General features: G+C 39.0%; 1 long non-coding RNA gene across 1 annotated transcript; it reads left to right on the forward strand.

Moving 5' to 3' along the window:
* Positions 1-2,048: 2,048 nt before the first annotated feature.
* On the forward strand, positions 2,049-24,800 carry LOC110121550 (uncharacterized). Its single transcript, XR_002309003.2, has 3 exons — positions 2,049-8,612; positions 10,941-11,048; positions 15,014-24,800. It is a non-coding gene; the product is annotated as an uncharacterized lncRNA (long non-coding RNA).
* Positions 24,801-72,089: the final 47,289 nt, after the last annotated feature.

A 72,089-nucleotide genomic window follows, 5' to 3' on the forward strand; every position in this document is an offset into this window, starting at 1 on the left:
TTAGACTAGATGCTTTGGAAGGTCTCTTCCAGTTTTAAATAATAAGCAATTCTTGAACTTTATCTCCTGTACTTGCTTTTGCTGTGTTTACTTGTACTGAAGCACAATACCAATCATGGTTCTTCAGGGGCTCTTTCTTCTTTTCTTGGTCTCTTAACTCTTAGGGTTTCTCTAAGTTCAGCCCTGGCTTCCCCCCCACACACCTTATGTTTTTATGTATAATATTATCAACTCATATCTTTAGTCATAATCCATAATCTGATTTACTAATTCCACAGTAAATTGCTACAACTATCAATTCTGCCTCAACAATGCCTCTCAAATACTCTTCTCTGTGGCCCCCTTTGCAGCATTAATCCTAAACACTCAGTATCCTTGGAAAATTTCAGAATTTTCCCTAATTTTCTGTCTTCAGTCCCTTCCTCTTCCAAGCTGTCCTCTCTATGGTTTTCAAGGTTATCATTTAAAACCATAACCTGGTCATTTCTCACACACCCCCATGCAAAACCACTTATTTCTCCATTGATTTTCTGTTAACGGGAAAATGTGTAATTTTTCCAGTTTAATTTTCTATATTTCCTTCATACTGTATCCACAACAAAGGATTTGACATTACCTAAATGTGGTGCAGGAGGGCCGAGAGGAGCTACTCCACTTCAAGGTCAGGAGGGGTGGCCGTGAGAAGATACCCCTCATTCAAGGTAAGGAGCAGCGGCTGCGCTTTGCTGGAGCAGCCGTGAAGAGATACCCCACATCCAAGGTAAGAGAAACCCAAGTAAGATGGTAGGTGTTGCAAGAGGGCATCAGAGGGCAGACACACTAAAACCATCATCACAGAAAACTAGCCAATCTGATCACAGGACCAGTCGTGTCTAACTCAATGACACTAAGCCATGCCGTGTGGGGCCACCCAAGACGGTCGGGTCATGGTGGAGAGGTCTGACAGAGTGTGGTCCACTGGAGAAGGGAAGGGCAAACCACTTCAGGATTCTTGCCTTGAGAACCCCATGAACAGTATGAGAAGGCAAAATGATGGGACACTGAAAGAGGAACTCCCCAGGTCAGTAGGTGCCCAATATGCTACTGGAGATCAGTGGAGAAATAACTCCAGAAAGAAAGAAGGGATGGAGCCAAAGCAAAACAATACCCAATTGTGGATGGGGCTGGTGATAGAAGCAAGGTCTGATGCTGTAAGAGCAATATTGCATAGGAACCTGGAATGTTAGGTCCATAAATCAAGGCAAATTGGAAGTGGTCAAACAGGAGATGTCAAGAGTGAATGTTGACATTCTAGGAATCAGCGAACTAAAATGGACTGGAATGGGTGAATTTAACTCAGATGACCATTATATCTACTACTCTGGGCAGGAATCCCTTAGAAGAAATGGAGAAGCCATCATCGTCAACAAAAGAGTCCGAAATGCAGTACTTGGATGCAATCTCAAAAATGACATAATGATCTCTGTTCATTTCCAAGGCAAACCATTCAATATGATGGTAATCCAAGTCTATGCCCCAACCAGAAATGCTGAAGAAGCTGAAGTTGAATGGTTCTATGAAGACCTACAAGACCTTTTAGAACTAACACCCAAAAAAGATGTCCTTTTCATTATAGGGGACTGGAATGCAAAAGTAGGAAGTCAAGAAACACCTGGAGTAACAGGCAAATTTGGCCTTGGAGTACGGAATGAAGCAGGGCAAAGACTAATAGAGTTTTGCCAAGACAATGCACTGGTCATAGCAAACACCCTCTTCCAACAACACAAGTGAACACTCTACACATGGACATCACCAGATGGTCAACACCGAAATCAGATTGATTATGTTCTTTTCAGCCAAAGATGGAGAAGCTCTATACAGTCAGCAAAAACAAGACTGGGAGCTGACTGTGGCTCAGATCATGAACTCCTTATTGCCAAATTCAGACTTAAACTGAAGAAAGTAGGGAAAACCACTAGACCATTCAGGTATGACCTAAATGAAATCCCTTATGATTATACAGTGGAAGTGAGGAATAGATTTAAGGGACTAGATCTGATAGACAGAGAGCCCGATGAACTATGAACGGAGGTTCATGACATTGTACAGGGATCAGAGACAGGGATCAAGACCATCCCCATTGCAAAGAAATGCAAAAAGGCAAAATGGTTGTCCGAGGAGGCCTTACAAATAGCTGTGAAACAAAGAGAAGTAAGAAGCAAAGGAGAAAAGGAAAGATATTCTCATTTGAATGCAGAGTTCCAAAGAATAGCCAGGAGAGATAAGAAAGACTTCCTCAGCAATCAATGCAAAGAAATAGAGGAAAACAACAGAATGGGAAAGACTAGAGATCTCTTCAAGAAAATTAGAGATACCAAGGGAACATTTCATGCAAAAATGGGCTCAATAAAGGACAGAAAAGGTATGAACCTAAGAGCAGAAGATATAAGAAGAGGTGGCAAGAATACACAGAGGAACCGTACAAAAAAGATATTCATGACCCAGATAATCACAATGGTGTGATCACTCACCTAGAGCCAGACATCCTAGAATGTGAAGTCAAGTGGGCCTTAGGAAGCATCACTATGAACAAAGCTAGTGGAGTTGATGGAATTCCAATTGAGCTATTTCAAATCCTGAAAGATGATGCTGTGAAAGTGCTGCACTCAACACGCCAGCAAATTTGGAAAACTCAGCAGTGGCCACAGGACTGGAAAAGGTCAGTTTTCATTCCAATCCCTAAGAATGCTCAAACTACCACACAGTTGCTCTCATCTCACACACTAGTAAAGTAATGCTCAAAATTCTCCAAGCCAGGCTTCAGCAATACGTGAACTGAGAACTTCCAGATGTTCAAGCTGGATTTAGAAAAGGCAGAGGAACCAGAGATCAAATTGCCAACATCTGCTGGATCATCGAAAAATCAAGAGAGTTCCAGAAAAACATCTATTTCTGCTTTATTGACTCTGCCAAAGCCTTCGACTGTGTGGATCACAATAAACTGTGGAAAATTCTGAAAGAGATGGGGATACCAGACAATCTGGTCTGCCTCCTGAGAAACCTATGGGCAGGTCAGGAAGCAACATTTAGAACTGGACATGGAACAACAGACTGGTTCCAAATAGGAAAAGGAGTACATCAAGGCTGTATATTGTCACCCTGCTTATTTAACTTATATGCATATTACATCATGAGAAACACTGGGCTGGAAGAAGCACAAGCTGGAATCAAGATTGCTGGGAGAAATATCAATAACCTCAGATATGCAGATGATACCACCCTTATGGCAGAAAGTGAAGAGGAACTGAAAAGCCTCTTGATGAAAGTGAAAGAGGAGAGTGAAAAAGTTGGCTTAAGCACAACATTCAGAAAACTAAGATCATGGCATCTGGTCCCATCACTTCATGTGAAATAGATGGGGAGACAGTGGAAACAGTGTCAGACTTTATTTTTGGGGGCTCCAAAATCACTGCAGATGGTGATTGCAGCCAGAAATTAAAAGACTCCTACTCCTTGGAAGGAAAATTATGACAAACCTAGACAGGATATTAAAAAGCAGAGACATTACTTTGCCAACAAGGGTCCATCTGGTCAAGCCTATGGTTTTTGCAGTGGTCATGTATGGATGTGAGAGTTGGACTGGGAATAAAGCTGAGCCCCGAAAAATTGATGCTTTTGAACTATGGTGTTGGAGAAGACTCTTGAGAGTCCTTTGGGCTGCAAGGAGATCCAACCTGTCCATCCTAAAGGAGATCAGTCCTGGGTGTTCATTGGAAGGACTGATGCTGAAGCTGAAACTCCAATGCTTTGGCCACTTCATGCAAAGAGGTGAGTTGTTGGAAAAGACCCTGATGCTGGGAGGGATTGGGGGCAGGAGGAGAAGGGGACGACAGAGGATGAGATAGCTGGATGGCATCACCAACTTGATGGGCATGAGTTTGAGTAAACTCCAGGAGTTTGTGATGGAAAGGGAGGCCTGGTGTGCTGTGATTCATGGGGTTGCAAAGAATTGGACATGACTGAGCGACTGAAGTGAACTGAACTGAAAGGTGGCTCAGAGGTTAAAACGTCTGCCTGCAATGAGGGAGACCTGGGTTTGATCTCTGGGTTGGGAAGATCCCCTGGAGAAGGAAATGGAAACCCACTCCAGTATTCTTGCCTGGAGAATCCCATGGCTGGAGGGGCCTGGTAGTCTACAGTCCAAAGAGTCGGACACTACCGAGCAACTTCACTTTCACTTTCAAACAAGCTAACATATTCCTGAATCACTACTCATTATTAAATGACTTTCCAAAGACAGTAAACTTCCACAAGAATGAAGTATCTCTCAGTCATTTTACAGATCCAAAGCCTAACACAGCATTTTACACTTAGTAGGTACTCAATAAATGGTTGTGAAATGAATGAATGAATTCAGTAACTAACTGGTGAGGGAAGATATGATGAACCTGGAGTGATATCTTACAAACTGTTTTTCAAAGTGTTAAATGCTAAGAATGAGAAACGCAGAAGACCTTTTTAAATGTCTGATATTGTTCTAATGCAAACTGTGATATTAAATAGAAGTGGAATTTTAAATAAAGATCTCAGATTCACCTATCCATATACTCTCCTATCCTAAAATAAAGCAGAAAAATACATAGGCCTCCACAGTAAGACATCAATACAGTTGTGCTGAATTCTTAATGCTAGACCACACTTACAGCTCTGTGTGTTAGTTGCCCTAGATTATAAATCCTATCCTGGCTCTTAATTATTCAGATATCAAGGGATTCATTTGCTACTGCTGCATTATAGTATGTTAATCCAATGCCAATCCAACATTTCTTATATTTATTTTGCATATGGTGTATTTCTTAAGGGGCTTTAAACATTTAAAATCCTTAGAAAGCTATATATTTTCTTTCAGTTTTCTATGACTTCAGGGTTGTTTATGTTGCTTGGGTTGTTATCTAATGTTCCCAATTAGCCCCTTACACAATTCAGTGGACATGTGGGCTGCATATTTAAGGTAGCAAATCTTATGCCATCTGGTTTGGGTACCTAGGATGTGCTATACTTGCAAGATAATTTTGCAAAATGAGAGCTTCTAAGACTATAACTAGCTTTATGTCACACCAATTTGATGCTTATTCCCAAGCCCTGGTCATGTTTTTCAGGGCAATTATCTAAGAAGAAAAGGTTTCAATAGGGGAATTTTTGCATTTATATTTGTAGTCTGTCATTATTTTATGGTTATATGTATTATTTCTTCAACTAGAGAGTCATATATAATCTTCTGTTTTTAATTTTCAAATCCCTCCCACTCTGCCAGTATCTCATAGAGATAGATAGAGAGTTAGAAATTAACCACATAGTTTCTCAAGGTATCCTTATGGAGACTGAAGTATCTGTTCTGGAAAATGGCTCTGTAGATGGATTCATGACTGATTGAGCATTCATGAGAGTTGACCACTAATGGAGTCTTAGGCTGTGGAAGTTTTCTAAGTTTCCATAATTCTCCTGTGGGGTTCTGTCTCCTACCCTCACTATGAAATCCCTGAAGGAAGAACCATATTCCCTTCTTTCAATCATTTATTCATCAAATATGCATGAATGTGTTCTATGTGCTAATTACTACACTAGCCTTTGATAATGGAACATTGAACAAAACAGTGACATCTTCACATCTCTCTATGGTAGTTTATAGCTTTGGAAAATGGTCTTACAACTGACAAGAGACCTCTCAGTAGTTGAGAGTAATACAGGCCCATGTGACACTTTATCCTATGGTGAAATCTACACTTTCTTTTCCTTTCCTTTACTCTTCTCTCAAGCTCCTCTCACTGTAATGGAGGGGAAAGTTTTCTCCCATACTAAGTTTTAGTCAAAAAGATTCAGGTACAGAAAACTTGTAAACTGAACAAATAGGTAATTACCAAATATTTAATGGGCACTTAGTATATTTGGCTCATTCATTGATTAGTTAAACCTTGTTGAGCAGGTACTATGTGGCAGGTACCAGTCCAGGCATTGTTCCACAGTTAGGAGAAAAGCACATTTAAAGTGAAGCCCTGTCCTCAGAATATTTTCTGCCTAAGTGGAGTCTTTTTTTTTCCCCACTCCAATTAGTTGGAAACAAACAGCCTGAACAGTATCTTATCACTACCATACCCAAGTCTTCTGAAGGGAACTGGGTTCCATTCTTCAGGGATTGCCCTGTCTTTCAATTTTAGTAACCTTTGATTTAAAGACCAGGAAAAGGTACTCCAAAAATGCAAAATTCCCTTATCTATACTCTGACCTTTGGGCTGAAATATTAACCGATTATTAATGCTGCCTCACTTAATGAGTAGAAGACTAATTGCCTGGAATAGAAGGAATTTTTTTGGATAGTTCACGAGCTGGTAGAACTTTTCTACCATACAGAACTGTCCTTCCCTCTCTAAGGATTATTGATTCTGTGTCTTCTTCATTGGAGGGTCAGGCATGCTGTGCTGACCGAGCACATCCCATTTAGGATATTCCCCATAGGCACACTGGGCTTGATCCTGCTTTAGGGTTTTTACATTCCTCACGCCTTGAAGAACAGTGGGAGGAAGTGTTGGGATTTAATGACAAATGTAAAAGCTCAGTAAAATGAAATGTAGTATCCAGGTTCCTCAGCTTCCCTAGAGCAAGACTGCATTGCTTTTATAGATTATATAACACTTCTTTCTTTGTGCCATTCTGCTACTGAAATAATGACAATGATTCTCCACTATTTGTTAGATCGTGTTCAAATTTATCCAGTCTTCACTTGTGACCTTTGCATAACCTCAACCTATTCTGTCCCTGCTGGTTCTTATGCCACACTGGGCCACACACCTTCCACTTTGGAAATCTCATCTTTTTTGTTTTTAAGAGCTATATAGCTAAAATCTGTGTCCCTATTTCTTCCTATCTTAACTAAATGTAGTTTGAATTCCTATAGTACTCCATGTATGTTTCACACTTTCGAGTACTAAGTTGTATACTATCTTCAAACTATGTAGAAAGAATCCACCTGAGAATAAGGAGTTGGACTTTATTTCTTACTTTTACCTAAATGATATAACAGTGTTCTTATACTTTGACACAATAATCCCACCATGATGTATTTATTTAAAGCAAATCAGCATATCAGGTAAATTTACATGGATGCTCTTTGCACCTGGGGATAGGTGCTGGGGCTAAATTTCCAACATTAGAGGACTGGGCAATCAAATTATTGTTTATCAATTCCAAGAAATATTGTTTTGACATGAAAATTACAGAATTTAGCTACATGGAATATTTTAAAGATCTAATAATAAATGAAAGAAGCAGAGTAAAAAATATGACCACAGTTATTGCAACCACATATCACATTTGTATATGTAGAGGAGAAATGCAAAGGAGAGGAAAAATGAAAGCTATTCCTAAGGGCAAGGATTTTTGTCTGTTTCATTTTGTGCTCTAATTTCAAAATTTAGAATCATTCCTAGCACATAATGGATCCTTAACAGAGTGAATTTATAAGTATATATTGTGAGTGATGCAACTGTAGATGATTTGTCATTTTTCATGATTGATATTTTATTTTTCATGAAAATGATCTATGTAAAAAAAAAGAGGAGAAAGATAACATAAGGAAAGCTGGATTTATAACTAAAACACATTCTTGATTCTTACATGGACACTTCTAGGGTAACCTCAGGTGAGAAAGAGAGACAAAAGTTCAGTGGCTATCTAGTTCTTATAATAATACATGGAGGTGAGTATTGTTGTGATTTTATCTATGGAGAGACTTAGAGAAATAACTTGTTTAAGACACTCATGAATTTTCTCAGTTACATCATTACATATGATAGATGGTATAATTCTATTTAAATAAGTCTTTGAAAACAAAGCAAAACAGACGTAGGATATATCAAGATCAGAGATCATATAAGGATTGATAAAATAGGATTTTAAATAGTGGGCAGTCAAAAAGGATTAATCTCCAAAATATACAAATAGCTCATGAAGCTAAATATATATATATTTTTAAAAAGCCAATCAAAAATGCACAAAGATCTAAATAGACATTTCTCCAAAGGAGACATACAGATGGCCAAAATCACATGAATAGATGCTCAACATCACTTATTATTAGAGAAATGCAAATCAGAGCTTCAGTGAGATATCACGTCACACTGGTCAGAACGGCCACCATAAAAATTTTTATGAACAATAAATGCAGGAGAGGATGTGGAGAAAAGGAAACCCTCCTACGTTGTTGGTGGGAATATAAATTGGTATAGTCACTATGAAGAACAGCATGGAGGTACCTTAAAAAGCTAAACATAGAACTACCATATGATCCAACAATCTTGCTCCTGGACACATATTCAGAGAAAACCATAATTCAAAAAGATACATGCACCACAATGTTTACGTGCAGCACTATTTACAAAAGCCAGGACATGGAAGCAACATGAATGTCCACTGATGGAGGAATGGACAAAGAATGTGTGTGTATGCAATGAAATACTACAAAGTCATAAAAAATAACAAAATGATGTCATTTGCAGCAATATGGATGGACCTAGAGATTGCCACATGACTGAAGCGACTTAGCAGCAGCAGCAGAAGAGCTTGTCACACTGAGTGAAGTAAGTCAGAGAAAGAGAAATCATATGATATTGCTTATATGTGTAATCTTTAAAAAGGGTGCAAAGTAACTCATTTACAAAAGAAAAGTAGAGTCACAAATGTAGGAAACCAACTTTCAGTTACCAGGACATGGTGGGGTGGGGGGTGGGGAGGAAGGATAAACTGGGAGATTGGGATTGACCTATACATACCACTATATGTAAATAGATATTAAGGACTTACTGTATAGCGTAGGGAACTCTACTCATTATTCTGTAATGACCTATATGGGGAAAAAAATCTAAAAGTGGATATATGTATAACTGAGTCATTTTGCTACACACCTGGAACTAACACAACATACTCCAATAAATAAATAGAAATTAACTACAATAAAATGATGGGCAATATGCAGAGGCCAGAGCATGTACAGTGTCCACACCTCTGATTCTCTTTCTCAGCTTAATGAAGTACAATGAACAACATAAAAACTTAAAAAAATAATAAATTTGTGAATGCAGCCACAGTCCCTTGAGCAGTATTTAGGTTAATATACCAATCCTTCTTTAATGCTTGAGATTATGACTAACATAATTGATAGCAAACACAGTGTGTCAAGGCACTGAATTGTGTTCTCTCCATTTATGAAACCATCCTCCTTGTATTTAAATGCTGATGAATTGAGGTAAGTGATTGGATTTAAAGAGAACAGAGAAAAGTAATCAGCATTACAATTTCATGGGAGGAAGGCCTTTTTATCCTTATATGCGCAGAATTAAATGACAGTAATGGGATCTCTTTATTATTTAATTTGTCTAAGTGTTCTCCTTTATCAGCTTCAGAGCAAAGAAAAACAAAGGTTTAATCTGTGTAGAAAGTGCTCAGTGGAATGTTTTACTGGCTTGAACTGCAACTGTTTCCATACAACAGTGGATCGCTTCTGTGTGAGTGTGTGTGTGTGTGTGTGTGTGGACATATGTACATGTGTGTGACAGTCAGATGGATGGGGCCAGAGTTGGTTGACATGAAAACTTCTTTTTAGTCTCTCATATATTGCATAGATCTGCTTGTGTCCTAAGACCAACTCTAGAAAGACTGGTGGTGGCAACCTTCTCAGGATAGTCTCTGAGAACTCTAGAGAGTTTCAGATTTCCTTTCAATATTAGAGATTCAGGGTGAAAAATACTGGGCATTGCTATACACTGAATATTTGTGTTCTCCCAGGATTCATATCGGAGAAGGAAATGGAAACCCACTCCAGTGTTCTTGCCTGGAGAATCCCAGGGATGGGGTAACACAGAGTCGGACATGACTGAAGTGACTTAGCAGTAGCAGTAGCAGAATTCATATGGTGAAAACTTAATTCCCAATTGATGGTGTTAGGATATTGGGCTTTGTGATGTAATAAGGTCAATAGGGTAGACCCCTCTTAAATGTGATTAGTGCCCTTATAAAAGAGATCACAGGGGCCACATGAAGACCAGCCAAATAGAAGACAGTTGTCTGTGAACTAGGAAGCAGGCTCTCAAGAGACACTGAATATGCCAGCATCTCCTTGATCTTAGAATCCCCAGCCTCCTGACTATGAGAAGTAAATTCCTGTTATTTAAGCCATTCATTCTATGTTATTTTAAAAATCATAGTCTGAACTAAGATGGGCAGTAAATTGTAATGTTCTTGTCTTTGTCAGTTCAGGTTGCTATAACAAAGTACTGTGGACTGGGTGACTTGTACACAACAGAAATTTATTTCTCACAGTTGTGAAGGGTTGAAGTCCAAGATCAGAGTGTCAGTATGGCTGGTTCCCTTCTGGATCTTGGCTCTTTGCATCCTCCTGTGGTGGAAAGGGTGAGAAAGCTCTCTGGGGACAACAATCCCCCATAGGAGGCTCCCATACGTATGACCTCATCACTTCCCACAGAGTCCATCTTCTAATAAGATCACATGGGGACTTTATCACCTCCCACAGAGTCCATCTTCTAATAAGATCACATGGCAGGAGGTGGGGGTTAAGATTTCAAATGTGAATCTGGAGGGAGCACAAATATTCAGTCCATAACAATCTTCATACTTTTTATTTTATCATCAATAGGTTTTTACAAGGAGAGACAACAAAAATTAACATTTAGGACACTCATGTTGATTTCTTATTAGGCATGAGGAGAGAACCCAATGGCTTTTTATTTTATTCCTAAAACCAACTTCAAGGATTCTTCCCTATTAAACTTTTCCCATAGCATGTCTCATGCTTTAAAACCATTTGGATGTAAAATGACAAACAGTACAAAATTAGCCTCTTCCATCCTGTTTTACTTATTTATTTTTATGTTCTTTATTTTCCTTGGCAGGATTTCCTCTTCAGCATGCTGAACTACCCACCTCTGATTGACCCTCACTGTCCAATATCCACTATCCAACACAGGCTTGCTTCTGCCTCTGAGAGAAACTACATAAGTGTATGTAATCCTGTCTTTGTCAGGTCTTCCTTCTTAACAGTTGTCATCTGAAAAATGCCTTTCTCCTGGGATTATTGTAAATGTTAAAATAGATGCTATATATGATATTTGTAGAATGTAAAGTACTATACAAATCTGATTTTTATTATAATATCCCCCACAGATTCAGGGTTCCAGACTCTAGTGTATTCCCATCAAAATCCCTTTAGGACCTACTTGGTGACAGGCAATAAAAAGAAGTCTCAATAGGTGAAAGTGAAAGTCACTTAGTTGTGTCCAACTCTGGAATCCCATGGACTGTACAGTCCATGGAAATGTCCAGGCCAGAATCCTGGAGTGGGTAGCCTTTCCCTTCTCCAGGGGATCTTCCCAACCCAGGGATCTAACCCTGGTCTCCCACATTATAGGCAGATTCTTCACCAGCTGAGCCACAAGGGAAGCCCAAGAATACTGGAGTGAGTAGCCTACCCTTTCTCCAGTGGATCTTCCTGACCCAGAAATCGAACCGGGGTCTCCTGCATTGCAGATGGATTCTTTACCAACTGAGCTATCAGGGAAGCTCTAATAGGTAAAGAAAACTAAATCAAATGATACAGATGAGTTGATCTTGATGAAAAGTAATCCCTAGATATAGCAAAGTAGAGCTTGTTAGTGAGCCTGAGAAAGTATAGGGGGGGCTAGAAACATAGAAAGCCCGATTGGAGTCAGTTCAAAAAAAAAAAAAATTAATGGGTGGAAGAGGAATCAGATATATTAAGGATAGGAAACTCTTAAGAAATGTGGCTATAAAAAAGCAAATAGATGAATTGGTATCAGGAAAACACAGACTCCAGAGCAGGCTTGTTTGTACGCTAATGAGACGGGTTCAGTAAAAAGGAAACAACTGCTGATGAAGGACAAAGCTGCTGGCATGTCCTCGGATAGACAAAGTAGGATCAGATGGGGTGTCCTACTGAGGTGGCCCTCGCAGCGCAGACACTGCGTCTATTGCAGCAGGGCAGAACGCAGCTCGGATGCTGGTCACTGGGCAGGTGTGGTGGTGGGAACTTGTGAAAGCTTTCTTCCAATGGACTGTCTTTCTCTTTGTGAAATAGGAAGCAAGGTCATAGAACTGAGAGTGAACTGGAGTTAAAATGAAACAGGAAAGAGTGGAATATACATCTGGGATTGTAGATGAGCAAATGGACTAGAATTCTGTGCTATGATTTCTAGGCAGCACCTAGTTCAAATTTTTGCTATTGTTGTTTAGTCGCTAAATCGTGTCCAACTCTTTTGTGACTCCATGGGACTATAGCCCACCCAGCTCCTCTGTCCATGGGATTTCCCAGGCAAAAATGCTGAAGTGGGTTGCCATTTCCTAATCCATGGGATCTTCCCAACCCAGGGATAAAACCTGCACCTCCTGCTTGGCAGTCGGATTCTTTACCACCAAGCCACCTGGGAAGCCCCTAGTTGAGATTAGCAGTCTTTAATTTAAAGAGAGAGGTTATAGTGACAGAGTAGAAGACAATTTGGATTTCCACGTGCGTGCATATCACCTCAGTCGTTTCCAACTCTTAGCAACTCTATGGACTGGTAGCCCAGCAGTCCATGGGATTCCTCTGTCCATGGGATTCTCTAGGCAAGAATACTGGAGTAGGTTGCCATTCCCTCCTCCAGGGGATCTTCCCAAACCGGGAATCAAACCTCTGTCTCTTATGTCTCTAGCATTGGCTGCTGGTGCTGCTGCTGCTAAGTCGCTTCAGTCATGTCCAACTCTGTGCAACCCCATAGACGGCAGCCCACCAGGTTCCTCTGTCTCTGGGATTCTCTAGGCGAGAACACTGGAGTGGGCTGCCATTTCCTTCTCCAATGCATGCATGCAAGCTAAGTCGCTTCAGTCGTGTCCAACTCTGTGCGACCCTATGAATGGCAGCCCACCAGGCTCCTCTGTCCACAGAATTCTCCAGGCAAGAACACTGGAGTGGGTTGCTTCCCTTCTCCATCCAGCATTGGCAGGTGGGTTCTTTGCTACTAGCACCACCTGGGACCCTGGATTTCCACAGGGCTGAGGTTTTACTGTAATAAATAAGTATAGTGAAGCAAGATGGGGCAAGATAATTTAGGGAAGTGATAGGGAGTGGTAATAATGGTTGAGCATGAAATTTAAAGGGGAGTAAGGACATGAGACCAGTGAAAAGGGGTTTAGATCAATGTCATATCCAAGGACTGCTGAAGTCAGAGAGTAGAAGGAAGAACTGAAAATAAAAGAGACAGTGATCAGAGCATGGAGTTTACAATAGAGATTATGGAAGAATTACAGTTAATCAGTGTACACGTATAAGATAACCAGAGTCTTCCTGTGGACAAGTGCATAGCTTGCTTCCTCACCCTCTCTGGGTTTTTGCTCCCCAAACCACTTCTCAGGGAAACCTCTCCTCTCTGGCTTATTTAAAATGCAGCTTTTCGCCAGCCTCACTGGCTCTCATTTTTTATTTTGTATTTCCTCAAATTATTGCTTGCATCTCATATTCTATATGGGCATATGTGCTCAGTTGCTTCAGTCTTGTCTGCCTCTATGTGACCCTATGGATTGTAGCTGCCAGACTCCTCTCTCCATGGGATTTTTCCAGGCAAAAGTACTGGAGTGGGTTGCCATGCCCTCCTCAGGGATATTCCCGACCCAGGGATCGAACCTGCATCATCCTGTGTCTCCTACATTGCAGGCCGATTCTTTACCCACAGAGCCACTTGGGAAGCGTTATATTCTGTAAACATTTATGTACGTATTTTGCTTATTGAACACCTTCCTCCATTTGTCCTCAATGGGGGCTAGAATCTATGTCTGTTTGGATACATAGAGCACCTTTCCTGACTAAAACATCTGCCTGGCAACAAGTAGATGAGGCATTTGATATATTTTGTTAAATGACTTAAATAAAGCAACTTTTTATTTTAGCATGGGAATTCCAAAGAGCCAATAAAATACATCTAGTTCTCAATCTTTTTTTAATTAATTTTTATTTATAGTTGATTTACAATGTTGTATCAGTTTCTGCTATATAGCAGAATGAATCAGCTAACTGTGTATATATATACTGTCTCTGTGCTATATAGTAGGTTTTCATTCAAGTTCTCGTAATCTTATGGCTTATTCTGGATAGTCATTCTAACTACTTTTGAATAAAAATCTAAATAAATGGAGACTATGGGGCCTTTTTTTTTTAAAAAACTTTAAGTGGATTTAAATATTAATAGAATACAACTTTTTTTTTTTTTAACCATTCTAGGTCATGGGCTTCCCTGATAGCTCAGTTGGTAAAGAATCCACCTGCAATGCAGGAGACCCTGGTTCGATTCCTGGGCCAGGAGGAGCCACTGGAGAAGGGACAGACTACCCACTCCAGTATTCTTGGGCTTCCCTTGTGGCTCAGCTGGTAAAGAATCTGCATGCAATGTGGGAGACCTGGGTTCGGTCCCTGGGTTGGGAAGATCCCCCGGGCAAGGGAAAGGCTATCCACTGCAGTAGTCTGGCCTGGAGATTTCCATGGACTGTATAGTCCATGGGGTTGAAAAGAGTCAGACACGATTGAGTGACTTTCACTCACTCATTGGACTTTCTAGATGACTTTAGTAGTAAAGAACCCACTTGCCAATGCAGGCGACATAAGAGATGTGGGTTCAGTCCTTGGGGGTAGGAAGATCCCCTGGAGGAGGGCATGGCAACCCACTCCAGTATTCCTGCCTGGAGAATCCCATGGACAGAGGAGCCTGCGGGGGGGGCTTCAGTCCATGGAGTCACAGTCAGTCAGACACGACTGAAATGACTTAGCGCACATGCACACGTGCAGGTCATTATTATAAAATTAACTCACTCTCCTGAGGTAGGTGTGATTTTTGGTCCCTTTGCGAAGGGTTGTTAGTGATCTTGAGGTCACAATACTTTTAGTTAACTCTCTTCCTTTGTCTCCCGCTTTCTGCCGTAGCACCAGCTGTTACTCCGTACTCCTGTGTGCGCACATGCCTGGAATAGCTCCACCACCACTCCTGCCCTGACCCCAGACTTTGCTGTCTTCATGTACTTTGGGCCTGTTTTAAAGAATTTGTGTGAAATAAGAGAACACAGACATTAAGTGAAAGCACCAGGGCTCCTCTTACGGGATCAAGGTCTAGGTAACACCAGTTTTGCTGCTGTTATCGCCTGCTTCTAGGGTAACTGTGTGCTAAATGTGATTGATCAACATTTGGATTACTGAGAGATCAGGTGTAACTGTAAATTCAGTCACCCAATACTTTGGCCTGTCCAGCCCCCTCTTTCCCATAGGGTGCCTCCTGCATCTGTTCTTGTGGTCCATTCTATGCTCGAGCTAAACACATAATGTCTCATGAAAATGTAGGAGAAGGAGTAAGGATACCTTAATTCGTATTACAATTAGAGAAATCCTGCTCTTAAAATGTGCCATTACCAAAGCCCCATAGGCCCTTAAGGCAGAGTTCCATTTGAAGACACATTCTTGTTGAAGCAGAAACGGTACAACATTTACAAATGATAAAAAAGAAAGCAGTGTATTCAAGTAGTTTTATGAATAATGCAACAGTCTATGATAAATTTATCTAAAAAAAATTATTTGTGATAGATTTAAATAGCACAAGTAATTCATGCAGCAGGGGGCATTGGTTATTAACAAATATTCCTATAGCTGCAAGTAATACATTTGTGTTTTTGCTGTGTGTTGTGTTCAGAGCCTCTACCCTACTCTGAAATTTTTGGGGAAATTAGCCACCGAAAGAGTAAGGAAAGCGGGGTGCTTTGGCCTCTGATGTAAACTGTTAAGAGTCACAGTCCTGACATTTCTGCCTTCTGAAGTCAGCCTTCTCATCTATAAAAACAACCCCTAAGTTCTCTCTTAGAGTTTAAATACTGCGACACGCTGCGCTGGATTAAAAAGGGATTGAGTTGTTGTTCTGGTTCCACCCAGTAGAGGGTAGTGTTACCCAGACAAGGTCTCAGCATGAGTCTGGGACAGATGGAGCAGTGGAAGCAGAATTTAGAATATATGGGTAGCTACCTACCTCTCTTCTTGAGTCACCAGACCACAAATGCTTCTCCACAAAATAGCAGCCTCCAGCAAGGGTAGAAATGCACTCCTCCTCAATCATTTGCCACTATTCTTAAAATGGACACATTAGTCATTGCTACTGGAATACGAACAGGAATTTAAACTCCTACAATCTGTGTTGTTTTCTGAAATTTAAAGTTTGTTCTATGAATATATTCATTTATATAAAATACAGCAGCTTGTCTATACATATTGAACATTTAAAAATTACAGTTGAAAGTCGCAGATCTTTTCTCTGACAAAAATATTTAAGAAGAATTTATAAAATTTGATGATGTTTAATATCACGCTGAAAAAGGAAACCTTCATTGCACTTTTTACTATACAAATAGCCTAAGTCACTGGCCTGTGACAGATGGATAATTTTAAAGTTCTAAGTGTCAAATCCATATTCGTAGTTCTGGACAAAAGTCTGAATCTTCATCACCCTGTGAAGTTTACAGAGTGCCTCACACTGGAGTGATCTCCATGTGAGCCACAGAAGCTGTCTGAGAATCCATTCTCAAACAGCAAGACCTGTCTGCTGGGCTAAGATTCATGCACATAAAGTAAAATAGTAGCAGGATTAGATAGTTTAAGATGCTGTCTCTTCAATACAGGTAGTAGGAGATATGAAGGTATATGCTGAAAAAGCAACAAAATGGATGAGTTAAGACGTCACTATGAAATATAGTTCATGGAGACATCTTCATTAAGAGGGTACTATTTAACACCAAAAAAAAAATAAATAAGCAATACATGTGGAAATACACTAAAAGAGCAAAGGTATTATGCACATATAAGTTATTATCATATAGTTACTATATGTAAAATAGATAACTAATGGGAATTTGCTGTATGGCTCAGGGAACTCAGATGGGACCTCTATAACAACCTAGATGGGTGAGAGGGGCTAGGAGGTGGGAAGGAGATTAGAGAGGGAAGGGACATGTGTAAACCTATGGCTGACTCATGTTGATGTATGACGGAGGCCAAAACAATATTGTGAAGCAATTTTCCTTCAATTAAAAAGAAAGAAGATTGGAGGAGAACACAGTACATATAAAAATACACTAAAAGAGCAAAGATACTATGCACATGCAAGTTATCATCATCATTATAATAATTTGGGGGTTTAGGGTCACCTTAATTGAGACACTGTATTTGGGACCTTAGAAAGGCACTTCGGTAGAACTTTCCAGCTTCTGCTTCCTCTTTGATCTTTATCCCTGATCGCGGGCCTGCTGACTTTTTTGTTTTCTTTGAAAGTATAAGTGCTGAAGCCTAAAAAGAAAGAGTGAATACAAGGATGATGTAATCCTACCAGGGCCAGAAAAGTACTGTGCCTTGTCCCAGTCCCAGACTAGAGAGCTGCAACCTGTCTTCTGGGGCAGGGCACCCCCTTCTGCTATTCCTGACTCTGAGCTCCCTTTTAGAGGAGGTTAGAAGTTTCTCAGAGGAGGAGAAGCCTGGCACTTGAAAGAAAACTCCTGCTCCCCCTGCCCCTTCTCTGTTGCCTGTAGCAGCTATAAGTGCAATAAAATGTGAGAGTAGAAATCAACTGCTATGGCAACAAAGTGTACTCTAATAATGAAGATGGTATCTAACAGGCAGGAGCAGCTAGAACTTTCAGGGAGAGGGAAAGAAAGCATACCTTGAAGACGTAGGCAGAAAGAACGTTGCAAGTTTAAAGTCTTCCATTCTCCAGCCTACATATATTGACCCATTTAGACAAAATGGATTTGTACCTTGGTTAACTTCCTCTTAGGACTATTCTGGCAAAGCAAGGTTTTATATTTTCGGGTAGAGGGTACCTGTGTATAGAGTCGCTCAGTAGTATCTGACTCTGCCATCTCATGGACTGTAGCCCACCAGGCTCCTCTGTCCATGGAATTTTCCAGGTAACAATACTGGGAGTGGGTTGCCATTTCCTCCTCCAGAGGATCTTCCCGACCCAGGGATCGAACCCACATCTCCTATATTGACAGCTGGATTCTTCACCTCTGCGCTGCCAGGGAAGTACTTCCTGAAAGCAGGCAGAAGGAAAGCTCAGGCCCTCTGATCTAGAAACACAGAAGAACATGCAGTCGATGGGCAATACACAGAGGTCTGTAATTTAGATCCACTGCTTTACTGTAGAGCTTCCCGGGGCTTAGTCCAACTTCTTTGACAAGATAATTCTCTGCCATAAGAAACATTTCAGAAAAATGCCTACCAAGCTGGATAGGGGCCCAGAAACAATACAAAGCCATCATGAACAGACAGAACTTAGAAGTTTTTAAGGAAAATAGAGGGACTGCTGAGAATCAGACACTAGGTTGAAGTAGACTGAATTTATTCCACCCATTCTTTCAAAAAAATTTAAATAAAGTATTCAGAATTGGCTGGGTTATGCTGCAGAATACATCAACGCCAACATTTTTAGTGATTTAAGCAACAAAGGTTAATTTCTCATTCACAGTATCTGTCAATCACACCTAAGGAGGGAGTTCAGCACCATGTCCTCCTCATTTTGGGAGTCAGATGGATTTCACCAGTTGTGAGGCTCTTATGTCAGAGTTAAATGCTCTGATCTGAAAGTGACATATGTCACTCATATTACTTCTGCCTAACCCATGGCCAGAACATCACTCCCCAGTTTCAAGGAGGGAGCCATGATCAATAATCTCCCCATGTGTCTGGAAGAAGCAGTACTGATAGAGACTCATATTACAAGCTTTTACTATAGTTTGAGTGCACCAGGAGTTTTTAATATGAGATGTATATACCAAAGCTTATATTTAAAACACCTGCTTATACTCTGGGGAAATACTGGCCATTGTGTTATGTAGCAGCAGCTTTATTACCTTCAAAAATGTGTAAGGATGAGACAGGGACATGGGAGCATCCTGGAAAGCATTCATAGATGATTGTGGTCATATGGACTCACAGTTAAAACTGAAGGGTTTCAGACTCTGCCTGCTGAGTTTTGCAAGGATGTAGGAAAAAGAAATGGCAAACCACTCCAGTATTCTTGCCTAGAGAATCCTGTGAACAGAGGAGCCTGGTGGGCAGCCGTCTATGGGGTCGCACAGAGTCGGACACGACTGAAGCGACTTAGCAGCAGCAGCAGCAGGTTGAGGCCCCATCATCTATCCAGAAGCAAAAAGATGGCTCTAAGGATGAAGGCTGTCAAAATCAGAAAGCTGTCAGAACCTCACGATGGCTGTTAGCAGACCTGTTTCCTCGTCCAGATCTTTATTAAGGGTGTCCCCCAACTTAATACAAGTAACAAACTAAACCAAAGCTGTATTCCCTGTTCCCCTTACTTAAATTCTTCATGCACAGTTCAGACCCCATTTCTACTCATTCCATTCTTTATGCACTTATCCTGTGTGCATTTCTTTAAAAAATTAATGCTTTGCTACCATTCCATGGATTCTACTTTTTCCCTCCACTCAGTATAAGTCCTATGACAACAGTAACCTTATCGCTGACCCTGTCTCTTTTGCAATCTCTTCCAGCACTTAGCACAGGGCTGTTACAAAGTTGGCTGACAGTACATATTTATTGATTATACCCATAATTGGAAAGGGAAAAATTTTACTGAGAACAGTGCCCCAGGCTAATGCAAATATACTTTAGGTAACAATGTTGTCATTGAAAGCTGTATTTTAAAAGACAGCTCTCTGCTTTGGCATCTATTGTCATTTTTGTTCCCTCAAGCCACCTTTACTGAGGTGGAAAAGGCAGTAAAAAAAGTGAGTAGCTAGAATTGAGAACAAAAAGGCATAGGACAGGAGAATTGAATTGGAACCTGGGTCCTGAGTTCTCATCTTGATTATACCACTCACTAGCCCTGTGAAGACAGGCCTCAGCATTTCCATAGTCATGTACAGATGTGAGAGTTGAACCATAAAGCAGGCTAAGTGCTGAAGAATTCATGTTTTCAAACTGTGGTGCAGAAGACTCTTGGGAGTCCCTTGGACTGCAAGGAGATCAAATCAGTCAATCATAAAGGAAATCAACCCTGAATATTCATTGGAAGGACTGATGCTGAAGCTGAAGCTCCAATAATTTGGCCACCTGATGTGAAGAGCAGACTCATTGGAAAAGACCCTGACACTGGGAAAGATTGAAGGCAGGAGGAGAAGGGGGCGAGAAAGGATGAGATGGTTGGATGGCATCACCGATTCAATGGACATGACTCTCAGCAAGCTCTGGGAGATGTGAAGGACAGGGAAGCCTGGTGTGCTGCAGTTCACGGGGTCGCAAAGAGTCAGACACAGCTTAGCGATTGAACAGCAGCAGCAGCAGCATCTCCATCTGTGAAAGGGATACCTGCAATTGTCTTGCCTACTTCACAGAATGCTGAGAGCAATGAATAAAATCACATGAGTTAAATGAATCTGAAAACTTTAAAATACTTTACAAATATCATTTTCAGGTGGGATCATTAAAAAAGACTTACTTGTACCTAATGTCTTCTGTGCTATTAGAGCCCTTTCAGGATGGGTAGGGGATACGTGTAAAGCCCTGCCAACACAGGCTCTGAACTCTTTGAAAGCTTTGTATCTAATCAGCACAAGGTCCTGTTGCTAATTGCAGGGGGTTTCTCCCTGGGCATCCAGTTCAGTGTGTAAAGTGTTATATTTATAACTTTCTGAAGCCTCAGTCCCTCTCAGAATCCCAGGAAATAAGAGTCTGATCTGATTGTGACTGTAGATTGCAGGTTGGTATCGCCAGGCTGGTGGTGATTTCTAACAAAAGCAAAACAGCAGGTATCTGTGAGAGAAGGGCACTAAAGCTTTCCACGTCTCTGAGAGGAGCTGCTTCCCATCCCTTCATCTTTCCCTTCCTCCCTCCCATCTACCGAGGAAGAGGGCATGGCTGGAGCCAGAATAAGCCCGTTCAGCTGCAAAAGCAGGCATGAGGCAGGGGTGGTGAGGGGACAGGCCAGTGGGGGCTCTGGCAGTACGGAGAGAATTACCAATGGTGGGAGAATCTCAGATAGGGTCTGGAGCATGTGGATAGGAAATAATGAGACTCCTTCACGAAAGGTAGGAATTATGTGCGGGATCGATGTTCATATGTGAACCCAGGGACATATCCCATAGACAAGCTGTTACGGTGGGAACGTGGCAGGTACTCCACTGTGAAGACTGGAGACCTGGGCTGGAGGGGTAGTGTTAGCTTTATTAGCTGCACCCTGAGCTTCTCTGAACATTAGTTTCATCATCTGAAAAAAACAGCAAAAGACAGGGGAGAATAAAAGCTAGGGTGAAGCTTTGGTGTGAGACTTGAATGAGAATGCTTAGGAAAGGACCCTGCTATTTTTGAAGGGTAATCAGTAGATCATTTGCAATTTATGAAAGACTTTATGGTTGAATTCTGCATCTCCTCAAGAGAGCTGGGAATAGGGATCGTCAGTGACTGTGATATGGAAAGAGAGAAACCTGGGAGCTGAAGAATTCACATCCAGCGTCATGGACATACCACAGCCTGAATGCTCCACCCTGGGGAAAGCAGAGTCAGGGTCCTGTGACTCTCCCACGGCAGTTCAGGTTGTGAGGCTATTCAGCAAATAGTGGTGGTGGCCCCACCAAGACAGCCACGTGCTAATCCCCAGAGCCAGTGAATATGTCATTTTAGATGACAAAAGGGAATTAAGGTTGCAGGTGCAATTAAAGTAGCAAATTAGCTAATGTTAAAATAGATTATCCTAGATGATCAGGTAGACCCAAAGTAATCAGAAGGGTCCTTTAAAGTGGAAAAGAGAGTCAGAGGAAGAAACACAATGGCAGAAGCAGAATCAGAATGATGCAATGTGAGAACTCAACCAGGGATCACTAGATTTGAAGATGGAGAAGGAGACCATGAGCTACAGGATGTGGACAGTCTTTATGTGCTAGAAAAAGCAAGGGAACAATTGATTTTCCACTCGAGTCTCAGGAAGAAACACAGTAAGGCCCTCAGCCTATACTTTGGTTTTAGCCCAGGAAGATCCCTGTCAAGTCTCTAACCTACAGAGCTATGAGATAATAAATCTGTATTGTTTTAAGCCACTAAGCCTGTGACTGCATATAGCAATAGTAGAAAACAAATGTAATACTCAAAACAAGGTATTTGATACTAAGTTCTTTTGAATGATAATATCAAGAGGTTTGCATATCAGAAAGGTGAGTTGGTAAGTGAAACAAAGAATTTTGAGGTAATATAAACTGTAAAAGGAACATGAAGTTGTCATTTTTAACATCTGTCCCACAGCCTAAAGAAACAAGGTTAAATTTGAGAGAATCACTAAACTCCATTCTCTTCACTGCAACCTAAGTATTCTTTCTATAACACAAATCTGATCTTGGCAAGCCCTTGTTTGAAATACTTTGTGGACTTCACATTGCCAAAATAATACATTTAAAATTTTATCTCTGTGATCTAACTTCTTATTTCTCCAATTTCATGTCCTTTAACTGTTCCACCTACAGGCTAAAATCTCATCATAGCAAATATATTCCTATTTTTGAAAGCACTGGGCTTTCTCTGTCTCTGCACATATAGTGTGTTTTCCACTTAAAATATTCATTTTCAGTAATGCCACTTGCAGCAACCTGGGCGGACCTAGATATTATCATACTAAGTGAAGAAAGTCAGAGAAAGACAATACCATGTGATATCACTTCTGTATGAAATCTAAAATATAACACAAATGAACTTATTTATAAAATAGAAATAGACTCACAAACATAGAAAATGAACATACGGTTACCAAAGGGGAAAGGCAGGAGGGAGGGATAAGTTAGGAGTTTGGAATTAGGAGATACAAATATTATATATAAAATAAATAAACAAGGACCTACTCTATAGCACAGAGCACTATATTCAATATTTTGTAATAAACCATGATGGAAAAGAACATGAAAAGGTATGTGTGTGTTTATATATACACATACATGTACATGTATGTGCATATATGTGTGTATGTATAAACTGAATGACTTTGCTGTATACCAGAAATACAACATTGTGAATCAACAATACTTCAATTAAAAAAAAATTCTTCATTCTTAATTTCCTTCAGTTTACAAATTGTAACTTGTCTTTCAGTTTAAATGATAATTCATCAGGAACACATTCCTTTTAGGTCTTTTCTCTAACTAAGGACACTGACTTAGATTCAGTAAGCAGACAAAGCTATGGCTTTTCCAGTTGTCATGTATGGATGTGAGTTGGACTATAAAGAAAGCTGAGCACCAGAGAATTGGTGCTTTTGAACTGTGGTGTTGGAGAAGACTCTTGAGAGTCCCTTGGACTGCAAGGAGATCAAACCAATCAATCCTGAAGGAAATCAGTCCTGAATATTCATTAGAAGGACTGATGCTGAAGCTGAAACTCCAATACTGTGGCCACCTGATGTGAAGAACTGACTCATTTGAAAAGACCCGGTTGCTGGGAAAGATTGAAGGCAGGAGGAGAAGGGGATGACAGAGGATGAGATGGTTGGATGGCATCACTGACTCAGTGGACGTGAGTTTGAGTAAACTCCAGGAGTTGGTGATGAACAGAAAGCCTGTGTGTTTCAGTCCATGGGGTCATAAAGAGTCAGACATGACCGAGTGACTGAACTGAACTGAAACAGACATTTGTTAATTCTTTAGTTGGTCACTGTCCAACCCACCATCCTTTCTATTAGTAGCATGCTCTCCCCTTGAATTCGGCAGTGTGCACAGTATTTGGGGAAGAGGGATTTGCAGTTCCCACTTGTCACTGTTGGCTCCCTGTATTAAATCCTGAGATTACCAGGCCAAATTCTTCTTGTCCCCATGCCCTGAAACCCCAGGACAAGTATGTGATCTAAAATTGACCAAGCTCCCAGTACTCAAGTACTCTGCTGTCAGCACTTTGAATTTTGAGTGAATGATGCAAAGGAGCAAATTCACAGATTGATCAGAAGGAATGCAATGGCCAGCAGGTTAGATTTTGCTCCACATCATGGTCTTTGCTTGCCCAATTCCTGTCCAGTTTTCAAGCCTAGTTCTCCAGCCCCTTCACCTTTTCTTACTCTCTTTAATAGTTTTCCCTGTAAATCAAGCTGGAGTCAGTTTATCTCTTACATCAATAGTCCTTACTGATAAATGCTCCTTTCTCTGGGCTCCCACACCACACTGTTTATGCACATATTATAATACCTGTCACTTACACTGTTTATTTAATTATTCATAATTAGTATGGGTTTGAAATAGCTCTGACCATATCACAGCAGAGTGGATGCAGCCAAGTTGTGTTTTATCCGATCAGTTAGGTTGTTTTAAATAGGTGATAACTTTTGGAATTTTTAAATATGATGTTAAAGGGGACTCTTGCAGAGAAAATATTCACTTAAGCATATATAGTGTGATAAAGCCTGTGAAGGATGTATGATGTGTATGGGGTCAGTCAAGGAGGCAGGAGATAGCAGAAATGGGAGTCAGAGACTCATAAGGTGATGGATTGAAGCAGAAGATACTGAGCTTAGAGTAGATATTTGTGTTAAAAAATTTGATATTTATGTGTAATTGCAAAAAGGACCTACAGAGTTCACTGTGAGGTATAATAGGATCATACTGAAAAATTAAGTGCATCTAAACTCTGAGAAATTTATGATAGTCTCTGATATTTAAAATACTAAACTGTAAAATAAACCCAAGAAAATTTTAAACACTTTTGAAATTTCCTGTGATAATTTCTTTTGAAACCTAAAATATTAATGTTTCCAAAAATTTTCTTTTTTTCTGGTATCTCTGAACTGTCTACTCCTTAATCATTGGTTTAGTCTGCTTATTGTTGATTTAGTCATGCATATGCTGGACATTCAATAAATAAGAGTCCATAGATTTGACCATCTTCTGGTTAAACAGAGCAAGTTGTTTACATAGCAGGTAGGGTTTTTGGTGGTGGTGTTATTTTTGTTGGGGAGGGTGTTGGCTTGGGAATAAGGAATGGAGCATTCAAAATACCAGCCATGAACCATGAAAGCTCATTTTCTCGTCCTATAGGCAGGTGGCTATATCTATTTTAGTCTGAGCTTGAGAATAAAAGATCATGGATAAGATGAGTCTCCCATGCAGCTGTTTGATAAAGGAACTTCTGTATTTTCAAGGTGTAGTAAGTAATATTCTTTCAAATGAGATTTTTGGAAAGGATTTTTCTGAAGATTTAGAGTGAAAACACCTGAAACCAGGTCTGACTACAGAGGGCAAGTTTCACCTCCGGTATTAAGTGTTTGAATTAGGCCACTCCAACGCAGTCGTAACACACACAAATGCTTTTGGAAAAGTCTCTTGAAGAGTGGCATTCACTGATCAGTTCTTCAAAAGGGGGTATCTTGTTTATAGCTCATTTTCTAACAAGTTTCATGAAGAAAATGCCACTGTTTTGTAGAAGCAGAATTTAAAAGGTGGAAACTTTGCATTACACGACCATTCAGCTTCATAAGCCTTTCCCATTGCTAACCTATTATTCTATCGAGACAGAAAAGCATGGATAACATTAAAATCAGCCATAAACAAAGATCCCACATTAAAATATTTTCCTTTCTGTCTCTGAAATTACTGCTAAGATCTTTTTTAATGGGCAAATATCACCAAAGACATGCAAGGTGACCCTGTGTGCCTGTGTTTGTGAGCAGACATGTGCAGGGGTGTTCATGTGTATATGTGTGTTTGGGGGTTCAGTGGCATTGAAACCTTTAAGAAACACTCTGTGCACAAATTCTAGTTGAGCACACACTGAAGAACTTTATAAATCTTTCCCTAAATGCAACTCAGCTATCAGACACAAAGTACGAACAGGTACGATTCTTGCTCACACCAGCTAGATGCCTCGTTCTGAGTTCTGCAGTCTTTTCAGATATCTAGTGAACACCATTCATTGCAAATTATGTAGCTTAAATTCTCTAGATGTTTACCATGCCAACCTCCATGCATCATCTCCCCCAGTTTTTTAGATTTACTGGATTTTCCTACAGCTACATGAAAATAATTTCATGATGCAATTTCATCATGCAAAGGTTGAGCTTTTAGTGCTTACCTGAAAGTGAAAGTCACTCAGTTGTGTCCAACTCTTTGTGACCCCATGGACTATACAGTTCATGGAATTCTCCAGGCCAGAATACTGGATTTGGTAGCCATTTCCTTCTCCAGGGGATCTTCCCAACCCAGGGATCGAAGCCACGTCTCCCATATTACAGGTGTATTCTTGACCATCTGAGCCACAAGGGAAGCCCAAGAATACTGGAGTGGGTAGCCTATCCCTTCTCAAGGGGATCTTCCTGACCCAGGAATCAAACTGAGGTCTCCTGCATTGCAGGTGGATTCTTTACCAGCTGAGCTACCAGGGAAAGTAGTGCTTATCTAGTCAGGGTCTTAGTTCCTTAATAAGCTATGCCTGCAGCAGTTTCTAAAGCAAGAATACCAGGAACATCTGTCATCGAATGGAACCCATACCAGTCATTAGTTGCTGTTAAGCTCCCAATTAGATCTGTTTTCTACAAGTTATAAGGTCATTTTGACATACTAATGCTCAGGAAATTTTTGCACAATCTCTTGCTTTTTTAATTTTTTCAAAGTGAAAAGTGATCCTGTGTGTGCTGGGTGACATTTGTTTGCCTGTTATTCAATATGTCTATATTTTAAAGAAGAACTGAAGTAATATTACAGTTTAGAAATTATTCAATCTTGATTTGTAGCCACTACATATGCACACTCAGAATTATATTACACACACACACACACATATGCTATATGGGGGTGTATGTACAGAATATAAAAATGAAGGCTTAGAAATTGAAACGGTTTGTATAAAGGCAAGGAGAAGGCAATGGCACCACACTCCAGTACTCCCATGGATGGAGGAGCCTGGTAGGCTGCAGTCCATGGGGTCACTATGAGTCAGACACAACTGAGCGACTTCACTTTCACTTTTCACTTCCACACACTGGAGAAGGAAATGGCAACCCACTCCAGTGTTCTTGTCTTGAGAATCCCAGGGACGGGGGAGCCTGGTGGGCTGCTGTCTATGGGGTCGCACAGAGTCAGACACGACTGAAGTGACTTAGCAGCGGCAGAATAAAGGCAAGATCTATTTATTAAATGCTTTATGTTTTAGAAACCTTAGATAGGCTGCAGATTTCCATTCACTCTTTCACTTAAACCTGTAGAAATTACTTGGCTGATATGTCTGCATCAGCTGTTACTAAATGTTAAATTACAAAGATTTGAGAAGTTTCTAAGAGCTTAACACTCCCCACCCCTGATTCTGCCAGGAGAAAAAGTGAGAGATTTTGTGCTGTTGAGAAAGGAATGGTAAGGTGTTGAAATAACATTTTCCACTATTTCTTCCTGTACAAAATGTTGAGGCTCTGGAAACTCTTCAATTAACATCAGACAAGCAATCAGTTGTGTAATGTTAATAGGGTAACAGTAATCTGGGTCAGTCCACACAGCCCCAGGGTAGGCTAGTGTCCCCTCATGCATAGGGACAGCTTTTCACTTCTAGAAATGTCATGGTTTGAGTGGTACATTACATTAACCCTGTAGATGTTAAGGAAATTATTTAAACATTTTATAAAATTGATGTCCTCAATTGTGTAATAGAGATAAATATTTACTCTGCAAACTCAGTTAGTAAGAATTTACAATGCATCAACCCTAGGCACACATGATATACTATAGGTGCATAGAATCATGCATGACCTGATTCTATCCCATGAGGAATTTGCAATCTTTGTAATTTTAGTCCACTGTAACAAATTTTTCAGTGCTTTGGGAAAGAAATGAGTGCTAATTGCCCTCCACAAATATAAAATGATAACAAGGAAAGCCACAACTTTCTAGCTTTACAACCTTGAAAAACTAACTTAACACCATTAAGCCAAATTTCTGCATCCATAAAATGGAGACAGATGTAAGATTCTTCTTAAAGAATTGTTGTGAAGTAGATCCAGTGATATAAAGCCTCTTATGGTCTGAGCACAATACTGGTCATATGGTTGAGCTCAGAAGATGCTGGGCCAAAAATAAATAGATGAATAGATGGATGAATTAATAAGTAGTAACTACTAAATAAATTCATATATGCATTGAAAGGGATGAGGGTAGGAGAGAGAGAAAGGGGCAAGCATTCATTAACCATCTTCTGTGTACTAAGCAATTTTGTATTCTCTTTCATCTCTCTGTTCCTCTTTATCTTTGCCCTTTGCTAGCTCTGTGACCTCTGGCAGGTTACTTAATCTCTTTGTGTCTCAGTTTTCTCAGCTCTAAAATAGGAAAAATAATAGTTCTTTTTCAATGTAATACAGCAAAGCACTGGTGTATAGTAAGTGAACGTGAAAGTGTTACCTTGGTCCTGTCCAGCTCTTTGCAACCCCATGGACTATAGTCCACCAGGCTCCTCTGTCCATGGAATTCTCCAGGTGAGGATACTGGAGTGGGTTGCCATGCCCTCCTCCAGAGCATCTTCCTGGTGCATTGTAAGTGCTCATTAAACTGTAGGTACTGCTATTTCATTTAGCTGTTATTGTTTCAAGAAAGGCATAGGATGATAACAGGAAGAAGTGCAGACTTCTCTATTGAGAAAACTGGGGAGATCACATTGGATCTCTCCTTTTCTAAGGGTTTGTAAAACAATGGTTTGTAACTGAGTGAAACCTAGATCCTCTCAAGATTTGATCTTGTACTTTTTTTTTTATCAGCAAACATGATTATTCACCATATGATTATTTGAAAATGATTTCACCGCATGAGTATTTGCCACAGTTAAAACATCAAAAGTGAACAAACAATGAAAACCTAGGTGATGTGCTTAAGTCAGATTCAGCTTCTGAACTACAGGCAACCCAAGAGATTCCTTCAAGGCCAAAGCCAAATGCTTATAATGCAGAGTGTTTCTTCACAAATATTCATGAACATATTCATGTAAACAGTGCTTCAGAAAGTAAGTGTTCTTTGTAATAAGCATCCATTCCTCCTAACATGCCTTAAAAGGAAACTTGATGCTATTATTCTTGCTCAAAAGATGATGAGACGGAGGGAGGTGAATTGCCTGGACTACAGTCACACATTAAGTCAATAGCAGAGACAGACTCAGAATGAAAAGTAAAAGTAAACAATTTTTTTCCCCTCAACAATAGTGGTGCTTCAGTTCTAAGACTATTACCTTTCATTGCCTTGACTTTTAAGTTTTGGTACATTTAATTGCTTTTGAATGCAACAAGCTTTATACTATTCTACTACTTGGATGAGTTTTTATACTATTCTATCTACTTGAATGTGTTTTTTAGAACTCATGGATTTCTACTCACTTGTGGTTAAACTTTAACTAGCTCTAATTGTGTTTAAAGGAACACCCTGTGAGTCTGGTCAATGCAGTGGCCTAGAACAATAAGAGGGTTGTGTCTGAATCCTATCCACATTATCTAAGCATCTGGTTTAACCCTGGGAGGGGCTTCTGACCCTGAAATCTGACTTTACCAGTTAGCCAGATGTATGTGGTACTTGCTTCTATGTCTTGTCACACACTTCTCTTACTTGGGAAAACAGTTTAAGTTGGATTGTTATTCTTACTGCCAATAAAAATGGCAGTACATCATGGAGTTATCCCCAAACATCTCAAGTTGATATGGAGACTGGGGGACATTAAGTAAAGTGAACTGTCTCAGCAAATCACTTCCTGTTATCTCAGAAGGAAGTCAAAGCTAAAAGGCAGAGAGTATACCAGAAGAACTTTGTAAGGTGTCTTTGACTTTATTTGGGTTTTGCTGTCAGTTGTCTCACTGCAGTGATTAACATTGAAATGTGGGATATTTCTTCTTTTCTCTGAGCAACAAGAGGGAAGCGAGAGCTAGGAAGCTACCCTCGAACCCTCAGGCTTCATAGAAGAGGGGTCCCAGGGCAGTAATGCAATGCAGACAGACCCCATAGGGTCTCTGAACAGGGGCCATTAATCCAGCTGCAGCCTGAAGTGTGACTTTGGAGGTTTCAAGAGATAAGCCACCTGTGCAACTCTCATATTGAAGAAAAGCAGCCCTGCTTTTAGGAAACCATAAAGGACTCCCAAGAACCTCGTCCAGTACCAACATGATCTATGCAATATAGTCCCAGGCTACCTGTCCAACCGTATTTACCACTGTCTCCATTCACACCCACCATACTTAATGGAAGCTAACCTATTTGCAGTCTTCTGTACAAACCCCAAATATTCCTACCTTATGCAGTTCTCTCTCTCAAACCTATTTTACTCTCACGTTCACCTGTGTTCCTTGTTCCAGTAAATACAAGCTCTGTTTACCAACATTACTAATTGCCAAACTGAACATCCGAAACCACCCTCGAATTCTTTTTTATATCTGCCTGTCAGATCCGTCAACAGATGCTGATTCCAACCACTTCTCAGCCTTCCCACCATTACATAGCTGGTGCAAGCCTCCGTCTCTCTCGCCTGGATCACTACAATAACCTTCTAATCAGTCCTGTTGTTTCTTTCCTTGCCCTCCTGCTGTCTATTTTCAACAGAACAGATGGTGATTCTGTTAAAATATAAATCATATTGTGTCATGCCTTTACTGAAACTTCTTTACTTCCCATGCCAGTCAGACAAAAGCTAATGTCCTAGCAATGACCTACAAGACATTCTGTGATCTGGCCTCATTTCCACTACCCTCACTCTGCACTCATCCTGTTCCAGTTAGAATGGCTTCTATGCGTTTCCTTGTACAAACCAGCTGCACTCATTCCTCAAATCCTCTGCACTGTTTCTGCCTGAAATTCTCTTCTTCTAGTTATACAATGATGTTTCTCCTAAGCCCTTCCTCGGGTATCTGCTTAACCGTCATACTCTCTGTGAAAACTATCCTTACTTTTCTTTCTTGCACAGTATCCATTATTATCTAACATGTTGCATATTTATATTGTTTTCTTATCTGTCTCCTATCATTAGGAAGGAAATTCATGCAAGGAAGGGGTTTTATCTGTTTTGTTTATCTGTTTTATTTATTGTTGTATGCCCCAGCCCCTAAAAGAGAGCCAGGCATACAGTAGATTCTCTTTAAATGTATCTAAAACTGATGAATAAATCAAGTCATCTCTTTACACTGCTGAAAGACTTCATGAACATCTAAAAAAAATAATAGTATTTCTCCCTTGAAGGGCCATAGTTTTTAGAGTCCAGAAGCATACAACTTATGAATTCCAGATAGCAAGGATGATCAAATATTCTTTTCAAAAATATGTTATTATTACTGTTAAGTCCTGGTTACAATTCCACAAATTCCTCGTGGGCATAGTTAATCTGAGGCCCCTTTGAAAAAATGTCAGTTACCTCTTAGTTTCTCCTTTCTCCAGCACTGTGACATCCTTCCATGATTAATTCTCATTTCATTTTCCATAGCATCAGTTACCGAGCCAGCACTCATTCTCTTCAAATAAATTACTAAAGGCAACATGATAACCTGGTAGAATTGTCTTAACTTCAACTGTCTTTTTCCCTTTGAAGTTAAATCCCCTCTGCTCTTATCAGATTGTCTGAGTAGATTGTATGTGATGTATTATTGGTTTTGTTGTCCTATTTTAGTCTAACATTTTAGTGTATTCTAATAAGCAGTGAAATAAATTTGCTAATGACATGAATAATTATAAGTGTAAACATTAGCTGGGTATGTGACTACTGGGAGAATGCCTTAAAAAGGAAACAAATCCTATAGAGGCCAATAAAGAGAAAAAGCAACAACTGTAATCAAAGTCTTTCTCGCCTTCTGGCAATTTATACTGCAGATAGGCCCTTGATGCTAAGTTCTTGAGCAGAGAGGAAGGAGAGGAGGATTCAGACTAAGTTTTCAGTTTACAGAGTTGATAGATTATTGATGAAAGGTGGATGTGTGCAGTGTAAGACTCTGTACTGTGAGAAGGATTGTTCAATTCATTTTAATTTCCTAATATGTATTATGGTCTTACTAATAACAGGGCACTGTAGTAGACATTTCCAAGGTAACAGTTATCATTATTTCTGTTTAAAATAATTTTAAACTGAATAGAGAAGACAAGAATATAAATGACTATTGTTATTGTTCAGTCATTCAGTCGTGTCTGACTCTTTGTGACCTCATGGACTGCAGCATGCCAGGCTTCCCTGTCCTTCACCATCTCCCAGAGCTTGTTCAAACTCATGTCCATTGAGTGGGTGATGCCATCCTACCATCTCATCCTCTGTCATCCCCTTCTCCTCTTGCCTTCAATCTTTCCCAGTATCAGGGTCTTTTCCAATGAGTCAGCTCTTCGCATCAGGTGGCCAAACTTTTGGAGCTTTAGCGTCAGCATCTGTCCTTCCAATGAATATTCAGGACTGGTCTCCTTTAGGATGGACCGGTTTGATCTCCTGGCAGCCTGGGGGACTCTCAAGAGTCCCTGAAGTGACCTATTTCTCTGGCAGTCTTGATTCCAGTTTGTGTTTCACTTAGCCCAGCATTTTGCATGATGTACTCTGCATATAAGTTAAATAAGCAGGGTAGCAACATACAGCCTTGACATACTTCTTTCCCAATTTGGAGCCAGTTCATTGTTCCATGTCCAGTTCTAACTGATGTTTCTTGACCTGCATACAGGTTTCTCAGGAGGCAGGTAAAGTGGTCTGGTATTCCCATCTCTTTGAGAATTTTCCACAGTCTGTTGTGATCCACACAGTCAAAGGCTTTAGTGTAGTCAATGAAGCAAAAGTAGATGTTTTTCTGGAATTCTCTCGCTTTTTCTATGATTCAACGGATGTTGGCAATTTGATAAATGATTATATTGGCAAAGATGTAAGCACAAATAGTTACCATTATAGAGATAAGTTAACTGCTATGAAGTTCAGTAGATAAAGAGATCACAAACCATTCATTTCTGTCTGCCAGGTGGTGGAGGATCAGAAATGAGTATGGATATGTGCAAATACTTGAAAAAGTCCTTCTGCCCCTATGAAGAGAGACTCTATGATATGCTTTGAAATATGAGTATGATTTTACCAATGAGTCTCAAGAAGAACATTCCAGAAAACTGATGTAAATTTGGAAAAATTAAAAATACATTAAGTAGTCCATTGGGATGAAGCACAGTGATGAAGCATCACTTACCACAGTGATGGTAAGCAAGGCTGAAAGATATGTGGAGACAATATTAATAACATCCTTAAATATCAGGCTGTAAATTGTATTCACAGGAAATGGAGAGCCACTGAAGACTCTGATCATGAGTGAAACATTATAAGAGATCTCAAAATAGTAAGATTCCTTTAGGAGTTTCCAGAGGAAATGTGGATGCTGCTTTCTATCTTTCTCTTGGCCTCCCTTGGTCATTGGCTTCCAAGGTCTGTGTAGAGATAATCTACCCCACTGAAAGTAATTTAGAGACTGAAGTTGAGAGTTTGATCACTGTAGATCTAAAATAGAGTAAAATCCTCATATCTGTTTTACTATTATACTTTCCGCTATAAAGCTGAGGAAGCTGAGGAACAAAAAGATTAAATAACCTGCCTGAGGTCACACAGTTAATGGTCAAGAGAAAAAAAGAGTGACATAGACAAAAAGAGACAGAGATTGATGAGTAAACCAAACATGCATTGTTGAACTGTTATGGAAGCAAACAACATTAGACATTTGCTTAATGTATTATAGCCTTGGGTAAATTAAATTAAAGCACTAGAATTTTAATGGAGATTAATGAGTTGAATTAATAGTTAGAATTTTTAAATATATGGCTGAATATTTTGGTAGTTTTAGTTAAATATTTCTCAATTGCCTTTTTATATTGACTGAACAGTTCTAATCAAAGAAGATTACACAGAAATGTTTTATGTTCTCTGAGCGTTCAAGGCTCTGGTCCTTCTGAAGAACAAACAGAGATATTTGAAGCATGAACAAAGAGAAAAGCCTTCTTACTTTAATTGTAGACAAATAACTTTCCTTAATACATAGTGAACAGTAAGTAGATTTGGTTTTGGAAAGTAAGTACAAGAGTAATTCTGCAACCATTTTTTTTTTAATGAAGAGAACATTCTTATTAATGCAGCTTAGGTGCTTATTTGCTCCATTTAACAGCTATTCAGGTGTGTTCTCAGATGGTATGTGTGAAGAAGTCAGTTATAAAAAATGTTGTAAGCACCCTATTCAGAATAAGGTAGCATTATAGCATTCCCTCCACCCCATCATATCACTCACCTGCATAAGGATAATTGTAGCTACATAGGTGCTCAAGTAATTAAAAATGGGATATCATTCAGAGAATGGTTATTCAGGGAAAAGCAGTAATATTTTTTTTTTCCTTCTAGTCTCCAAAGAGGTAAAATTGTAATTCATATATATATATATATATATTTCTTTACTTCTTTCCCGGTAAACCATTTAGCCTAAGAATAAATGTTTCTTCTCTATTCATCATTTCGCTAGTGCTCCCTCCAGGTACTTGAAAAGATGGGTCACATCCCCAGTAATATTGATCTTGTCCCTCTCTTAGAGCTAGGCCATCATAAGGCTAAACTTTTGCATAAGTATACCGATATGTGTATACTTCATTTTCTTAGAGCTAGGCCATCATAAGGTTCATCTTCTGCCTAAGTATATGTGTATACTTATTTTCTTAGAGCTAGACCATCACAAGGTTAATCTTCTGCCTAAGAATACCGATATGTGTATACTTCATTTTCTTAGAGCTAGGCCATCATAAGGTTCATCTTCTGCCTAAGAATACCGATATGTGTATACTTCATTTTCTTAGAGCTAGGCCATCATAAGGTTCATCTTCGGCCTAAGTATACTGATATGTGTATACTTCAGTTTCTTAGAGCTAGGCCATCATGAAGTTCATCTTCTGCCTAAGAATACTGATATGTGTATACTTCATTTTCATAATTAAGCTGCAAAGTATGTCACTTAGTTATGGCTGACTCATTGTGACCCCATGGACTATAACCCACCAGGCTCCTCAGTACATGGGAATTTCCAGGCAAGAATACTGGAGTGGGTTGCCATTCCCTTCTCCTGGAAATTAAGCTGCAAAGATCCCCACAAACAAAACCCAGAAAATGGGTGTATTAAAACATTATTTATTGAATGAGAAATTAGAGAAACATTTACAGAAAAATCTTCTGCCCTCAAAAGTCAGGAAATCTTATTTTTCTAAAAGTTTTGAAGTGCTTGGGTTTCTGTGAAGAAGTCGCTCTGCAATGTTCAATTCTTTGTTGACCCCATGGACTGTAGCCTGCCAATCTCCTCTATCCATGGGATTCTTGAGGCCAGAATACTGGGGTGGGTAGTCATTAACTTCTCCAGGGGATTTTCCCAACCCAGGGATCGAACCCACATCCCCCACATTGCAGGCAGATTCTTTACCATCTGAGCCACCAGTACTACTCAGTTATTAGGTAGCATATTAATTATACTTTTGCCAACCAAATAAAATAGACATCATATAATTCTTTTTATCTCCTCTCCTTGAGGCTAAAACTTCAGTGTTGGACAAAGAACTTTAAAAATGTAGATTATACCTTACCCAACAATTATTCTATCCCAGTACTTCTAGGAAATGTCTAAATAGTAGACAAATACTAAGTTCCTAATATGCACTAAGAAAGGGAAAGGGAAGTCACTCAGTCGTGCCTGACTCTTTGCAACCCCATGGACAGTAGCCTGCACCAAGCTCCTCCGTCCATGGGATTCTAGGTAAAAATACTGGAGTGGGTTGCAACAATTATTCTAGAAGTATGTTCCAAGTAGATAGAATATCTTGGGTCAAAGCTTGAGAAACACCCTCTGAAGTAAGAATTCATGTGTAAGTGGCTTTTAAAGAAAGTGCCCCAAGAACTATGGAGAAATAAGAGGAAGAATAGGGAAGAGAAAGAATCCAAGCACGATTGCAGAATCAGACAAAGCCCTACTATGGAAACGGCAGCCTGATGACACAGGGTGACTCTGCAGTATAAATTATGCCTCAAAGTTTGCAGTGGCCTGAGGAAGAGGCTAGGCTGGAGGAAGCACAAGCTGGAATCAAGATTGTTGGGAGAAATATCAATAACCTCAGATATGCAGATGACATCACCCTTATGGCAGAAAGTGAAGAGGAACTAAAAAGCCTCTTGATGAAAGTGAAAGAGGAGAGTGAAAAAGTTGGCTTAAAGCTTAACAATCAGAAAACTAAGATCATGGCATCTGGTCCCATCACTTCATGGGAAGTAGATGGGGAGACAGTGGAAACAGTGTCAGACTTTATTTTTTTGCATCCCAAAATCACTGCAGATGGTGACTGCAGCCATGAAATTAAAAGATGCTTACTCCTTGGAAGGAAAGTTATGACCAACCTAAATAGCATATTAAAAAGCAGAGACATTACTTTGCCAACAAAGGTCCTTCTAGTCAAGGCTATGGTTTTTCCAGTGGTCATGTATGGATGTGAGAGTTGAACTGTGAAGAAAGCTGAGCACTGAAGAACTGATGCTTTTGAACTGTGGTGTTGGAGAAGACTCTTGAGAGTCCCTTGGACTGCAAGGAGATCCAACCTGTCCATCCTGAAGGAGATCAGTTCTGGGTGTTCATTGGAAGGACTGATGCTGAAGCTGAACCTCCAGTACTTTGGCCACCTCCTGCGAATAGTTGACTCATTGGAAAAGAGCCTGATGCTGGGAGGGATTGGGGTCAGGAGGAGAAGGGGATGACAGAGGATGAGATGGCTGGATGGCATCACCGACTTGATGGGCATGAGTTTGAGTAAACACCAGGACAGGGAGGCCTGGTGGGCTGAGATTCATGGGGTCACAAAGAGTCGGACACGACTGAGCGACTGAACTGAGGAGGAGAACTGGGCTTTCATATTCATACTCCTGTATTTGCAATGGCTAAGTGTCCTTTCAGCTGTTTCTTCCATGTGGGCAAAGCAGGGCCAGAGTCCCAAAGGCAGCTCACAGAGGAAGAATGCTAGGTGTCAGCAGTGCAACTGAAGTCGGACAAGAGCTTTATTCACAATGTTGAGTGTTACACAGACATTTAACAGTTATAATTAATTTATTAGCAACTATTGTTTTGAACTTGACTTATTTAGGGCACTAGTATTAATAATATATTAGAAATATAGAATATAGAAAAAAGAACCTACACACATGGGGCTAACATTCTAGAAGGGGAAAAAAAATGAACATGAGAAAAGTTGTATGTAGAAGGCAGTAAGTTTTATGGAACAAAACAGAATGAGGCATGGTTAAGAAGGATTTTCAAGGGTGAGAAATTATATGTAAGGGAGGGGAATACATATTTTAAAATATAGTTGAAAAGGGTCAACTGAACAAAGATTTGAAAGAAATAACTTTGCCACATGCATATTTGGGGAAAGATTTTTCTAGTCAGAGGAAATAGTGCAAAGGACATATGCAAAGGAAATATGTCTGCCATGTTTAAAGAATAGTGAAAAGATTAGCCTGTGTAAGGCAGATTAAGAGACAGGAATCCTAATGCTATGGTCATAATCATTTTGCAATATTTATTGGGTTGACTAAAAAGTTCGTTCAATTTTTTCTGTATCATCTTGTGGAAAACTTGAAGGAACTTTATGGCCAAACCAATAATTGTATCAAGGCAACATGTACACCTTAAACTTACACAATTCTATATGTCAATTATCTCAATAAAGCTAGAAAAATAAAACAATTCAAAAAATAAAAATGAGATAGGGGTCTTGTAAATAATCAGGTTGGAGTGTTAACAGAGAGCCACATCATCTAGGGCTTTGTAGATCATAGTGAGGACTTTGGCTTAAGGAAGGTAAGAAGCCATTGGAAGGTCTTTAGGTGTGTGACATAATCTGAATTATTTATTTTTTTAAGAATCACTCTGGCTGTATATTGCGACTAGATTATATAGGGACAGGGATAGAAGAAGGGAGATAAATTAGAAACTGTTGAAATAACCCAGGCAAGAAAAACAGTGAATTGGACCATGAAATAGGTAAATGAGTGTTGGAAATGAGTAAAAAGTCCTGGATTATGTTATACATGTAGACAACAGAATTTTCCTAGTGTGTTAGACAAAAGGCATAACATATTTTTTTAAAAAGTGCCAAGGAGGATTTAAATTTTTGTCCTGAAAGTTTGGAAGGACAGAGTGGCAATTAATTAAGATTACTTTAGTTTTCATCTAGAGAAAATAAAACAAAAGAGTAAAGTACTGCCAAAGTCTGCAGAGAAAAGGATAATTAAAATCAGCAGAAATAAACAGAAGGGAAAAAAAAGAAAATGAATGGAACCAAAACTTGATTCTTTGAGAAGAGCAATTAAATTGGTAAAGCTTCAGCCATATTAACAAGGAAAACAGGAGGAAAAACACAAGTTAACAATATCAGGACTGAGAGAGGGAAATCACTACAAATTCTACAGTTACTGAAATAGAAAGGAAATTGTGTGAACAGTTTTATATCATTTAATTCAAAAGTTTAGATAAAATGGAAAAATTTCTTGCACATAAACTACCAAAGCTCTCAAGAAGAAACAGATAAACTGGATATCCCTATATATTCTACCAAAATAATTGAATTTTTAATTTAAAAACTTCTTTCAAGATAACTCCAAGAACACATGGCTTCATGATTGGTTTCTGCCAATTTTTTAAGGCAAAGACACTGTTACTACACAAACTTTTACAGAAAACTGAAGAGCAGAGAATAGATCTGATTTCATTCTGTGAGACAGATTACCTTAGCATCGAAATCAAAGGAAACTAAAGATCAATATACTTCATGAGCATCAATACAAAACTCAAAATTTTAGTGAAATTAAGTCAACTAATACTGCTGCTGCTCCTGCTAAGTCACTTCAGTCAACTGTGCGACCCCACAGACGGCAGCCCACCAGGCTCCTCTGTCCCTGGGATTCTCCAGGCAAGAATACTGGAGTGGGTTTCCATTTCCTTCTCCAATGCATGCATGCATGCTAAGTTGCTTCAGTCATGTCTGACTCCTTGTGACCCTATGGACAGCAGCCCACCAGGCTCCTCTGTCCACAGGATTCTCTAGGCAAGAATAGTGGAGTGGGTTACCATTTCAACTATACACCAATGCAATGATATACACTATAGGGCAGAAAAATTTTCCATTCTTCCCTTCTAGGTTTTTTGGTTGGTCTAATAATTAAATTGACATAAGACAGATTACCAGGAGAAAAAAATTAATTTCAAGTGTACAAGATTTTCAAAGATATGAGGCTTTTTGATGGTCCTGACAATTGAGGCTTATATGCCATCCTGAGTTAAGGAGAAGGAGCTAGGGGTCTAAGACTTCAAAGGGAGAAAGACAACTCACAGAAATATGAAAAAAGCAAATAATTTGGTTAAAAAACATATACTATGCCATACAGGTAAGTATCCACCCCTAAATTTTTATGTTGAAACCCGAACTCACAATGTGACTGCATTTGGAGTTAGGGCCAGTAAGTAAGCAGTAAAGCTTAAATGATGGCGTAAGAATAAGAGTGGGGCCCTCATCCATAGGATTAGTGTCCTTGTACAAAGAGACACTAGAGAGCTCCAGCCTGCTCTTCCTGAGTATATTCACAGAAAGATCACGTGAGAAGCCATTGCAAGCGAGAAAGAGCTTTCACCAGAAGCATAACCCTAACAGAACTTGATCTTAGACTTGTAGCCTCCAGAAATGTCAGAAAATAAATTTCTGTTGTTTAAGCCACACAATCTATGGTATTTTGTTATCTCAGTCTAAGCAGAGTAATACACCTTAAATTAAGGAAGGGACCCACTATACCTCCTCCTGCTTAATGCCCTTTCCTGTGGGATTAAAGTCTGGGGAAACTTAGAAAATTAGCAAGGCACACTATTTGCCGTTTTTATTTACAGAGAGAAACCGTACCAAAATGTCGGTATAGTAGTTATACAGATATTAGGTTGGCCAAAAAGTTCATTCAAATTCTGGAAAAACCCAAATGAACTTTTTGGCCAACCCAATCCTATTTTAATAATTCATTAATATTCAACACATGGGATAATCTCTTAACTCCAGACAATCTGATCTACCTGTGCAGAGAATATTAACTAAGACTCCTCCATAGCTCTCCTTTGCCTTTAACTATGTGGAGGTTACATGTGTCTCTTTGGATTAAGGCAGTAGGAGAACAACTCTTAGTTTCAATAAACTAATCAAGCAGCATTGAAGATGAAACACACTTTCTCATGCTCAGTGCCCACCTGACTCAAAATTTCCTCTGGAGATACCAAAGTTTGTTGACATTGATATGGGACAAAAAACCTGATGAAACATTCTTAAGTGGCAGTATAAACGCACACATGCTACAAAAAATAAATACTGGAGATGGTGGGGAAACAGAGGGAACCTTCATACACTGTTGGTGGAAAAGTAAATTGATACAGTCACTATGGAAAACGGTATGACAGTTCCTTTAAAAACTAAAAATAGAGCTACCATATGGTCCGGCAATCCCAATGCTGGGTATATATCCAGAGAAAAAAATAATTTAAAAAGATACATGTACCCCAATGCTAAAAGCAGCACAATTTTTAGTAACAAGGACATGGAAGCAACCTAAATGCCCATCAACAGAGGAATGGATAAAGATGTGGTACACACATACACACACACACACACACGGAGTATTACTTAGCCATAAAAAAACATGAAATTGTGCCATTTGCAGAGACATAGATGGACCTAGAGAATGTCATACAGAGTGAAGAAAGTCAGAAAGAAGAAAACAAATATTGTATATTAAAGCATACATGTAGAATATAGAAAAATTGTATGGATGATCTTACCTGCAAAGTAGAAATAGAGATATGGACATTGAGAACAAATATATGGACATTAAGGTGGAAAGGGGGAGTGGGAGTGGGTTGACATATATACACTATTGATATAAATAGATAACTAATGAGAACCCACTGTATAGCACAAGGAACTCTATTTAATGCACTGTAGTGACCTGAAATGTGAAGTCAGGTGGGCCTTAGAAAGCATCACTATGAACAAAGCTAGTGGAGGTGATGGAATTCCAGTTGAGCTATTTCAAATCCTGAAAGATGATGCTGTGAAAGTGCTGCACTCAACATGCCAGCAAATTTGGAAAACTCAGCAGTGGCCACAGGACTGGAAAAGATCAGTTTTCATTCCAATCCCTAAGAAAGGCAATCCCAAGGAATGCTCAAACTACCGCACAATTGCTCTCATCTCACACACTAGTAAAGTAATTCAAAATTCAACATTCTCCAAGCCAGGCTTCAGCAATACGTGAACTGAGAACTTCCAGATGTTCAAGCTGGATTTAGAAAAGGAACCAGAGATCAAATTGCCAACATCTGCTGGATCATCGAAAAATCAAGAGAGTTCCAGAAAAACATCTATTTCTGCTTTATTGACTCTGCCAAAGCCTTCGACTGTGTGAATAACAATAAACTGTGGAAAATTCAGAAAGAGATGGGAATACCAGACCACCTGACATGCCTCTTGAGAAACCTGTATTCAGGTCAGGAAGCAATAGTTAGAACTGACCGTGGAAAAACAGACTGGTTGCAAATAGGAAAAGGAGTACGTCAAGGCTGTATATTGTCACCCTGCTTATTTAACTTATATGCGGAGTACATCATGAGAAATGCTGGGCTGAAAGAAGCACAAGCTGGAATCAGGATTGCTGGGGAAATATCAATAACCTCAGATATGCAGATGACACCACCCTTATGGCAGAGTGAAGAGGAACTAAAAAGCCTCTTGATGAAAGTGAAAGAGGAGACTGAAAAAGTTGGCTTAAAGCTCAACATTCAGAAAACTAAGATCATGGCATCTGGTCCCATCACTTCATAGGAAATAAATGGGGAAACAGTGGAAACAGTGTCAGACTTTATTTTTTTTGGGCTCCAAAATCACTGCAGATGGTGATTGCATCCGTGAAATTAAGAGACCCCTACTCCTTGGAAGGAAAGTTATGGCCAACCTAGATAGCATATTGAAAAGCAGAGACATTACTTTGTCAACAAAGGTCTGTCTAGTCAAGGCTACGGTTTTTCCAGTGGTCATGTATTGATGTGAGATTAGGACTGTGAAGAAAGCTGAGCACCAAAAAATGATGCTTTTGAACTGTGGTGTTGGAGAAGATTCTTGAGAGTCTCTTGGACTTCAAGGAGATCCAACCAGTCCATCCTAAAGGAGATCGGGCCTGGGTGTTCATTGGAAGGACTGATGCTGAAGCTGAAACTCCAGTACTTTGGCCACCTCATGCAAAGAGTTGACTCATTGGAAAAGAGCCTGATTCTGGGAGGGATTGGGGTCAGGAGGAGAAAGGGATGACAGAGGATGAGATGGCTGGATGGCATCACCGACTATATGGACATGAGATTGAGTAAACTCCAGGAGTTGGTGATGGACAGGGAGGCCTGGCATGTTGCGATTCATGGGGTCGCAAAGAGTCGGACACGACTGAGAGACTGAACTAAACTGAACTGAACTGAGTGACCTGAACAGGAAGAAAGTCCAAAGAGAGGGGATATGTGTGTACGTATGGCTTCTTTATTTTTCTTTACAATGGAAACTGACACAGCATTGTAAAGCAACTGCATTCCAATAAAAAAATCATTTTTAAGAAAAAATGCATATGAACAAGTTGGTAAAAATAACTTATTGTCTACTCTTTAACTTACTTTGTTTACCCCTCTGTTTGGAGATCCCATGACTTGCCACAGTATGGAAGAACTACACCCTTCACTTCATCTGTGAATTTTTTGTCACCTCAGTTTTATTATTTCTGGTCACTTCCATGAAAAACGGTCAAATTGATAGATATGTTTTCTATTATTTTCAAACCAAGTGATGGATACACTGTGCATATGGTGATAGAATATGCAAAAGGCTGTGACTAGAACTCATTTTCTTAAGTGAAAGAGTCATCCCCAGGTTCAAAAGAAATCCCTCTGTGAACATAATCACAGTAACTTGCACCTGGGCTTAGTCTTATTTTCCACCTCTGTACATTATGGTGCTGACTTCTTGAGAAACTAAATATTCAGGTAATAAACAACTTCATATGGAAACAGTAATTAAAGGAGTTGACCTTACAAATAAATTCCTAAATCTTTTTAAACCTATTATCAACCTAGTTGGTGCTTGCCGTCTTCATTCAAGGTGCTAAAAATTGCTAATTGGTCTAACCTTTACAATCACAACCACTAATTACACATTGGCCTTCAACTCTGTCCAGCAGTCCCCGAGTGCTCATTCTTTGAAATTGTTATTTCACATCATTTCTCTTCGAATTCCTAAAACCTCCTTGGCCTGCTTCTTAAACCATGAAAGAGATGGCAAGAAAGGAATAATAAAAGGCCACCAAGTGAAGAGGTCAGTGCCCATTTTGGAATACATAGCTGTTCTCACCAAGCAAGGATCAGAAAAATTCTAGAGAGATTCCCTGGATAACATCTTTCTTACTCAGAAGAACAATAAGAGTCCTTTATTTTGGGGTACCTCAGGCAACACATCTGCTCTCTTTCTTGGCTTTCTAAAATTTCTTCAGCCATACTCATGTTCACAGTTTCTCATTTTCTACTCTGTCCAGCTAATAAAACACATTTTTGATGGTTTGGCTGTAATGCTTCCTATTTCATTTTTGGATCGTTAGAAGTAAAGACTTTTACAGCCAAGAGTAATATTTCAAGGGCTCTGGCTTTGTTAAGCATCTTATTCATAATGTTTTGGTTTGATTGGAAGCTACACATCAAACTTATTTTTTATTCCAAGAGGCCAAAATTTGGCATTAGTAAAGTAAAATAGATATAAGACCTAGGAGTGCTCTAAAATATCCATTTAGAACAAGAGTCCTGGTACCTATGGCTCTCTACATGTTCAGCAAGTGCTGAAAACCAGAGCAGAGATGATCCCCTACTCAGACACCCACAGGAGCACTGCAGGGGCCAGAATGATAGGTGGATGTGTATACAAGGTATGAGTATTGACGAACCAGGCATGCTGGAGTACACGGGCCTGGCTTAAGGAGGCAGAGCTACTCAGCTCCAGTCAATTGTTGTCATTTGGAAAACAGGCCCTGGTTATCTTCTGTCCTAAATATTAAGATATAGAAATATGAGTTTTCCATGAAAGTTCTGGTAAAAGAACGCTTTTGCAGTCAAACTTGTTATAAGTCAGTTGAGTAGAAAGATTATCCTAGTTCTTATTAACTTGATGAATACTTTCTCAAGGACTGAGCTAAAATAAGTCAGTAGCACAAGAGAAACATTCAAGATAACAAGAGTAGTAGGAGGTAAAACTCACCCTCTCCCCAAACCCAACAAAAATATGTCTACACATGGAATAATTCTCACAGAATAGCTACTGAATGCTGGCAGAAGACCTTAGACTGCTGAAAGGGCAAGAAAGCCTCCATGTAACCAGGTAGAGAAGAAGAGGAGAAAAGAATTGGGCGGGGACCTGGGCCTCTTGGAGGGAGCTGTGAAAGAGGAAAGGTTCCTGCACCCTGGGAAGTTCCCTCACCAATGGGGAGATCGACCAAGACAGAAAGGGAGCTTCAGAGGAGAACATATTAGTACCAGCCAGTTTGCAGCAGCCAGAGCAGAGGAATACTACCCAGATAGTGAGTGCTGCCATTCTGCACTTACTAACGTGACACAGTTATGCCACTCCTGGGGGGAGCTGGGTGCTGGAAGTTGGCTTCGGAGATCAACCTGAAGAGAGGACTGGGGTTGACTGTGTAGAGACAGACTGGGGTGTCTGGAATCCAATGTGACCATGCTGGGGGTTTATGTGGAGGTAGCCTGGGCCACCTTAGAAACCAGTTGCCATTGTTTGGGAGGTGCATGAAGGGAGGGGTAGAACACAGATTGTAGCCTTTTTCGCTGTGCACATACTTACAAAGGGGAAGACATTGCCTGCATGGCGTCCAGGGGCAGTCACAAGCCTCAACCACCACCAGCTCAGACCCCAGGAGTGGTCCTAGGCCCCCGCTTCCTTGTGTCCAAACTCATGAGTAGTTGTGAGCTGCTTCTCCTCCCATTGCGTGCCCTGGGGGCACATCTGAGCAGCCTGCCACTACAGAGAACCGCAAGACCAGGCACTAGCCACAACATCTGAACACCCCCTATCAAGAGGAGAACAACCAGCATATGCTGAGGAAAGCGGTGACAGGCATCCATTCTAAAAACAGCCCTTGCATCAAATCTATTAAACCCACACAAGATACACAAGAATGTCCCTACATACAAATAGCCCTCCAAGACCACAGTAGATAATTGTTTCTATTTAACTCACAGAGTAATAGAAATATAAGCAAAATGAAGAAGCAGGGGAACCACTCCCAATTAAAGGACAAACAACATTCCCCTGAAAGAACAAATAATAAAGTAGACCTCTTCACTCTAATAGCCACTGATTTTAAAAAAGGAGATACTGAAAACACTGACAAAATTAGGAAAGGCTATTGACAGTAATACAGAGTAATGAAAAAGGAACTAGAAACTATAAAAAGGAACCAAGAAAAATTAGAAAACTCATTTATAGAGACAAAAGCTGAGCTAGTCAATGAATGATGCAGAAGAACAAATAAGTGACCTGGAAGTTAGAATGATGGAAATCACCCAATCAGGAGAGCAGACAGACAGCCAAATGACACAGAAATTAAAGCAATATAAGAGACATGTGGGATAATCTAAAATGCACCTACCTACATGTAATAGGAATTATAGAAAGGGGAGAAAGAGAAAAGGAGAGTGAAAATGTATTTGAAAAAATTTGGCTGAAAACTTCCAAAACCTGAAGAAGGAAACAGATATTCAGGTAGATGAAGTACAGAGGGCCCCAAATGAGATAAACATATTATAATATGTCACCAATACTTAATAAACATGTCAAAAGTTAAAGAGAAGATTCTAAAGGCATCAAGGGAAAAAGGGTTAATTACAAGGGAACCTTCCCCCCTCCCCCTCCCCAGTAAGGCTATCACTGACTTCTCTATAGTAATGTTACAGGCCAGAAGGAAGTGGCAAAATATATCCAAAGTCCTAAAAGGGAAAAATCTGCAACCTAGGATACTCTACCCAGCAAGATTATCATTTAGAATAGAAGGAGAGATAGCAAAATTCTCAGGCAAGCAGAAATTAAAAGAATACAGCAATACAAAAACTATCTTAAAAGAAATATTGAGAGATCTCTAAATAGAGAAGAAGAAAGAATCTAAAGGAAAGAGAAAATCACAATTGGAATATAAATCACTTAAGCCAGTACAGATTTTTTTTTAATTTTATATGAAAGTAATGATAACCACACTGAACAGCAAAAGGATGAACATGAAGATGTAAAAGGAGACATCATCAAAATTATAAAATGTGGAGGAGGAGAGTAAGAAACTGTCAGCATTTTTTTCCTAGGTTGTGTTTGAACCTACAGGACTACCAGTCTAAGGCAAGTAGATATAGGAAGGGGTTAACATACTTGAAAAACAGGGTATACAATAGTTTCAAGAAAGCAAAAAAAAAGCAAGAGAAAGAAAAAATAATACAAAAGAAAAATCATCAAACCAAAAAAGGAAAAACAAAATGGAACAAAGAAGAAATATAAAACCAATGGGAAAACAAGGTTTAAAACATCAATAAATTCATATCTATCAATAATTACCCTAAATGTCCTTGGATTAAATGCTCTAATCAAAAGACACAGAGTGGCAAATGGGATTAAAAAAATAGGAGCCTACAATCTGCTGCTTAAAAGAGACCCACTTTAGGGCAAAGGACACATATAGATTGAAAGTGAGGGAATGGATAAAGATAATTCATGCAAACATAAATGACAAGAAAGCAGAAGTCACAATAAAAGTCCATCAAGAAAGATAAAGAAGGACACTATATAATAATAAACAGATCAATACAAGAAGAGGATTTTATATTTGTCAACATATATTCACCTAATATAGGAGCACCCAAATACATAAAAGAAATACTAACACATAAAGGAAGAAATTGACAGGATCACAATAGGAAGGACACTATATAATAATAAACAGATCAATACAAGAAGAGGATTTTATACTTGTCAACATATATTCACCTAATATAGGAGCACCCAAATACATAAAAGAAATACTAACACATAAAGGAAGAAATTGACAGGACCACAATAGGAGATTTTAACACCCCACTCACGTTCACATTAATGGACAGATCTTTCAGACAGAGAATCAATGAGGCAACAGAGATACTAAATGAGACAACAGAACAAATACACTTAATTGATATTTTCAGGATATTACATCCGAAAAGCCCCAGAATACATTCTTTTCAAGTGCACATGGAACATTCTCTAGGATTGACTACATACAAGGGCACACAACAAGGCTCAACAAATTCAAGCATATAGAAATTATCTCAAGCATTTTTTCTGACTACAATTGCATGCAACTAGAACTCAACCCACACAAAAAGAAATGACAAAAAGTGATTACATGGAGACTAAACAAAATACTACTAAAAAAGAAAAAAAAAAGAAAAGGCAATGATGAAATCATAGGGGAAATTTAAAAATACCTTGAGATAAATGACAAGGAAAATATAACTCTACAAAATCTATGGGATGCAGAATCAGTTATTAGAGGGAAGTTCATAGTGATACAGGCTTTACTCAAATATAAGAAAACTCTCAAATAAACAGCCTAAACTACCATTTAGAACAATTATATAAAAAAAAAATCCCACAAAATCTAAAGGCAGAAGAAGGGAGGAAATAATAAAGATCAGAGAAGAAATAAATAAAATAGAGATTAAAATAATAATCGAAAAGTCAATAAAACTAACAGCTGGTTCCTTGAAAGGATGAAGGAGATTGACAAATTTCTTTTCTTTTCTTTTTTTTTGAGATTGACAAATTTCTGATCAGGCCCACCAAGAAGAAAAGAGAAAGAACACAAATAAACAAAATTAAGAAATTAAGAAAAGGAGACATAACAACTGATATTGCAGAAATGCAAAAAACCATAAGAGAATACTATGAACAATTATACACCAACAAATTTGACAACCTAGAAGAAATGGACATTTCTAAAAATATACTTACTCCCCAACAAAACTGAGTCAAGAAGAAATAGATAACTTGAACATACTGATTACTAGAACTGAAATAGAATCTCTAGTTTAAAAAATCCCTACAAACAAAGTCCAGGACCAGATGCCTTGTAGGAAAATTCTATCAAACACACAAAAAAGTTTATGCCAATATTTCTCAAGCTCTTCCAAAAAGTTGAAGGGGAAGGAATACCACCAAAGACAGTCTATGAAGCCACTATCACCCTGATACAAAAACCAAACAAAGATATCACCAAAAAAGAAAATTACAGGCCAATATTATTAATGAATATAGATGTCAAAATTCTCAATATTAGCGAACCAAATCCAAGAACACATAAAAAACATCATACACTGCAATCAGGTGGGATTCATCCCAAGTTCACAAGGATGGTTCAGCATATGCAAATCAACATGATATACCACATACAAAAGAGACCAAAACTACATGATTATCTCAATAGATGCAGAAAAAACATTTAACAGAAGTCAACATTCTTCCATAATAAAAACTCTTACCAAAGTGGGTATAGAGGGAACATATCTCAAACTAATAAAAACTGTATACAATAAGCACACAGACAATAAAATACTCAATGGTGAAAAGTGGAAAGTGTTCCTGCTAAAATCTGGCATATGGATTCCACTTCTCTTCAACATAGTATTGAAAGACCTAGCTAAAGCAATCAGACCAGAAAAAAATAAAATAAAAGGTATCCAATTGTGGAAGGAAGAAGAAAATTGGCTTATATGTACATGATACTAATACTGTATAGAGAAAACCCTGAATACTTCACACAAATCTACTAGAACTGATAAATTAATTCAACAGAGTAGCAGGATACAAGATTAATATTCATAATCAGTTACATTTCTTTACACCAACAATGAAATATCATAAAGGGAATGTAACAAAAAAAAAGTATCTTTAAAAAAAAGTATCTTTTAAAATTGCAATGTCCAAAAGAAAATACTTAAGGATAAACCTAACTAAGGACATGAAAAACTTATACACTGAGAACTGTAAAACATTAATAAAGGAATATAAAGATGATTCAAAGAAATGGAAAGCTATCCCATGGTCTTGGATTGGGAGAACTGATATTGTTAAATTACCATCCTGCCCAAAGCAATCTAGATTTAATGAGATCCCTATAAAATTATCTATGAGCTTTTCACAGAACTAGAATAATCCTACATTTCAAATGGAATGATAAAAGACTAAGAATTGTAAAAGCAATCCTAAAGAAAACAGACAAGGCAGGAAACATAACCATCCCATACCTCAGGCAATACTGCAAACCTACAATAATCAAAACTGGGCTTGAAGAAGCACAAGTTGGAATCAAGATTGTCGGGAGAAATATCAATAACCTCAGATATGTAGATGACACCACCCTTATGGCAGAAAGTGAAGATGAACTAAAAAGCCTCTTGAGGAAAGCGAAAGAGGAGAGTGAAAAAGTTGGCCTAAAGCTCAACATTCAAAAACTAAGATCATGGCATCCGGTCCCATCACTTCATGGGAAATAGATGGGGAAACAGTGGAAACAGTGTCAGACTATTTTGGGGGGCTCCAAAATCACTGCAGATGGTGACTGCAGCCATGAAATCAAAAGACGCTTACTCCTTGGAAGGAAAGTTATAACCAACCTAGACAGCATACTAAAAAACAGAGACATCACTTTGTCAACAAAGGCCCGCCTAGTCAAGGCTATGGTTTTCCCAGTGGTCATGTATGGATGTGAGAGTTGGACTATAAAGAAAGCTGAGCGCAGAAGAACTGATGCTTTTGAACTGTGGTGTTGGAGAAGACTCTTGAGAGTCCCTTGGACTGCAAGGAGATCCAACCAATCCATCCTAAAGGAGATCAGTCCTGGGTGTTCATTGGAAGGACTGATGTTGGAAGCTGAAACTCCAATACTTTGGCCACCTGATGTGAAGAACTGATTCATTTGAAAAGACCCTGATGTTGGGAAAGATTGAGGTCAGGAGGAGAAGGGGATGACAGAGGATGAGATGGTTAGATGGCATCACCAACTCAATGGACATGAGTTGTGTGAATTCCGGGAGTTGGTGATGCTGGGAGTGAATTCCGGGAGTTGGCAGGCTTGGCATGCTGCGGTTCATGGGGTTGCAAAGAGTTGGACACGACTGAGTGGCTAAACTGAACAGTAATCAAAGTAGTGTGTCTTTGGCACAAAAACAGATATATGGATCAATGGAACAGAATAGAGAACTGAAACCTACACATCTATGGTCAATTAATCTTTGACAAAGGAGCAAGGCAAGAATATACATGGGAAAATTTTCTTCAGCAAGTGGTATTGGGAAAGCTGGGCAACTACATGTAAGTCAATGACGTTAGAACATACCCTCTCACCATACAGAGAAATAAACTGAAAATGGCTTAAAGACTTAAACATAAGATATGATACCACTAAAATCCTAGAGGAGAACATATGGAAAACATTCTCTGATGTAAATTGCACCAGTATTTTCTTAGGTCAGTTTCCTAAGTCAATAGAAATAAAAACAAAAATAAAGAAATGGTACCTAATCAAACTTACAAGCCTTTGCACAGAAAAGGAAACCATACACAAAATGAAAAGTCAAACTACAGAATAGTAGAAAATATTTGTAAACTATGTGACCAACAAGGGCTTAATTTCTAAAATACAGAAACAGCTCATACAACTCAGTAACAGCAAAACAAACAACCCAACCAAAAAATAGAAAACCTAAAGAGACATTTCTCCAAAGAAGAGATACAGATGTCCAATAGGCACATGAAAAGACCCTTAACATTGCTAATTATTAGAGAAATGCAAATCAAAACTACAGAGAGGTGCCACCTCATGCCAGTTAGAATGGCCATCATTAAAGTCTACAAGTAACAAATGTGGAGAGTGTGTGGACAAAAGAGAACCCTCCTACACTGTTGGTGGGAATGTAAGTTGGTGCAGCCACTTTTCTGGAGATTTCTCAGAAAACTAAAAATGGAATTGCTATATAATCCAGCAGTCCCACTCTTGGGCATATATCTAGACAAAACTATAAGTAGAGATACATGCACTCTATGTTCATGGCTCAGTGGCAAAGAATTTGCCTGCCAATGCAAGAGACACAGGAGACACAGGTTCAATCCCTGGGTGGGGAAGATCCCCTAGAGATGGAAATGGCAGCTCACTCCAGTGTTCTTTCCTGGGAATCCTGTAGACAGAGGTGGCTGGCAGGCTACAGTCCACAGGGTCACAAAGAGTTGAACACAACTGAGTGACTAAAGAACAACAACCTATGTTCACGCAGCAGCAGTATTCACAATAGCTAAGGCATGGAGACAACCTAAATGCCCATCAAGAGATGAACAGACAAAGCATAAATGGTACACGTATAGAACAGAATACTACTCATCCTTAAAAAAAAAGAATGAAATAATGCCATTTGCAGCAACTTGGACAAAACTAGAGATTATCAACTAAGCAAAATAAGTCAGAAAAAGAGAAACAAAGACCATGTGATATCACTTATACATGGAGTCTAAAATATGACACAAATAAACCTATCTATGCAGAAAGGGAACCAGGGGCAGAGATTAGACGGTACCCAAGTATATAGGGGTGGGAGAGGGTTGTAATGGGAATTTGGGATCAGCAGATGCAAACTGGTATATATAGAATAGTTAAACAACAAGGTCTTACTGTATAGCACAGGGAACTATATTCAATATCCTGTGATAAACCCTAATGGAAAAGAATATGAAAAAGAATATTCACTTTGCTTACAGCAGTAATTAACACAAAACTAATTAATCTGTACTTCAGTTAAAAAATAGAAAGCAACAACAACAACAATAACCCAACGACTCAGGTCCTCAAGACCTTCCAGATCCTTTGGTTGGGAGGCAGGGTGGGGGTAGTGTGGGGGGCTGGTTTCTGGGGAGAAGCCAGGAATAAGAATATCAAAAAGCATCCCAAGTGATCTAGGAACCATTTTCCTGGGAAATTCTTATACTTGACAAAAATAATGACTAATAGTTTTCTTAAAAAAAAAAAGAAGCAGTCTCAATATATGTAAGTACCACACAGAGGGAATACAGTTATGATCTAAAGAACTAGGTGCTTTATCTAACAATTATTTTAAGAAAAATTGGAGTTCATTTCTGGCTTAGGAATGGCCTCCAATATACAAGAGGAGACATGATACAATTCTCCGGATTAAGGGGGAAAAAATTCAGCTCTTAGCCTTCCTGTTCAAAGTCTCTAGAGCAGGAGCTAGTGTGCTTTTTTTGTAGAAGTTTTATAGCCCATATGGTTTCTGTTGCCACTACTCAGTTCTGCCATTAGAGTGTAAAATTATCCATAGACAATATGTAAATAGATAGGTATGGCTGTGTTCCAATCAAATCTTTCTTTACAATAACTGGCTGTGGCCCACTCTTGGTCCAAAGGCTATATAGTTTGCTGACCGCTACATTAAAGGAAGGCTGGAGTGTCTCAGTTGGAAATCCAGCTAAGCAGTTTTAAAGAGGGGTTAGGTTTTGGGGCAGGAACACTGAATTGATTGAAGCCAAAGGCGAGTATAAACTTCATTCAGCAGAGTGCAAGCGTAAGCCTGGTGACACCAAATCTGGCTTTAGGGCCAAGGAACAGATACACCCCAAAGGGATAAAGCAAAAACAATCAACAAATATAGGGAGGAAGTAATGGAGAATAAAGGAATGGATGAGTCAGGAAGAAATACATAAGCTGGTTCTGAATGGTAAGGGGAATGGACACAGAGTGTTTTTCTCAAGGCCCAAGATAGAAGCAGATACTATGTCTCCATACCGAAAGGAATACTTTTCATCCTTCCTCCATCAAAAACAGGACAAAGAAAGGCTATTAGACCAAGTAGTAAGCTTGCAGAAAGTCAAAGAAATGGACCAAAAATTCTCTAGCTGTCAATTTCTCTGCATTAGTCCTGCTTAGGCATCACTGATGTGATGCAGCTCATCACTACACACCACTTAGTGTGAAGGTGTGATCTGGCTGCCAGACTACACAAGGTCACATCCACCTCTAAGCTCATGTACCAGTTCTCTTTGCTGAACACACTCCTGTCAGTTGAAGCAAGATGGCTGTACCTTTGTACACTGCACTGAGTATGCTCAACTGATCTGACAGACCAAACAGCTAGAGGAGAATTCATTTTGTTGCTAGTTTTACATTACTAGTGTTTCTGAGAAGATTTTCATACGTGTTTCGCCCTAGATACTTTCAGGCATTTAAGCAAAATGCTTTCAGCGAAATGCAAATGATAAAGGAAATGTTTTTTTTTTTTTCCTCACAAAAAATAGTCAAAAGACCACATCTTCTAGTTTCAAGGAGCATTTATAGCTATTTTACTTCTCTATCTTCAGTTGCTATTCTATAAAAAAAGGCAATCTTGGTTCACAGCACTAAACATGGGCTTCAGTGGGTGAAATAAATAAATTAATAAATTGAAATTCAAGTTCAGGCAAGAGCTCTTAGGAAAAAAAAAAAAAAGGAAAGTCAGACAAGATTGGGTAGCCTGCGTGCCAAAATGAATGAGGAAGAGGAAAGGGACTTAAAAACAAGCTTTGACACATGACCACTTGGTATTGTTTGAACAGAGCAGTTAAAGAGGGCAGGTGTGCTGTCTGTTAAAAGAGCAAATACGTAGGTTGCACTTGTCATTTAATGACAGTGGTCCAGGAGAGTCATAAATGAATATGTATTATTAAAATGCATTAATGTACTTTTACTTTTTAGTTGCCCCATCTGCACAAATGCTGTTTATCGACCTTTCTATTTCTTGGTGATCATCTCCTGTCATTTAAGCTATTTCTAAAGGCAGTCTCTACTCTGATCACAATACAAAGTGGGGAAAAAAAACTGATAAGAGGAATAACTTGAAACAGAAATATAACTTAATATTTCAAAGCCCTCAGGCCTCTGATTAGACTATAACTCTGCACATAATCTTACTTAAATAAATTGATTCTTTTTCAATATAAAAATAGTACAAAGCCTTTGAATTTTGAACTAGCCAAGTTCTGTGAGCTCTTTGCATGGCAGAGCCAGAAAATAACAAATCTTATTTAATTAACAAAAGAATGAGATAGGGATGAAAAACATGATGTTAAGACACAGTTAGAATTGATTGGAGCAGCGTTTTTAGCTGTAAATTTGGCAAGTAGACTTTGCTTGTGAGACAGGCAACATTAATTACTCTGTTTCCATTCCCACAGCTGATTCTGTGTTTTAAAAAAATTAAACTGCAAAGACGTGGGGAAGCATCTGTGGGTGCATGCTTTTGTGCCAATAAAATAATTTTATTGAACTCCATTCATGTGCAAACTTAGAATTTAAAACCAGAAGATCTTATAGGCCTGTGTTCATTAAATATTATGTACCATTTTATATGGGCTTGCTCATAAAAGGGGAATATGGAATACAATTAAAAGAAATAAATTCAACATGGCTTTGACACTATAAAATATTCTTGTCGCTGTATGTCTTTAACTGACTCCTAACACCAAGGCGGAACCAATATCCCAGTGATGGGAGAATTCAAAAGCAGTTTGTTTTCATGTTCAAAATTCATTATACTTTAAGTGATGTAAATAGTCTAGTGCCTATACAATCACAAGGACCAAACTGACCAGAGAAGTATTTTATTGCCTATCAGTCTTTGTTCCTAGTTTTATTAGAAAACATATATGAGTTTGTCCCTGTATTTCCTGTTCTACATAAAACTGGTTCAAAGTCACCTTACACCATTTTTAAGTAGCTCAGTTGGTGGGAAATTAGTGGGGGCATGGGGATGCAAGAATTAGAGGTGTCAGGAAGTTGCAATTTTTACACCAACTCTTCTTGCCAATAACAGGTTTTTAGTAGTTGAATGACACACATGGCAACTAGAAGAGACAAGAGAACTAACCAGGTTAGCACAAGTAATTTGGGGCACATCTCCTAGGAAAAGATTAGGATAGAGATGCTGGTGTTCTAGAAGCCGGAGATTTAGCCTGGCCTCTACATATGGGCTCTGGGGTCACTAAGGACAAACTAGATCTTAGAGGACTTGATGACCTTTTCATTACATGGTCCATTATTAGTTGTCGTTCAGTTGCTTAGTTGTATCCAACTGTTTTCAACCCCATGGACCACAGTCTGCCAGGCTTCCCTGTCCTTCACCATCTTCCAGAGCTTGCTCAAACTCATGTCTGTTGAGTCAAGGATGCCATCCAACCATCTCATCCTCTGTCATTCCCTTCTCCTCCTGACTTCAATCTTTCCCAGCATAAGGGTCTTTTCTAATGAATCAGCTCTTTGCATCAGATGGCCAAAGTACTGGAGCTTCAGCTTCAGCATCAATCCTTTCAATGAATATTCAGGACTGATTTCCTTTAGGATTGATTTGTTTGATCTCCTTTCATTCCAAGGGACTCTCAAGAGTCTTCTCCAACACCACAGTTCAAAAGCATCAATTCTTTGGTGCTCAGCATTCTTTATGCTCCAACTCTCACATCCATACATGACTACAGGAAAAACCATAGCTTTAACTATACAGAACTTCGTCAGCATAGTAATGTCTCTGCTTTATAATATGCTGTCTAGGTTGGTCATGGCTTTTCTTCCAAGGAACAAGTGTCTTTTTTTAATTTCATGGTTGCAGTTACCACCCACAGTGATTTTGGAATGCAAGAAAATAGTCTGTCACTGTTTCCACTGTTTCCCCATCTATTTGCCATCAAGTGATGGGACCAGATGCCATGATCTTTGTTTTCTGAATGCTGAGTTTTAAGCCAGCTTTTTCACTCTCCTCTTTCACCTCATCAAGAGGCTTTTCAGTTCCTCTTCTCTTTCTGTTCATCTGCATATCTGAGGTTATTGATACTTCTCCCGGCAATCTTGATTCCAGCTTGTGTTTCATCCAGCCCAGCATTTTGCATGATGTACTTTGCATATGAGTTAATTAAGCAGGGTGACAATATACAACCTTGACATACTCCTTTCCCAATTTTGAGAATTTGGAAAGTAGTACAAAAACCTACCACGTGGTCCTTTATTCTATTACCTTACATAAGACTCAGTGAGGGCCTCCAAAGAGGCAGCATATTTCCCTCTTGTTCTACAATTATCTCAAGGCAAGAACACAAAACATTAGGACTTAGCTTTGGTTCTAGCGGTTGGAGGGCAAGGCTTTTCCTGGAAGGAAAAGAACTTTCACCAAACAACAAAGTCCAGAAAACAGAGCTTAACTTTTGGCAGTTTATCTTCTCGCCCCTTGATTCATAAAATACACACTGACACTAGTAATGGAATCATGGTGATGGGGCACATGGGTAACTGCTATTCAACCTGTCAGAAAAAAACATGAATTGGCCATTCAGATCCAAATAGTTCCTGGAAGGTGAGGATATATTCAAGTTAGTGTTTCTTCTGGAAATGATTCTATCAGGGTTCTATCAGTGCTGACTTGAGCATTAAGTATACAGTACTAACATTACAAAAACAAATAAAAAACCCAGAACATTTTTTTTCTGTGGGTTTTAAGAACATTCTGTAAATGATTATTCATTATCTGCTAAGGCCTTCAGCATTATGAATGATCTTTCCTATTTTCCTTGACCTCACTGTTCTCATATGAACACTGCAAAAAGAATTTAAAAATGCAATTTCTATTTCTGGTTTTGATACTAACTATACTAAGCTGTAATGATGATACCCAGGCTCAGTCCCCAGTTTATGCAGCGTCCCTCCCTCCCAATATAATGTCATATGATTCTTAGATGTCATCTAAATCCCATTCTAGGAACTGAGAAAGCTTTAGTAGGGGGGAAAAAAAGTCCTATTTCAGGATCCCAGGTGGCCAGTGTAAAGTCAAACTTGCTGATACATAGACTTCATTTCAGTTTAAGATCTGGGAATGCATAGTTTCAAAGAATAACAAGGAGAGATAAGAAAGCCTTCCTCAGTGAACAATGCAAAGAAATGGAGGAGAACAATAGAATGGGAAAGATTAGAGATCGCCTCAAGAAAATTAGAGATACTGAGGGAACATTTCATGCAAAGATGGGTACAATAAAGGACAGAAATGGTATGGACCTAATAGAAGCAGAAGATATTAAGAAGAGGTGTCAAGAATACACAGAGGAACTATACAAAAAAGATCTTCACAACTCAGATAATCGCAATGGTGTGATCACTCACTGAGAGCCAGACATCCTGGAATGTGAAGTCAAGTGGGCCTTAGGAAGCATCACTATGAACAAAGCTAGTGGAGGTGATGGAATTCCAGTTGAGCTATTTCAAATCCTAAAAGATGATGCTGTGAAAGTGCTGCACTCAATGTGCCAGCAAATTTGGAAAACTCAGCAGTGGCCATAGGACTGGAAAAGGTCAGTTTTCATTCCAATCCCAAAGAAAGGTAGTGCCAAAGAATGTTCAAACTACCACATGATTGCACTCATCTCACACGCTAGCAAAGTAATGCTGAAAATTCTCCAAGATAGGCTTCCACAGTACGTGAATCATGAACATCCAGATGTTCAAGGTGGATTTAGAAAGGACAGAGGAATCAGAGATCAAGTTGCCTACATCTGCTGGACCACTGAAAAAGCAAGAGAATATCAGAAAAACATCTATTTCTGCTTTATTGACTACACCAAATACTTTGACTGTGTGGATCACAACAGACTGTGGAAAATTCTTCAAGAGATGGGAATACCAGACTACCTTACCTGCTTCCTGGGAAACCTTTATGCACATCAAGAAGCAACAGTTAGAACTGGACATGGAACAACAGACTGGTTCCAAATTGGGAAAGGAGTATTTCAAGACTGTATATCATCACCCGGCTTATTTAACTTATATGCAGAGTACATTATGCAAAATGCCAGGCTGGATGAAGCACAAGCTGAAATCAAGATTGCCGGGAGAAATATCAATAACCTCAGATACACAGATGACACCACCCTTATGGCAGAAAGTGAAGAAGAACTAAAGTGCCTCTTGATGAAAGTGAAAGAGGAGAGTAAAAATGTTGGCTTGGAACTCAATATTCAGAAAACTAAGATCAAGGCATCCAGTCCCATCACTTCATGACAAATAGATGGGGAGACGATGGAAACAGTGAAAGAGTTTTTATTGTGGGGGGCTCCAAAGTCACTGCAGATCATGACTGCAGCCATGAAATTAAAAGATGCTTGTTCCTTGGAAGAAAAGCTATGACCAACCTAGACCATGTATTAAAAAGCAGAGACATTACTTTGCCAACAAAGGTCTATCTAGTCAAAGTTACGGTTTTTCTGGTAGTCATGTGTGGATGTGAAAGTTGGACTGTAAAGAAACCTGAGTGCTGAAGAATTGATACTTTTGTACCTTGGTATTGGAAAAGACTCTTGAGAGCTCCTTGGGCTGCAATGATATCAAACCAGTCAATAAAGGAAATCAATCCTGAATATTCATTGGAAGGACTGATGCTGAAGCTGAAACTCCAACACTTTGGCCACCCAATGCAAAGAACTGACTCGCTGGAAAAGACCCTCATGTTGGGAAAGATTGAAGACAGGAGAAGAGGATGACAGAAGATGAGATGGTTGGATAGCATCAGTGACTCAGTGGACATGCATTTGAGCAAGCTCAGGGAGTTGGTGATGTACAGGGAAGCCTTGTATGCTGCAGTCCATGGGCTCACAAAGAGTTGGACATGGCTGAGCTACTGAATTGAATTGAACTTAGCTGTGTTCCTCTGACCAAGCCTCAATCTTGTACTTATATTGGTTACTGTATCTCTATCCTACTATCTTATGACTGTATCTGATCTTGATTACAGTTCCATTATCCTGTGCCCTCCGTGACTGAAATCAAGGTCTTCCCTTTCCTACTCTTCATTATTCTCTGTTTGAACCATAGTTCCTTTATCAGGCTACTTACTTTCAGATATCCTTATCACCAACTGCCCATTTCCAACTCTTCTAGATTCTGTGTTTGATCAAGTCTCGGCATTCAGACAGGATCACTTTCTTTCCCTTCCTCATGCCCAGTTTGTTCAAAAGCATTCAGAACATTCTCAGATGCTCAAAAACTAACATTTTTAGCTGCAACTCCATCTTTAGATGCTATGCTTCTTCAATGAGCACAAAAACACACTGCATTAATTCTTCCTTTACATGATGGATCATTGTTTCTCTGTCACTATTGTTGCCTCTTGTTCTTCCTTCCACACCATAAATTGAGGGCTCCTATTAAGGTTCTCTCTTCAATCATCTGCTATTTTCTTTCTACACACTCCCCCTCAGAGCCCGCAGCTGTTCCCATAGTTACAACCACCATCACTAAGCAACTGACCCCCAGGTCAGCATCAGTTTGGAACTCTAGTCCTTAACTTCCAACATCCTGTCTACCAGATCCTTAGTTTAATAACTCCAAAACTAAACTGGTCATTTCTCACAAACCAGTGCTTCCTTCAAATAATCCCATTTTTATTGACTGTACCATCATTTTCAAGGCATTAAGACTCAAAATTTGGCATCATATTAACCATTTAAACTTGCCAACCACTTCAGGTTATCAGTAAGACCTACTGATTCCCTATCACATTTCCTTTTATTCTCTCAGTGAAAACTCTAATACAGGTCTTTAGTAACTCATAACTATATGTTTACCTTAATCTTCTATTTCCCTACCTCCAATCACCCTGCATACCACCATAAGGTTAATCTTGTTAAAATTATCTTGCTATAGCTTTGGTAGCTGCCCATTAATTATAACTATATTTACCAAAAAATAAAACACATAACATTGGTTTAAAATGGGAAAATAAATAGTAACATGTCTATAATCATGGAAATATAAATTGTATTAATACAAACAATGATTATGTGAAAAAAGCTGGCTTAAAACTCAACATTCAAAAAACAAAGATCATGACATCTGGTCCCATCACTTCATGGCAATAGATGGGGAAACAATGGAAACAGTGACAGACTTTATTTTCTTGGGCTCCAAAATCACTGCAGATGGTGACTGCAGCCATGAAATTAAAAGATGGTTGCTCCTTGGAAGAAAAACAAGGACCAACCTAGACCGCATATTATAAAGCACAGACATTACTTTGCCAACAAAGGTCCATATAGTCAAAACTATGGTTTTTCCAGTAGTATGTATGGATGTAGGTATAGATGTGAGAGCTGGACAATAAAAAAAGGCTGAGTGCCAAAGAAATGATGCCTTCAAATTGTGGTACTAGAGAAGACTCTTGAGAGTCCCTTGACAGCAAGGAGTTCAAACCAATCATTTCTAAAGGAAATCAACCCTGATTATTCATTGAAAGGACTGTTGCTGAAGCTCCAATCCTTTGGCCACCTGATGCAGAGAGTTGACTCACTGAAAAGGATTGAAGGCAGAAGAAGGGGATGACAGAGGACAAGATGATTGAATGGCATCATTGACTCATGGACATGAGTTTGATCAAGCTCTGGAAGATGGTGAAGGGCAGGGAGGCCCGGCATGCTGTAGTTCATGGGATTGCAAAGAGTTGGACACAATTGAGTGACTGAACAATGTGAAAATGAATACAAAATTTTAAAAACCACTTTAAAGGAAAAATAAGTGAAATATAGTATAGATTATAGGAAAGCATGGGGAAATTGGATTAATTATGACCTATAGAAAAAAATCCATATGATTTGATTTCCTCACTTTTTTCATAATATTTCAATCTTGTTTCTCACAACTCAGCTATACAAAATTACATCTTCCTAACAAGGAACTTAATTTAGCATGCCATGAGAAATATCAACAACTTCAGATGATATGCAGATGACATTAATGGCTGAAAGTGAAGAGGGTCTAAAGAACTTTTTGATGAAGGTGAAAGGAAAGTGAAAGAGCTGGCTTAAAACTCAACATTCAAAAAATGAAGATCATGGCATCCAGTCCTATCACTTGATGGCAAATAGATGGGGAAAATATGGAAACAGTGTCAAATTTCATTTTCTTGGGCTCTAAAATCACTGCAGATAATGACTGCATCCACAAAATTAAAAGACACTTGCTGCTTGAAAGAATAGCTATGACGAACCTAGACAGTGTTTAAAAAGCAGGGACATCACTTTGCTGACAAAGGTCTGTCTTGTCAAAGCCATGGTTTTTCCTGTAGTCATGGATGGATGTGACAGTTTAACCATAAAGAAGGCTGTGTGCTGAAGGATTGACACTTTTGAACTGTGGTGCTGGAGAAGACTCTTGAGAGTCCCTTGGACAGCAAATCAAACCAGTGAATCTTAAAGGAAATCAGATTATTCATTGGAAGGACTGATGCTGAAGCTGAAGCTCCAGTACTTTGGCCACCTGATGTGAAGAGTCGACTCTAGAAAAGACCTTGATGCCAGGAAAAAATGAAGGCAAGAAGAGAAGGGGGTGACAGAGGATGAAATGGTTGGATGGTATCACTGGCTCAGTGGACATGAGTTTGAGCAAACTCCACGAGAGAGTGATGGACAGAGAAGCCTGGCATGCTGTAGTTCATGGGGTCACAAAGAGTTTGACATGAATTAGTGACTGAACAACAAAAATGAATGAAATATATGCCATTTCATTATGTTTATGAGTTTGCCAAAAGGCAATAGGCCAGTGAGGAGAGGGAGAAATAGTTCAGTGATAAGCATTTTAAGTTGGAAATTCATCAGTAACAAGAACCAAAGTCAAAGGAGGGGACTAAACAGCAAATCAGTCTGGTAAGGCAAGCCAAGGATGCAGGCAAGAATCAGGAAATGAGGCTGGTCATCAAGGAGGTCAAATTGAATGATGGGACGTGACACCAGGTGTAGCTGAGGACCAAAAGAATTATTCAAAATCTAAATCTGTGACTGCTTAGAAAACAACAAAAGCAGGCCTAGCTCCTTCAGTACCTCAAATTCAATTAGATTATTTCATATTTTGACTTAGTCTTGTTATTCTCATACCCGTAGTTCCCAATCTCCTGATATTTAACTTTCTAAATCCTACCAGATTTTGTTGCCCAGCTCAACTCCTACTTTTCCTAGGGACTTTTATTTGATAAGCCCAATTGGAATTGTTGCCTTCCTTCTTTGAACTGTTGTAGCATTTGTGATCACTTCTAATCTCCTAAAGTGATGTCAGCAGGTTCTGCTTTGTATCACAGTGGTTTGCATACATGCTTTATCTCTGCTTCTTTGGAAGCTCTTTAAGAAGAGCAACCGTGACTTGTATACATAAATCCACCAGTACCTCATACAGTACAAATATTTTTCTGTAGTAAGTCTCTGGAATATAGGCTTCTTTTGTTCCAGGTCTGTAAGGGAATAGTTTTCTCCCTGCAATGTCTTGGAGGTCAAAGCAATGACTGCCAACTGCAAACTAATTTGGGGGGCAGGTGTTTGGGTTGGTGCTAATCAATGACTTTTTTATGGGGAAGAGGGAACAGTGATATTGAATTCCCTTCTCATAAGGAATAGATATATATGCATTTTTATGGATAAATTATTTTGAGACCATTGCTTGTACCCAAGGAGGTTTATCATGTAGCTACTTCAAATCAACTACTTTGGCCATCTGATGTGAAGAACTGACTCATTTGAAAAGACCCTGATGCTGGGAAAGATTGAAGGTGGGAGGAGAAGGGGATGACAGAGGATGAAGTGGTTGGGTGGCATTACTGACTCAAAGAACATGAGTTTGAGTAAACTCTGGGAGTTGGTGATGGACAGGAGTGCTGCAGTCCATGGAGTCACAAAGAGTCAGACACGACTGAGCAACTGAACTGAACTGAACTTCAAATCAACTGGTTTAATAAAGTTCCCCCATCTAAAACATGAGATCTAGTTATTTTGCATTTCCAGATTCACAGTGAGGTAGGAAGGTATATATATAAATATGCGTATGTATTTTCTAAAGAATGTCAATATATAGCAAAAGTGTTTAGTAGGAATGTACTTGAATTCATATGCTTTTACATATTTTTACCTTCTTAACTTTAGGGAATTTGATCCTGATAGCTAACATTCCTCCTGCACAAATCTTAGAGAGCTCACTTTTAATGTAAGGGGTTTTAAAATGTTAACCTTCTATTTGATCTGTCATGAGTCATCACTCCTGACCCATATAATTAGATATAAAATGAAAATATAACACATCAAGTTTCTGTCATGAATTCTGTTTCAAAAAAGAGAATTAAGATTTCATTTGAAATAAAAGTGAATTTTTCCAAACATGAATACTCATAAAGCTTAGCACAATAAAGAAAAGAAATTCATTATAATTGCTGCTATTATACCTACTACACTGAAAAAAAATTCTTACTCTTTCATATTAATCTAATCATTGGTACAACCTGTTAAAATAAGCATATATTAGCTCATCTGCTATAGTTAACAGATGCCATGGGGAAATTAAAAGTATAGACTTTATATGCTGTTCTTTCCTCTCCTGAAAAAAGTATCTTAGAATATAATTGTAGGTATATGATAAACAAATATAAAAGTTGTTAGTGATAAAATTAAAATTTCAGTAAAACTTTACATCACACTACACACTAAATTGGCAAATGAATACTATAAAAATAAGTATCACATATTAGAAATTCAGAATAAAAATATCAATATGGATTATATGTTCAAGTCAATCTTACTGTTCTCTTAATGAACAATTGATTTTCATCCATTTGTAAAATGTGGTTAAATATATATTTTAAATTATCTGTAAAAACTACATGAAAAGCTTTCAGATTCTGTGATAGCTTGATAGATTCAATTTTTCCTGTCAGTATGAAAAAAATAACTTACTAGCTTCTTTAAATTAAAAAAAAATTTACTAACTCATAATTTATTCCTGCAGATTTTAACTCAGTGGCACTGTTCCCATCCATCTTGCCCATTCCACTCTCTAACTAATGTTCAAAATATTTATTATCACTTACCTAGACTAACTTACTAATTGTTCTTTCTCCTTATAATATCTTCTCTCTCTAGTGTGTCTTAGGGTCACATTCACATTTTTATAGTATTCTTCTAATCTTGCCCTTCCACTATTCCACTATTCAAAAAAAAAATATCTTGATGACTTTTTTCTGCTTATAGAATAAAATGTGAATTCCTTAGTTTGGTGTTCTCATTAGGTACTGCTTTCTGAACTTAAATCTCATTATATGCACTCTACTCCTTATATAGGGCTCATGTTTTCCCACTTTAAGTTGTTCCTCCTGCCTGAAAATCTTATGCTCTTCACTTTGACACAATCCTTTCAAAATGTCTTAGTCTTCATGTTATTCTTTAAGATACATTAAATGCTTTTCTTACATAGATCCCTCAAAGATCTAATCCAATTAAGTCACACTCTTCTGAAATCTGGCTGTAGACTTTAGAAAAAGATAATTCTATGGAGAGGCGGAAGTTCTAGGGAGCAAAAGAAGACAAATTATTTCTCTTCATTTCAGAATCTATAACAGAATTCCCATACATACAAGCTTCACACATAGATATACCTTATGATGTGGAACATTGCAGCTCAAATATTTCTCTTGTGAATTTTACGTAAGATAGCATCATAGCACATCATATTTCTTCTTCATTTCTGTACTACTTTTCCCTGTGCTGTGAAAATTCCCTAGAGAAACAAGACCTGAAGCTGACTGTGACTCCAACCATCAGCTCCTTATTGCAAAGTCCAGGCTCAAATTGAAGAAAGTGGTTTTCCCTAAAACCACTAGATCATTCAGATACAACCTAAATCAAATCCCTTATGATTATACAGTGGAGGTGACGAATAGATGCAAGGTACTAGATCTGGTAGACAGAGTGCATAAAGAACTGTGGACGGAGGTTCTTAAACCATTCCCAAGAAAAAGAAATGCAAGAAGGCAGAATGGTTGTCTGAGGAGGCCTTACAAATAGCTGAGAAAAGAAGAGAAGTGAAAGCAAAAGGAGAAAGGGAAAGATATAACCAAGTGAATGCAGAATAACAGAGAATAGCAAGGAGGATAAGAAAGTCTTCTTAAGTAAACATTGCAAAGAAATAGAGGAAAACAATAGAATGGGAAAGACTAGAGATCTCTTTAAGAAAACTGGAGATGCCAAGGGGACATTTCATGCAAGGATAGGAATAATAAAGGAGAAAAATGGCAAGGAAATAACAGAAGCAGAAGAGATTAAGAAGAGGTGGCAAAAATACATGGAAAACCTGTACAAAAAAGCCCTTAATGACCCAGGGTAATACGATGGTGTGGTCACTCACCTAGCGCCAGACATCCTGGAGTGTGAAGTCAAGTGGACCTTAGGAAGCATTTCTATGAACAAAGCTGGTAGAGGCGATGGAATTGCAACTGAGTTATTTCAAATCCTAAAAGATGATGCTGTTCACGTGCTGCACTTAATATGCCAGCAAATTTGGAAAACTCAGCAGTGGCCACAGGACTGGAAAATGTCAGTTTTCATTCCATTCCCAAAGAAAGGCAATGCCAAAGAATATTCAAATTACCGTACAATTGCACTCATTTCATATGTGAGCCGGAGAAGGCAATGGCACCCCACTCCAGTACTCTTGCCTGGGAAATCCCATGGACAGAGGAGCCTGGTAGGCTGCAGTCCATGGGATCTCGAAGAGTTGGACATGACTGAGCAACTTCACTTTCACTTTTTACTTTCATGCATTGGAGAAGGAAATGGCAACCCACTCCAGTGCTCTTGCCTGGAGAATCCCAGGGATGGTGGAGCCTGGTGGGCTGCTATCTATGGGGTCGCACAGAGTCGGACTGAAGTGACTCAGCAACAGCAGTGGCATAAGCAAGCAAGATTATGCTCAAAATCCTTCAAGCTAGGCTTCAACAGCATGCGAACACAGAACTTCCATATGTACAAGCTGAATTTAGAAAAGACACAGGAACCAGAGATCAAATTGCCAACATACTCTGGATCATACAAAAAACAGGGAAATTCCCCCCCCAAAAAAATGCTACTGCCACTTCATTGACTATACTAAAACCTTTTACTGTGTGGATCACAACAAACTATGGAATATTCTTAATGAGATAGGAACATCAGACCACATTACCTACCTCCTGAGAAAACTATGCAGGTCAAGAAGCAACAGTTACAACTGGACATGGAACAATGAACTGGTTTCAAATTAGGAAGGTAGTATATCAAGGCTGTATATTATCTGTTTATTTAACTTATATGTAGAGTACATCATGAAAAATGCTGGCTGGATGAAGCACAAGCTGGAATGAAGTTTGCCAAAAGAAATATCAATAACCTCAGATATGCAGATAATACTGCTTTAATGGCAGAAAGTGAAGAGGAACTAAAGAGCCTCTTGATGAGAATGTAAAAGAGGAGAGTGTAAAAGTTGGCTTAAAACTCAACGTTCAAAAAACAAAGATTATGGCATCTGGGCTTATCACTTCATGGCAAACAGATAGGGAAAATGTGGAAACAGTGTCAGATTTCATTTTCTTGGGCTCCAAAATCAATGTGGACAGTGACTGTAGTCACAAAATTAAGACACTTGATCCTTGGAAGAATAATTATGACTAAATTAGACAGTGTATTAAAAAGCAGAGACATCACTTTGCTGAGAAAGTTCCATATAGTCAAAGCTATAGTTTTCCTAGATGTGAGAGCTGGACCATAAAGAAGGCTGAGCGCCAAAGAACTAACACTTTTGAACTAAGGTGCTGGAGAAGACTCTTGAGAGTCTCTTGGACTGCAAGGAGATAAAATCAGTCAATCTGAAAGGAAATCAACCCTGAATACTCATTGGATAGACTGATGCTGAAGCTCCAATACTTTGGCGACTGATGCGAAGAGTCGACACATCAGAAAAGACACTGATGGTGTCAAAGGTCGAAAGCAAGAGAAGGGGGTGACCGAGGATGAACAAGTTCAATGGCATCACTGACTCAATGTATATGAGTTTGAGCAAACTCCAGGAGATAGTGAATGACAAAGAAGCCTAGTATGCCACAGTTAATGGGGTCTCAAAGAGTCTGACAGGACTTAGCAACTGAACAACCAAAGAAACTTTACCATTTTCAGCCTTCCCAGATTGATAGCCTTTGGAAATGTGTCAACACCATCCACTCTTTACAAGCAACCTGCATAGGATGAGCTTTGAAAGGAGCATTTGACTATTTCACTCTATAAAATGTAAACATACATTATGTATGAATATTTTTAGGCTTGCCTCAAAACCCATTATGATAAATAAGCATAAATCACTGTATGTTCACAACATATTCAAGTAAATCATGAGTATCTGAAGTAATTAAGGATAGGACAATTGTAATATATCTTTTGAAAGAAATGGATTGCTAGGTGATCTGTCATTTCCTAAAATTTGGAGTAAGGGATCTCAAAAATCAAGGGCTTAATTTTCACCATCATTGCAAAGAAGCTTTAGGTATCCCCAGCCCAAAAAGTCCTGATCTATCTGTCTCTCCCTGACAAAACATCAAAACTGGTCTTAATCAAAGTGTACCACATTTTCAGTCCTGCTTAGAACTGAAAGAACATGGAATTTTCTCTCTAAGGATAATTTTAAGAATTGCTTTTCTTGACTTTTTAAAATCTTTTTGCTCATTAAAAGTATATCCTCACTAAACCTACTACTACAAAAATAAGTGTTTTGATGTTGAAATTAGGGATATTGGAGCAATCTCTTTGTAATCATTCCCTGTTTATTTTTATGAAGCTATTCATCGGCAATTCTCCTTCTCTCATTTCTGTTTCCAGGATAGTCATTCTTTACAACCCACATAAGCTAAAGTAGCCTTGGCCCAACTCTAGGAGACAAGTCATCAAACAGAGTACTTACTAGCAGTGCTAGTTTGGACAAGTCACTTAAATTCAGTTTCTTCATTTATAAAATAGGCAATAAGGCAAGTGATGAGAAATACAGAAAATAAAGCATGTTAAGAACTTATTAGTAGCTCTGGTACATGCATATGGGCTGGATAACAAATATTCTTTCTCCTTTGTCTGGCAGAAAAGAGAGTGCTTGGCCAGCTTAATCCCCTCTATTCCTCACACCTTCCAAGACTCCTATCAGGGACTATCCTTGGGCTTTTGTGATGAAAAATCATGTACAAAGCAGGACTACAGGAAGCATACAGGAAGACACCAGGGATAAAAACATTGGGGCAGGTCTTAGGTATAAGAGTAGCCATTTACGTAAGATCATTCAATAGAGGGGGGACACAAAATTTAAGAAATTTGATTGTGGAGTCAGTGTTTTCAAGAGGCTGGAGAAACACAAGATATACCATTCAAAATTTGCTTCTGACAGAGGAGCCAAACTGAAAGAGCTCTCAATGACCAAAGCTCCACTAATTTGAGCAACAAAATAAATAATATTAAATTATAACCCATAGAATAAAGTATCCGTGAGTCCACAGTGCAATAGGGCTTCCCTGGTGGCTGGGTGGTAAAGAATCTGCCTGCCAGTGCAAGAGACGCAGGTTCAATCCCTGGATCTGGAAGATCCCCTGGAGTAGGAAATGGCAACCCATTCCAGTGTTCTTGTCTGGGAAATCTCATAGACAGAGGAGCCTGGCAGGCTACAGTCCATAGGGTTGCAAAGAGTGTGACATGACTAAGCACGCACAGTACAATAAGTAATTGAACAAATAAATAAATGGTGGATCTTGCCTCTAGTCAATACTGATGTCTCCTAGAAGAATTCTATTTAATAAATGCAGAAGATAAGAAGAAAAGAGAAACCATCATTAGAACTCCAGAGCTCTTCTAATAAAATAATCCACAGACAGAGGCTAAAATTAGTGGGCAAAAGTTTGAAGAAAATGGAATATTTGCAGGTTTTATTAATATTAAAGGGTAAATTAGTTTATTTACCATGGGGAAACTTAGTAGATAGTATCTTAACCAAGAGATCAGTGTTAACATCACCAGTAATAAGACAAATCAACGTCATGTACTTCTTGATATGATGCATTGAGAAGGGCATATCACTTACGTGATGCAAGTCCTTCATCCAATAATTTGGAAATATTAGAAAAACTCAGGAAACAGTCTCTAAAATAATTACCTAGTTCTCTTCAAATGTGTCAAGGTCATGAAAGAGAAGGAAAGACTATGAAACTATCAAAGATTGGGAGAGACAAGATACCACAATGATATGTGCTGTGCTATCCTGGATTGGCTCCTGGAAGAGGTGAAGGACATGAGTGAAAAAGAACTGGTGAAAATAATGAAGTCAAGTCGATATTTGAGTTAATATTATTGTACTGATATTAACACAATTTGGGTAATTATATCATGCTTTGTAAAATATCAGTACTAACAGAAGAAGTTGGATGAAGCACATTCAGGAAGCCATATATACTATTTTGTAGCTTTTTTTGTAAGCCTATAATTATATTTATAGCCTATAAATTATATTTTTGTTCGCTACACTGTTCTGTTGTTGTTTAGTTAAGACACCTCCATCTCTTTGCAACCTCTGCCCATGGGATTGACCAGGCAGGAATACTGGAGTGGGTTGCCATTTCCTACTCAAGGGAATCTTCTCGAACCAGGGATAGAACCTGCATCTCCTGCATTGCAGGCAGCTTGTTTACCGATGAGAAGCCCAATCCTGTTCTAGGAGAGAAATATGTGGGTTCTGCTAATTGCCCCCTTAATTCTCAGGGACACAGGCACATTTACCATGAGGTTAATGAGGATTAAGCTTTAGGTTGAGCCTCTCACATTGAGACCTCTTCAGGTTGAGCCCTCTTAGGGGTCTCCTAAGAAGCTAAACTAAATTTTGCATTCATAATTGTGTGTGTTTTTTTTTTTAAGACCTCTCCTATTGCCAGAGCTACTTCAGATCTTTGTTCAAAACCCATCAATCTCTACTTCTAGCAGAAGTGTCCTTGCTCAAAACCTGTCAAACCCCTACTTTTAGCAGGAGTTAACACAAATCTTTAAGTTGAAGGGTCCAGACATAAGAATCACCAACTCAATGGATATGACATGAGAAATTCTGGGAGATGGTGAGGACAGGGAAGCCTGGCATGCCAGAGTCCATGGGGTCACAAAGCATCAGAGATGACTTAGAGACTGAACAACAATAGCAACAGCACAGATAGGAAGCTATTAATACAAACAAATTAAAAATTAAAACAAGCAAGCAACCAAACAGGTGGAACCAGCTGGAAAGTTGGCGAAGAATCTGACCTCCAACATCTTATTTTATGCTGGTTTTACTGCATTAGCATATTAAATGGCATGCCTACCAACAGCATTTTGGAAAGCTCAGCAGTGGCCACATGACTGAAAAAGGTCAGTTTTCATTCCAATCCCAAATAAAGGCAACTCCAAAGAATGTTCAAACTAATGCACAGTTACACTCATTTCACATACTAGCAAAGTAATGCTCAAAAATCTCCAAGCTAGGCTTCACCAATACGTGAACCGAGAACTTCCAGATGTTCAAGCTGATTTAGAAAAGGCAGAGGAAAATTGCCAACGTCTGTTGGATCAAATAAAGTGAGAATTCCAGAAAAACATCTACTTCTGCGTCATTGACTATGCTAAAGCCTTTCTGTGGGTCACAACAAACTGGAAAATTCTTCAAGAGATGGGAACACCAGACCACCTTACCTGCTACCTGAGAAACCTGTATGCAGGTCAAGAAGCAACAGCTAGAACTGGACATGAAACAACGGACTGATTCCAAACTGGTAAAGGAGTATCTAGGCTGTACATTGTCACCCTGCTTATTTAATTTATATGCAGAGTACATCATGCAAAATGCTGGGGTGAATGAGGCACAAGCTGGAATTAAGATTGCTGGGAGAAATATCAATAACCTCAGATATGCAAATGACACCACCCTTATGACAGAAAGAGAAGAGGAATTGAAGAGCCTCTTGATGAAAGTGAAAGAGAAGAGTGAAAAACTCCACATTCAGAAAACTAAGATCATGGCATCTGGTCCCATCATTTCATGGTAAATAGATGGGGAAACAATGGAAACAGTGACAGACTTTATTTTTTGGACTCCAAAATCACTGCAGATGGTGATTGAAGCCATGAAATTAAAAGATGCTTGCTCCTTGGAATAAAAGTTATGACCTAGACAGCATATTAAAAAGCAGAGAAATTACTCTGCTGACAAAGGTCTGTCTTGTCAAAGCTATGGTTTTTCCAGTAGTCATGTATGGATGTGAGAGTTGGATTATAAAGAAAGCTGAGCACCAAAGAATTGATGCTTTTGAACTGTGGTGCTGGAGAAGACTCTTGAGAGTCCCTTGGACTGCAAGGATATCAAACCAGTCCATCCTAAAGGAAATCAGTCCTGAATATTCATTGGAAGGACTGATGCTGAAGCTGAAGCTCCAGTACTTTGGCCACCTGATTCAAAGAGCTGACTCATTAGAAAAGACCCTGATGCTGGGAAAGATGAAGGCAGGAGGAGAAGGGGATGACAGAGGATGAGATGGTTGGATGGCATTACCGACTCGATGGACATGAGTTTGAGCTATCTTCAGGAGATGGTAAAGGACAGGGAAGCCTGGCGTGCTGCAGTCCATGGGGCCACAAAGGGCTGGACACGACTGAGCGACTAACACCATCACCAGCAGCAGCCATGACAGGACATTAAGGACCAAAAATGGATGAAAAGTGGGTGGCACCCAACCTTGCTGAGAAAGCCCTGCCCCTTCCTCCAGAGACTAGTGCATATGCCTCCCCATCATTAGCCTCACTCCTCCTTTCTTTGTCTTTATTCTTTAAAATTTTGTTTTGAGGATTTTTTTTTTTTTTTGGTTTATAGTAATAAAAAATGATAGAATAATAATACAAACATAAGTATGTATCAATTAAGGAGAATGTAGGCTAGA

Source organism: Odocoileus virginianus, chromosome 2 (genome assembly GCF_023699985.2).
Source record: "Odocoileus virginianus isolate 20LAN1187 ecotype Illinois chromosome 2, Ovbor_1.2, whole genome shotgun sequence".
Classification (NCBI taxonomy): domain Eukaryota; kingdom Metazoa; phylum Chordata; class Mammalia; order Artiodactyla; family Cervidae; genus Odocoileus; species Odocoileus virginianus.